The 65,622-nt window shown below is 53.1% G+C and overlaps 1 protein-coding gene across 1 annotated transcript; it reads right to left on the reverse strand.

Annotated features, from left to right (window-relative positions):
- Positions 1-17,398: 17,398 nt before the first annotated feature.
- LOC124236238 (potassium/sodium hyperpolarization-activated cyclic nucleotide-gated channel 4) lies at positions 17,399-57,640 on the reverse strand. Its single transcript, XM_046655085.1, has 8 exons — positions 56,856-57,640; positions 32,772-33,195; positions 24,269-24,430; positions 22,108-22,326; positions 19,957-20,103; positions 19,608-19,848; positions 19,113-19,277; positions 17,399-18,998 (listed from the first exon to the last, which is right to left on the reverse strand). The coding sequence occupies exons 1-8, from the start codon at positions 57,638-57,640 to the stop codon at positions 17,542-17,544; spliced, it is 3,600 nt and encodes a 1,199-aa protein (XP_046511041.1). The 3' UTR covers positions 17,399-17,541.
- Positions 57,641-65,622: the final 7,982 nt, after the last annotated feature.

The raw sequence follows: 65,622 nt of genomic DNA on the forward strand, positions 1-65,622 counted from the left end.
CGGTGTGCTCTGGACGCCAGGAGGCCGAGATTCCCCAGCCTGGCTTACCTTTTGCCCAAAGAAACACACTTGGTATTCAGGGCATTCCCTCCCGTGAACCCTGACGCGTCTGTTACCTCAGGGCCTTGGTACCTGGACACTGCCACAGAACTGGGGCGGGGGGAGGACCTATTTTTAAATAAAATAACTGTTCAGAGTTGGGATTTTTTTTAAATTAAGAAAAAGGAAAGCTATTCTGTATTGCACCTTTTCACAGTTGAATACATTTTCTTACATTTGCCTGTGACTTTTGAAGTTAAACCATTGTGTCTCGTAATGTCCTAGTTGAGCTGCTGCTTGGCAGCTGCCTTCAGGAGGATGTGGAACGAACGTGTCTGCTGCCTTGTTGCCTGCTGGAGGGGGCCTGGAGGACTGCTGGGGACTAGTCTGTACACACTTGTTTGGCCTTTTCTGTAGTCGATGCTGTAAACTCTATGGCTTTTTAAAAAACAATTTCATGTTTTTATTTAGTATTGGAAATCCAATACACTTTTTTTAATCCAATCAAACGCTGGTCTGATGGAAGAGTTATTTTCCTTTTTCCTTGAGAAAGCAGAACTTTGGGGTGCCCTGTTTCTCGTCTTGAAGTTGACTTCACCGTTGCCCTCACAACCGTAAAGGCAGGGGTTCTCAGGGGCCCTGGGGAGGGGTGGCAGGTGAGCCAGGAGGCCGCAGGCTGTGGTCGGGTTGTCCACCAGCCAGAAAGATGAGTCCTGTCTTGTCCCCACCCACCATTGCTGCCCTTCAGGGACTGAGCAGCCTGAGGCATCGATACCTGTCGGAAAGAGCCGAATGACCCCAGCAGAAAAGTGCAGCTGCTCCTGAAAGGGGATGCGGACCACATCCCTGCTGTGGCGGCGTCCCAGGCAGCACCTCACTGTGTTGGCACAGGCTGAGGACCAGCGCTAGCCCAGGGCCTTCCACTCCCAACCCCGCCTCTCATGGGTGTGTGATGCCTGGAGCACGTGTCTACAAGGAGTGCCACCTTTCCCAGGCTGCCTCACCTTCTGACTGCATTCATGCTGTCTCAGCTTGGGCTGCTGTAACAAAAATATCACGAACTGGGGGCTTAAACAGCAGACATTTAATCCTTACCATTCTAGAGGCTGGGAAGTCCAAGCTCAAGGTACCAGCAGATCTGGCTTCTGGTGAGATCCTGCCTTCTGGTCACAGATGCCATCTGGCTGTGTCCTCCCATGACAGAAGGGGCAAGAGAGCTTGCTGGGGTCTCATATAAGGGCATTAATCCCATGCATGAGGGCTGCACCCTCATGACCTAATCACCTCCCAGAGGCTCCACCTTCAAATATCACCACCTTGGGGATTAGGATTTCAAAATATGAATTTGGGGGTCGCCAACATTCAGTCTATAACTCTCTAAGATCTCTCAAGGTGTACCAGGGTCTGGGCTTGCAATAGTGGTGACCACAACAGCCATGGGCCCTGCCCTCCATGCACTTGCAGGAGAGTGAGGACTGGATACAAAGCCTAGCATCCGCACTAACTACTCTGTCGGCCACAGGGCTTCATCTCTGCTGCCGAGTGTATTTTATGAGACCCAGTCCCATCATTCCCATTAGCGATGCCCCATTGGCCTCAGGCTGGAGTTGGAGCTCCCAGCGCTGAAGTCTGTGCTAGTCTGCTGCAGCCTCCGTTCTACACTCATCGCCTTGTGCACCCAGGATTCTAGCCACAGAAAGCTGCTCATGAAACACTTTTCAGTCTGCACATGAAATGCCCTCTCCACCACCACTCCTGCCCTGGGAGAGAACCCACTCATGTCGGCCCTCCTCTGCATCCCTAGGGGGCGCTCTTGGCACATTTGCAGTAATTTATCGGAATCTTTTTCCACTGGACTGTGCACTGGATGGGGACATCATCATTTCTCACTCCTCTCAATGCCTAATGCCAGGGGCAGTTTCTGACGACAGCAGATGCTTGTCTCTTGGGTGGATGGACAGACAGTCATGAGGACTCATGGCCTGGAGAGTGTCGGTTTCCTGTACACACCCCACCCCTCCCCTGGAGGGATCCTAATAGGTCCCTGGTGTTATTGGAGCCAGGACCCTCCCATTCCAGCAGCCACAGCCGTTTGGTGTCCTGAGGTGAACTCAAAAGATGCCAAAGACCTGTCTGCCTGGCAGAGTCGTAAGAAATGATGCTGACGCCACAATGACCACCTAGGTGCTGGGAACTAGGGCAAGGATGTCCTCCAGATTGGCTCTAAGATGAACATTCTGAACAAGGCTCTGTAAGAAAAAAACACCTTCTTTCTCCAGTCCATCAGCCCCTCTCAATTTCAGCCACCTTCCTGCCAGGGGTGTGCTATCATCAGGAGAGACTGGAGAACAGCACTGAGCAAGCCATCCAGTTGATGGCGGAGCGGGTAGGGAGCGGAAACCCAGGGAGCCAAGAGTGGCCAGCCCAACGCATGCGCACAGACAGAGGGGCCACAGACAACAGTGCCTGACTCTTCACCTTGGGTTTCCAGCTACCAAAGGAGGAAGTTCCCAGGGGGCTGGGGCAGAGGTGGGAGACAGTAATTGAAGGAAAATACTACTTTCCATTTCTCATAATCTTTCAAAAGTGTGTAATGTTGAAAAAAATATTTAAAACTGTAATCTACAACAAAAATGATATTTTAAAACTAAAAATGCAAATGATATTCAAAATTTACCCTCTAAGCAGAGTGGATGAGGTTCATCTTGAGATGCTCTTTTCCTCAACTAGAAACGTGATGAGTTTTGGAAATGAAAAGATGGGCCTAGAGCTGAGCTCACAAGGGTTAGAGGGAGCTCTTGCTGCAGTGTAGAGTAAGAAGAATGTGGAATTTTCTGAAATAATTGGGAAGTGGGGCAGTAGCACTGGCAGCAGTTTTAATCAACGAGATTGTTAGAGAATGAGGGGCAGGGTGGGAAGGAACCCCCAGTGAGAAGTGGCTGCCTTGAGATGCCACAAGAATATTCTAAAATGAGAAGATCTGAGAGGTAATTAAATACTGTTTGCTCTTTGCACCTCTGTGGCGTAAACTTCCTCCGACACCCCAAATCTTGTATAATGTCTGCTGTGTGTTTAGGGCCTCAAGTGATTACTGCTTCCTCCCGACAAAGAAGACAGCATCTGGCCCAACATGGTGAAGGACAGGCCATGAGTCTGGCATGGTGAGGGTGACCATAATGGCAGTGGTTCACCAGAAGCAGCAGCTCAGAGTCAGAAGTAGCCAGAACAATCTAAACCTGAGAATTCGGGGCTGGCCCCGTGGTGCAGCAGTTAAGTGCACACGTTCCACTTCAGTGGCCCAGGGTTCACCGGTTCGGATCCCAGGTGCGGACATGGCACCACTTGGCAAGCCATGCTGTGCTAGGCGTCCCACATATAAAGTAGAGGAAGATGGGTCAGGGATGTGAGCTCAGGGCCAATATTCCTCAAAAAAAAAAAAAAAAAAAAACAAGAAGAAAGAAACGTGAATCCAATCAGCCTTATCCAGATTTTAAGATACAGGCTGACCTCAGCTGGTGTCTGGGTTGCAATCCGTTTACATTTCCCTCCATCTCAATGTCCTGGAGCAAAGTGCCATCACCCCATCGTAGGTGTGTGTGCTGGGTGCCTGCCCCTCATTAATGAGTCTAATGAGCCTGCTTTCTGTGGAACTGGTTTCCCAGAGGAGAAATCCGGGAGCCATTCTAAACCCTTCCCTCGACCCCACGGCACATTGCTCACCAAATCCTGCAGCTCTAGCTCTCAAATGTCCCCCAAAGTGGTTCATCTTTGTCATCTATTGGGCAAATTCCTCATTGACACACCCTTCACCCACCCCCACCCCCCCACCCCCGGCCCCTCTCCCGCCACCTCCAGGCTCCACAAAACTATGGAGGTGATTCTTCTAACTCAAACCTGGCCTCTCCCCCTGCTCAACATCTTGCAATAGCTCCCGCATCACCTGCCCTGCAGAATCGAGTCCAGGTGGCCCTGTCTGCCTCTTCTCTTTTATCTGCCACATGATCTACCCTCTCACTCAGATTCGGCCCTACCATAGAGAGGAATCTGCACTTACAGGATGAACCACGATGTCTGGCCCCTTTGCCTCAAATTCTCTCCCTACCCGCTACCCTCACTACTGGCTTCCTCTGCCTGGTAAATTTCTAGTCGTCTTTAAAGACCCAGCCTAACCATCCTGATCCCTGAACATTCTTGTTCCTATTTCTGTCTCTTCCAATATGCTGAACTCCTTAAGGAAAACAATCACGCTTGTTTTTGGATTCTCCATCCCAGTGCCTAGCACACCGTAGGTGTTCACTAAGTGAACTTGCCTGGTGAGGGGGATGGACTTGGAGTCATCCGGGTCCACTGCTGGGGGAACTTGACAAGTCCTCATTCTCCCCAGGAGCATACACTCAGAAAGGGTTTACAGAGGTAAGGCTAAGCTGAGTCTAGGAATTAATGTGATGCTATCTACCCAGACGGAGGAGGCCACTGCAGAGCTGGGAAGCTGCTCGCTTCACGTGGCCATCAGATACCTTGAGGAGAACAAATCCCAGCCATCCTGGATCGCGCTGAGGCTGGGGCCTCTAGGGCTGTGCTCAGCCCCCTGTGATTGGATTGAGTGCTGGGGCACCAGCGTGCCAATGCAGAGGAGATGGAGGATGCACAGAGGTGGCAATATGCTCCTCAAAATCCCAGGGACACTGCAAGGGTGCTGCTGGGCCCAGCCGAGCTGGGTTTGGTTGGTCAGGTAGGTCAGTCCTAGTGAGTTAAGAATAGGTGGGTTCCTTTTATAAACTCAAAACCCAGAGAATTCTGGGCGGTTTTCTGAGAGGGGACAGGAAGAGCTGGGATCTGTTCTTGAAGGCAAAATGATGGATCAGGCTCCCACAGACAAAGTCACCCGGGAAATGGCAAGAGAGCCAGCTGATGAAAATTCTAGACTAACGCACAGAAGGGAAACTGGCTGGAACTGAAGCCAAAGGGATATTGGTGTGGGCAGGTGGTGTGAGGGAAGGAATATTTTAAGCCGGTCAGAAAAGAGTCTTCCTCTCCCAAGAAGCTGGTAATCATTCATGGTTTCACAAGTGTTCCTGAGGGCCTACTGTGTGCCAGGCACCGAGGATGCAAAATGAGTAAGGCAGTCTCTGTTGATGTATCCACGCTCTAGAGGGGGACACAGACATTTCACAGACAGAAGTTACCACCCAGCACGAAAAGTGCTAAGAGACCTGACAAAGTGATCTGGTAAAGGAGGAAGGAACTTCCAACCCTGACTGCAGACTCTGCGAGTCACAGAGCAAGTAACACTGAGATTATTGGGGGAATTCACTAGAAAAAGGAAATGGAGTTTCTTCCAGCACTGCTTGCACTGGATCTGAAAAGCACGGAAAACTCAGACGCTGGCTAAATGACTACAGAAGGACTGTAAATGATTTGCTCAAAAGAAAGTAAGGGGTTTCCCCAGCTGAGGACCAGAAAACTGAAGCCAGTGGTAAAGGAAAAGGGAAGCTGGTGTTTCCCTGAGAAAAGCCTGATACCAGGACCCTGGAGGCCAGAGAGGAGGCCTGGGCAGGAGGGAGGAGCCCGCCTGACACAGCACACAGCCAGACACTGAAAGGGAAACTCATGAGAGGGCGCCGCAAGAAACCAGCCTGCCAGGAAAGGAAGCCCCAGGGAAGCCCGATGGCGTTGCTGGATTTAAAGGAAGTAAAATCCTCATCTCCCTTGCCAATTTGTTGAAGAGTTTTTGTGTCTATATTTGTAAGAGATATTGGCCTGTAGTTTTCTTTTTTTGTATTTTTTACTCTGGTTTTGGTATCCGTGTAATTCTGGCCTCCTAGAGTCAGGGAAGTGTTGCCTCCTACTTTTTGGAAGAGTTTGTGAAAGATTGTTCTTCAGACATCTGATAGAATTCGCCAGTGAGGCAGCTGGCCTGGGCTTTTCTTCATGGGAAGGTTTATTATTGATGTAATCTCTCTGCTTGTTGTAGATCCATTCAGATTCTCTATTTCCTCTTGATTCATTTGTGGTAGTTTTTGTGTTTGTAAGAATTCGTCCATTTCACCTGGGTTATCCAACTTGTTGGCAAACATGGCTCATAGTGTCCCTTAGATTACTTTTTATTTCCTAGTGGTTGGTAGTAATAAGCCCTCTTTCATTCCTGATGTTAATATTTTGAGTCTTCTGTCTCTCTCTTTCTCCTTTGTTTTTTGGCAGTCTGGCTTTCTTTTTTGTTTTTGTTTTTGGTACAAGCAGCAGGTTTATTTTCTTTGATATGGAATTCACAGAGTTAATTTGATGCCCCCAAATGAAGTAAAATTGGAACAGTTGCATATGAAAACTTTCCTTGAAACACTTATTCAGATGTTTGTTAAAATTATTGATTGTCAGATCAAAGAAACTGAAATTTCAAGTTTGTTCACAGAAATTCAAAAAATTGGTTACCTGGGAAGTTTTGAAATGGCAGTTCTATCTCAATGTCGTAATTACCAGGGGGAAAAAATGCTCTCTCGGCTAAGACTTTTGACAGCCCTGTAATACTGCGTACGCCCACTTTATACAAAGGCATGTGCATTTTGCACAGAGGGTGCATACATTCCTATTATATCATTTTTTGGAAGTGGGCTCAATTGCCTTGTAGTCTCCAACAGGGTCAATCGTCAAATTGTCAATTTTGTAGACCTTTTCAAAGAACCACTTTTTTGCTGATTCTTTGCTGGTTTTGCTGATTTCTTTGTATTGTTTTTCTATTCTCTTTCATTTATTTCTGCTCTAATCTTTATTATTTGCTTCTCTCCTTTTTGCTGTTTGTTTAGTTTGCTCTTCTTTTCCTAGTTTCTTAAGGTGAATGTTTAAGTTATTGATTTTTTCTAATATAGGAGCTTACTGCTATAAATTTCCCTCTGAGCACTGCTTTTGCTGTGCCCTGTAAGTTTCAGTATGTTGTGTTTTTGTTCTGTTCATCTCAGTTTGCTTTCTAATATTCCTTGTTATCTCTTCTTTGATCCATTTGTTCTTTAGCAGTGTGTTGTTTAATTCCATATATTTGTGAATTTTCCAAATTTCTTTCTGTTATCGATTTCTAATTTCATTATATGGTAATCAGAGAACACACTGTGTATGATTTCTGTTGTTTTAAATTTATTGAGACTTGTTCTGTGGCCTAACATGTGGTCTATCCTGGAGAATGTTCCATATGCACTGGAGAAGAATATGTATTTTGCTGTTGATAGGAGGAGTGTTCTAGATTCCCATTAGATCTAGTTGGTTTATATTGTTTTTCAAATTTTCTATTTTCTTTCTGATCCTCTATCCAGTTGTTCTATCCATTGTTGAAAGTGGGGTATTGAAGTCTACGACTATTATTGTTGAATTGTCTATTTCTCCCTTCCATTAAGTCAGGTTTGCTTCATGAATTTTTGGGCTCTGTTGTTAGGTGCATATATGTTTATAATGGTTAAATCTTCTTGACAGATTGACCTTTTTATCATTTTAAAATATCCTTTGTCTTTAGTAACAACTTTGTCTTAAAGTGTACTTTGTCTGATATTGGTATAGCCACTCTAGCTCTCTTTTGGCTAATGTTTATATGATACATCTTTTCACATCCTTTCAACCTATTTATGTCTTTGAATATGAAGTGTGTCTCTTGTACACAGTATATAGTTGAATTATATATATATAATATATAAAATATATTTAATATATTTAATAATATAATAAATAGTATTATATTATAAATTATTTTGTTATTAATATATTAATAAATAATATTATATATTATATAGCTATATAGTATAGTTTTGACATATATACATATATATGTCAAAATTATATAGTTTGTTGACTCACTCACCAATTTCGACCTTTTGAGTGTTTAATCTATTCACATTTTATGTAATTATTGATAAGGTAGAATTTACATCTGGCTTTTTGCTATTTGTTTTCTATATGTCTATTTTTTTGTCCCTCTATTACTCTGTTACTGCCTTCTTTTGTGTTAAGTAAATATTTTCTAGTATATCATTTTAATTCCCTTGTCAAAAGGCACAAATCATAAAAGAAAAGTTTGATAAGTTGAACATCATCAAAATTTAAAATGTTTACCCTTTGAAAGACGTGGTTAAGAAAATGAAAAGGCAAGCCATAAACTGGGAGAAAATATTTGCAAAACATGTATTTTATAAAGGACTTGTATCCTGAATATATTATTTATAATTCAATAATAAGAAAACAAATGACCCAGTAAAAACAAATGGATAAAGCTTTGAACAGTCACTTTACCAAAGAACACACATGGGTAACAAATAAAACACCCAAAGGATGCTCAGCCTCTTTAGTCATTTGTTGTTATTAGTGCCATCGAATCAATTTAGACTCCTAGCAACCCTGTGTACAGCAGAGCAGAACCCTACTCGGTCTTTTTGCACCATCCTCTCACCTTCCAGTGCTATATCAGACTTTGTTCTGCTGCTATTCACAGGGTTTTCATGGCCTATTTTTTCAGAAATGGGTGGCTGGGTTCGTCTTCCTCATCTGTCTTAGTCTGGAAGCTCCGCTGAAACATGTCCACCATGAGTGCCCCTGCTGGTATGTGAAATACCAGTGGCCTAGCTTTCAGCATCACAGCAACATGCAGCTGCCACAGTAAGTCAACTGACAGACGGGTGGTGTGGTTCCCTGACCTGGAAATGAACCCGGGCCATGGCTATGAGAGCGCCGAATCTTAACCAGTAGACAACCAGGGCTGGCTCTATAATATTATGGAAGTGCAAATTAAAACCAGGAGTTGGGGCCGGCCCCGTGGCCGCTTCGGCAGCCCAGGGTTTTGCTGGTTTGGATCCTAGACGCGGACATGGCACCGCTCATCAGGCCATGCTGAGGCGGTGTCCCACATGCCACAACTAGAAGGACCCACAACTAAAAGATACAACTATGTACTGGGGGGATTTGGGGAGCAAAAAAAAAAGGTTGGCAACAGGTGTTAGCTCAGGTGCCAATCTTAAAAAAAAAACAGGAGTTAACATTACACACCCTCTTGAATGGTAAAAATAAAAGACTGACAATATCAAGTGTTGCAAGGACATGCAGTAGCTGGAACTCTCATACAATTGCTGGTAGGAATGCAAAACGGTATTCCAGCTTTGGAAAGTAATCAGGTAATTTCTTATAAAGCCAAACGTATATTTACCATATGACCCAACAATACCACTCCTGGATATTTACTCAAGATAATGAAAATCCACATCCACATGAAGACTTAAACATGAATGTTCATAGGAGCCTTACTCTTAATAGCCCAAAACTGGAAATAGCCCAAGTGTGCATCAGCAGGTGAATGAAGAAACAAACTGTGGCACAGCCATACGAGGGGACGGTGCTCCGTAATGCACACAACAAGAACAGAGCTTAAAAGCTTTAGCCTGAATGAAAAAAATCAGACACAAAAGATGACATACTTTATGATTCCATTTATATAAAATTCTAGAAAAGGCAAAACTTCAGTGACAGAAAGCAGATTGCCAGGGGTCAGGAGTGGGAGGAAGAGATTGACTGCAAAAGAACATGAGAGAATTTGGAGGAGTGATGGAAATGTTCTAGATTTTAATTGTTGAGGTGGTTAGAGGACTGTGTAAATTTGTCAAAACTCATTGAACTGCACACTGAAAATTGGAGAATTTTGTTATGTATAAATTAAACCTCGATAAAGAAAATAGATAAAATTAGCAATGTGCTCCCCCACATATGGCAGCCTCCTTTGCAGTTACGTTGTGGCCAAGTGACAACAGAACATAAGAGGAAGTGATGTGTGTCACTGCTGGAGGTACTAGCTCATACTCAGTCATCTCTTCCTCTTGTCTCTTCTCCCACAGTGATCTTGGAGACCAGGAGTTCACGCTGCTATCAGGAGAGGGAATGTCTGGCCTGCAGGGGATAAACCTGATGGAATAAACCTTCATTGGGTTAAGCCATTGAAATTTGGGGCTTTTTCTATTGGGGAGGCTAGTGCTAATTACCCTGACTAATACAAAAGACATTAAAGAACACCCAAATTCAGAAAGAGTTACATCCTGTTCATCCATAAGAATACAAATTTTAATAATAATGTTCACATAACTTCAAATCAGCCAGCCCTTGTGGTCTAGTGGTTAAGATTCGGCACTCTCACCACCATGGCCCATTTTATTTCCTGTCAGGGAGCCACACTACCGTCTGCTGGTTGTCATACTGTGGCGGCTGTGTGTTGCTTTGATGCTGAAAGCTATGCCACTAGTATTTCAAATACCAGCAGGGTCATCCACGGTGGACAGGTTTCAGTGGAGCTTCCAGACTAAGACAGACTAGGAAGAAGTACAGGGCCACCCATTTCCCAAAAAATGGCCATGAAAACCCATGAAGAGCAGCAGAGCATGGTCTGATACAGCAATGGAAGATGAGAGGACGGCGCAAAAAGAGAGGCAAGGCGGCACTCTGCTGTGCATGGGGTCACTAGGAGTCAGAATCAATTCAACTGCACAAATGACAAAATTTCAAATCAGAATTCCATCAAATTCCTTATGCACCTTAACAAATTGCTTGTACAATGTATATGATAGCATAAAGAGGCTAGAATAACCAAGACCTTCCTTAAGAAGAAGGTGGGAGGCCTTGCTCTACTAGACATCAACTTTATTCTTTATAAAGCTATAATAACTAAGACAGTGGACTGTTTAAATCCGCTAATGGCACTAAGTAGACAGCCTCAACATAGACCCAGATATGACATATAAGTGACATTGTAAATTAGTAGGGAAAATTGGTTGTCCATATGGGGCAAAAATGAAGTTGAACTCTGCCCTAACACCATACCTAAAGTCAAGGTCACTCAGGTTAAGGACTTAAATGTGAAAAGCAACACTTCATATTTTTAGAAATTAATGCAGAAGAATATCTTTATAACATTAGAGTGAGACAGTTTCTTAAACCAGTAAAAAAGGCACTAAAGAAGTACTAGACATTTTTTCAAATATTGCTAAACTTGACCTCATTAAAATGCAAAACTTCTGTTCATCAAAGAACACCCCAAAAAAGTGAAAATACAAGCCATAAACAGGAAGAAGATATTTACAATATGTATAATGAACAAAAGATTCATTTTCCAAACAAATATGTGTGTGTGTTCATGTGTGTAAAACTCCTATGAATCAATGAAAAGACAACAACAGAAAATCAGGCAAAATCCATGAAAAAATATTTCTCAGAAGAGGAAGCACAAATGGCAAATGAATACACGAAAAAACATTCAACCTTACTAGTAATTAGGGATTTGCACATTAAAATACAATTAGATATCACTAGATTGGGAAAAATAAGAAACTCTGATGATTCCAATTATTGGCCAAAATGTGGAGCAAGAGTGACTCTCATACACTGCAGGTGGGGGTGTAAATCGTTAGAACTACTTAAAACAGCTTGGCATTATCTTATAAAGTGAAGATTAATTCACCCTATGACTCAGTTATTCCACTCCTAGATACAGAGCCTAGAGATCTTTTTACACATCTTTATCAGAAGCCACACACAGGAACGTTTGTTGTAGCAGCGTTCGTAATAACAAGAATTGGAATTGACCAAAATATCTATCTCCAGAAGAACACATACGTCTGTGGTGGCACATTCCTGTACTGGCATGCGGTACAGCAGTGAGGATGACCTAACTATGCTCCATGTGTCAGCAGGGTCTCAAAATCAAATATCGAATGACAAAAGCAAATTACTAAAGAATACATATAGCATGATACCACTTATGGAAAGTTCCAAATATTACAAATATATTCAGTGGGGTATAAAAGTGGAGGGGATATGGTCCACCGCTGGTGCAGGCAATGAAAGGGGTATTATTTGTAAAGAAACTTAAAACAATAATAAAATAGACTAAAACTCAGTTGGCTTTTTATTATCACCATGCATCAGTAATTCTGAATCATATTATTGATAAAATCCTCCCCCCAACAAAGGCAACGACTTCCATGCCTCCTCCCACCTTGGCACACAACTGAAGGCATTATTCAGAGACTTTTTATTTTGTAGGAAAACTATCAGGGAAAGTAAGGGAGTCTAGAATTAACAGTCAGATGAGCGGTCTTCTTGGGAGGGGGGGACCCGCACAGATGCCCTCACAGGGATTCCTTATGTTCTATTTTTTAAACTGAGTGATTGGTACATACTGTTTATCATATTTTTAATATCTTATGCATTTATTGTATATTTACTTACATGTTTATTTATATCTTCCATATGCATGAAATATTCCACCCTCAAGAGAAAGAAAATTGGAAAAACAAAATCAGCCAGGGGTGGGGTGGGGTGGGGGTCGGAGAGGGCGTGCTCTGTAGTGCATCCAAAGCTGCAAATTCAAGAAAGAACAAAAGGGTCCATCAGAAAAGGAAGAGGAACCACCAGGCGGCAGCAGCAGGTGCCCAGGCTGAAGCTCAGGGGATGTGGGGGTGTGAACTGAAGGGCAAATCTTGGAGGCATTGCCTTCCAGGCCAAAGAAGCCATGGACGTGGCTGAGGTTTCCAGGACGTGCATGTGGAGTGAGAAGTGCATGTGGAGTGGGAGCCAAGGCCGGAGGCCCAGGAACACTGACCTTCAGGAGAAAGAAGAGCCCTTCCAGCTGAGGCTGAACAAAGAGGTGGAGCAGCGAGGAAAAGAGTGGGGTCTCAAAGCTGGCAGGGGCCCAGGCGCTGCTGGGAAGGTGACAGGATAAGGCCGAGGACGCCGTGACCGGACTTTGCAACAAGAGCCGCTGCTGACCTTGGGGCGGAGAGGAGGTGGGAGCCACACTGCGGTGGAGGAAGAAGTGACTCAGAGGAAGGGAGGCGAGGGTAGGGAGTGGAGACAACTCCCAACAAGCATGGCCGGGAAGGCAGGGAGCAGCTGCTGGGAAGAGACATGGAGGCGAGGGAGGGATTGCATTACACTTTTAAAATGTTCTTGAAAAAGTTCCAATCTGGTTGAGCACCACCAAGACGGAAAGGAGGCCTTCAGCCTTGCCGCCCCGCTGGCAGCCATCAGCACGGCGGGTATCTGTGGGGGCTGGAGCATGGGGTGCAGTGACATTGGTAGGTGGTGGTGGTGGTGTCTCCTATGGTGGGAAGAGTATTTTATCAATGATGTTGTTCAGAATCGCTGATAGATGGTGATGGTGAAAGATAAGAGAAAGCAAACTGACATTTAGTCATTTTTAATCTTGCTTTTAAATTCTCCGCAGACACTGCACAGTTTCTTGTCTGCACTGGGACAGACAGCCCTTACCACTGGCCCTTGGTACCACCAAGAGGGAGCAACAGGGTTTGAGTCTCTAGGACCTGGGGGTGCATCCCAGCTCCTGCATGTTCCAGCTGGTCTGGGGTGAGCTCCTTACCTCTATGCGCCTCATGCCCTTTAGCTCACTGTAATTGAGGCTAATTCTTACCCTTTAGGGTGGTTGTAAGGATGGAATGCCCAGCACACAGTAGATACTTCCTAAGTGTCCTTTTGGAGTCAGGGAACAGAGAACATAGTGACTGGTGTTGCCCCGGCCCCTCAATGGAGGAGCAAGGCCCTGTGCCGGCGTCCGGGGTCGATCCAGCGCGAGTGGGCAGGGGTGCGGGGAGGGGGTGAGTGTTCTCAGGCCCTCCGCCGCCGGCACTACCCTCGCGGCTTGGTTGGGGCCCACAGTTAATCCCTCCCACCTTGCTCTTCTTCACAGTCGCTGTCTGTCCGCAAAGGCCTCCCCATAGCCCCAAAGGCCAAGCCTGCGTCCCGCCCCTGCCCTCCCTGCGGGTCCCAGGGAAGCTCCGCAGCCTGGGCCGTAGGGGGCGGTTGTCATGGGGACGCCGGGAGCTGCCTCCTTAGCAACAGGACTCCCAGGCCGGTTACCATGGAAACAGCATCCACTCGGCAATCAGTGATGAGGATCGGGTTCCCTGCCCTTTCCCAAGGAATTTCCCCTCCTCTGGCGGCGGGCAACACGGCACTCCCCGCGCCGCGTCGTCGCCGCCGGGAGGGAGCCCCAGGGAGCTCGCGCTTCCGGCCCTGGCTGGCTGCCTCTCTCCTACCCGAGGAGGCCAGGGCCTGCGGGAACCCTCTGCAGCCAGCGCGGGTGGAGGCTGCCCTCTGAGGGCTTTGCAGAGGGTCTGGGGGCCAGGCCTACCGCTGGGTGCGACACCTCCTAACAGTGAGGCCCCAGATCCCCCGTGTGTCCTCAGGTTCCCCAACTGACACAGGAGCCCAGCAGCCGTGGCCCACCCTTGGCCACTCTGAAAGGCAAGCTCTGTCCTGCCGTGACCCCTCCCCCCAGCCTGGTCACCTTCGTCTCCCTGCCGCCCTCTAGCTTCTTAACGCCCATCTGATCAGGCTACGAGGGCATCTCCCTCTTCAGTATCCAACAGTTCACCTGCACATTGACTACCCTCATTCTTGAGGGGGCACCAAGGAGTCCCAGGGACTCTGGAGCCCTGGCAGCTGGGGTGGGAACGATCTGAGTCAGGGTCTCACACCTCCAGGAGCAAAGGACACACACACACACGTGCTCACCCTCCTCAATGTCTCTCACCAGTCCATGGAGTCCACACCATGTCCACAGCCAGACCACTCATCTTCTAGCACCTTTGCCCCGCAGCTCTTGGGGACACAGGTTTGTGCACACAAGTGCCCACACATGCTCTGGAGGTCATAGCCCAGCGCCATCCACAGCCCAGCTCTCGAGCCTCCAGTACTCCCCATTAACCTCACCACCCCACCCCAATCCCTGGCCCCTAGAAGAAGGCAGCACGTGCTGGAATTTTTTTTATTTAAATAAAATATACAACACGGCCCATTTACCGTTTTCTGTTTTAAAAGTGGAAGATTTGAAAATTGCTTGTGGGGGATTCGGCATGGGACGCCCCACTGACCGGACCCGGCTCCCCCAGTCTCTGTGGAGGGGCTGGACTGGGTTGGAGCTTTTATAAAATGTGTGTGTGTGTGTGTGTGTGTGAAGAGAAGAGGGTGGTGAGCCCAGGCCCTGATGGCAAGGGGGGTGGTCCTCACTCTCCTTGCCCCTGGGCTCTCCACCCCCATTCCTGCCCCGCCCCACCCGCCCTGCCACCTCCAGGACTAGACTGTGGGTTTGGATCAAGTCCTGATGTCTTCCTTGGGGGGCAGGGGTGGGTGTAGGACTGAGATCGAGGCTACTGATTAAATCCTTCCAGCTCTGAGAACTCCCGGGGCCCCAGTAGAGACCAAGGCCAGGCGGCTCCTAGCCTCTACCTAAGACCCCAGGATCCTTCACCCCCTTCTCTCCCGGATTATTGCCTCGCAGTCCCTGTGGCCCATCTATGGAGAAACTGGCCTGTCTCACATCCCAGGACAGCTCAGGACAAAACCTGATCTTGCCAACCTTCCGGCTTGGAGCATGGAGGAGGCTTCTGGAAGGACAAGGTGGAACCAGCCTTCCTCATTATTCAGGACTTGGCAGCCAGACTTGCTCCTGCCATATAGGCAGGGAGCAGACCTTTGACCCTGGCTCTGGCAGGGTCTTGCTGGGGAGGATCGTGCCTCAGGAGGCATCTGAGCTGCCTTCACATTGGCCCTCACTCTGGACCTGCTTCTGCCTCCTACTTGCCTTCAAGAATCAAGGCCAATCCCCTTATCTGTCCTCCAGGGCCCTCCCTCTGACCCTCCGGCCTCTGGATCTCCTCCCAAAGCCCCTGACTCCACAGCCCCACATCTACCTCAGTCACACCCCCACCGTGCACCCCAGCCCACCTCCTGCTCCCTCCTTCCTCTCTTTCCTTTACTTGTCCTTCCTTCTTCCTTCCCTTCCTCCCCTCTCCCCATTCCCTCTAACTCCTCCCACATCTCAAGGCCTGGCTCAAGCCCACCAGTGGCCACACACCTTCTTTAGGCTCCTCAGGAGACCCAGCCCCCTCCTGCATCCTGAGATGTAAGTCCTGGAGCCCTCAGCAACGTGCCGTGCCGGGGGGCCTTCCCACCATAGCTCACTGGAGCAACAGGCTGGGGAGGGAGCATGAGGAGGGGGCAGAAAAACATGATTTACTGAGTACCTACTATGGTACATGCCAGGTGCTGGGCTGGGCGTTTCACATATAGGACTTTTCTCATCTGGGCCTCATAGGTCCTGGTGAGGCGGGACCATAATTATTCTCATTGCACAAATGAGGTAACAGAAAAGGTCAGATATCTTGCCCAAGAGCACACAGCTAAGGAGTGGCAGGGCTGGGATTCAAACCAGGTCTGATTCCCTTCCCTCTGCACCATGTCTGGAGGCCACCTAACTCAGCCCCTCTGCACAGTGCTCTCAGGGAAGGCGCACGGGCTCTTCCCCAGGCAGGCTTGGATGCAAATCTCCGATCAGTCCCAGCTCTGCCACTCCTAGTTACATGATTCTGGAAAAATTACCCAAACTCAGTCTCCTCATCTGTGAAATGGGGAGAATCAAAAGACCTGCCTCGTGGTCTTTGTACATGGAAGGAGTTAATGAGTGCACAGCGCTAAACCAGTGGTTGGCACAGAGCAGACTCAGTAAAGAAGTTCTCTCACCTCCCACTGTACAGATGGGAAAACCGAGGGCCACAGAGGCGACAGGATGTGCTTGAGGCCCTACAGGAAAGGAGAGGCACAGCCGAGTCTTCTGCTTCCACGAGGTGAGAGGTCAGTCTGGGTCTGGATCGGAGACCAGACACGGGGAGAGAGGGGGCCTGCTGAGAACCCTGGGGGACTCTTCCCTGAGGCCTGGAGAGAAGACTCCCCAAGACCCAGTGGCAGGGCCAAGGTTGGCTGCTGGATGTCAAGTGACCTGGGTGTCCTGGCGACATGGGGTTAAACTAGGTTGCACACACATGTGCACACATGTGAGTGGCTATCTACATGGCTCTGCAGAGCGCTACATAGCTATACATAGACGCATCTTACATACATATACATACATACTCATATACATATTCATATACATATCTTGCTAAGTTTGCAGTAGAAAAAACGCAAGACTCTCAGGGCCCTGGCCCTGTTTTGTCCCAAGGACTCAGGCAACTGAGGCTCCCCAGGAACACACCCAAGGGCAGCCCCTTTCTGGGGCAACAAGATGACCCCCAGCAGAATGGGGCTCCAAGTTCACAGCTAAGGGGCTGGCAATGGCTGTTGCCCTTAAACGAATACAATGACAGATCTGCTCTAGGAACCCCAAACATGGGTCACCCCCACCCCTGCCAAGCCCCAGAGACCCCACCTGCCTTCCTCTGGCTTTTGTGTTTGGGCCCTGCCTGCTCCCCTCCCCCCACCCTCCCACTAGTGCTGAGTATTAAAATAGTCTATAAAAGCAAGTGACCAAAAATCTATAGCTCTAAGAATACCTGGTTATTTTCTGCTGTCTTTTGTTTTTCTGGTGTGAGTTTTTTTTTAAATGATAATTATTATTGTTATTGGTATTATCTCCTAATCACAGTTAAACCTGAAGGGAGAAAAAAAGCGAGGAGAGGGAGGAGGGGTCCCAGCTCAGAGATTGGATGGCAGTTTGGAGCGCACTGGCTCAGACCTGGCCCCAGGTTCCCTCTGGGGGGCAGCAGTCAGAGGGGGCCCCCCAGAAGAGGCGGCTCTTGCCCCAAAGAAAGAAAGAGGGGGTGGCAAAGAACCTGAGGATGTCTTCCGAGGCAGAGTGACGTGCTGGCCAGAGACAGCACCATAGGGTCTCCCAGGGGGACCGAGGCCCCCGCTGCCCCCACTGCCGCCCCCAGCTCTGGGGAAGAGCGTGAAGGCAGCCATGGACTCCCCAGAGGAGTGTGGGGAGGCTCTGCGGAGAGTCTGCGCCCCATCCTGGGGTAGGGCCGGCTGAGAGGCTGAGATGAGCTTGAGGTCCTGGGTGAGGCGGCCTGGGGTGAGGGGTGGTGTACCCCGGCGCTGGGGGACCTGGGGGGGTGGGGGACTGGATGCAGGTGGCAGGAGCAGGGAACCGTGGGAGCCAGAGGCCCGGGGTTGGGCACTTGGGAAAGTTCTTGGGGGGCCTGGGCTGTGGCCAGTGGGGCTGAGACCTCCTCGGGGGGTAAAGGCTATAGGAGAAGCCCCCCCAGAGGCCCCTGCCAGGAAGGGCTGCCGCTCAGGCTGCCGTGGGGGTGTCTCTGGCGTACTTGGTGGGCCAGCGGCCAGACCTGGGGACAACTCCCCCGGAGGCTGGCCCAGCTGCCCTGGGCTGGATGACGGGGACCTGGATGAGGGTGGGGGCGGCAGGAAGTGCTCCAGGAGTCCCAGGCCTCCCCTGGCCCCCGGCAGAGGGGGTGGCGGCTGGTTAGCTTGTGGGGAGCGGGCGCCAGGCTGCAGTGGGGTGAGCAGGGGAGAGTCGGACGAGGACAGGGAGCCACCCAGCGCCTTGTGGAAGTGGCCAAACCCGGCAGTGGTGGTGGCAGCTGCAGCAGATGGTGTGGGAGCTGGGGAGGGGCCACAGACCCCAGGGGGTGGGGAAGAGCTGGAGGAGGGCAGGAGAGGGCTCAGTCCGGCGGGTGCAGAGAATCCAGCCAGCTGTTGGATGTGGAAGGAGGAGGAAGATGGTGTGTCCACCTGGGACGGGCTGCTGGCAGGTGAGGCGGAGCCCAGGGCAGAAGGGATAAGGGACTGCAGCCGCTTCAGGTGCCTTGGTGTCTGCCCGGCCCCGAAGCTGCCCAGCCCGGGGCCTGGGGGAGGGCGGAAGATGGCGGCGGGCAGGCGTGGGTGGTGGGTGAGGGCTATGGCCACGGAGGTAGTGGCAGCGGCAGCCTGCAGCGGTGCCTGGATCAGCGGGGTCCAGATGACGGGTGTGGGGGTCGGGGTGGCAGAGGCGGCAGCCTGGACACGGTGTGCACAGTGGGCCATCTCGCGGTCATGCTGCACAATCTGCTGGATGATCTCATTTTCCTGGTAGTTGAAGACGCCTGAGTTGAGGTCATGCTGGACTTTGTGGAGGAGGATGGAGTTCTTCTTGCCTGGGCCACAGAACAAGAGCAGGAACTCAGGCCAGAAGGGGCGGAGACGGGGAGCCCGCCCCAGCTCGTGGGGCAGGGAACACTCCCTCCTACCCTCCCACCCAGCTCCCTCACCAATGCGGTCCAGGCGGTCCAGCGCCACAGTCTCGAAGGCCCGCCGCATCATGGGGTACTCCTCCAGCACCTCGTTGAAGTTGTCCACGCTCAGCGAGTAGAGGCGGCAGTAGGTGTCGGCTCTCACGCTGGCTGTGCGCCGACCCCGCGTCAGCAGGCAGATCTCTGCCAGGACAGCAGGAGTCAGGGTAGGCTTCTGTCAGACTCCACAGGGCTTCCTGCCTCACTCTGACCTAGGTCCCCAAAGCCTGGTCCAGAAGCTTGACAGGTTCACAAGGTTCCTACCCCCTAGCTGTGACCACATTGGATGCCATGCCCACCTCCCCCACCAAATGGGTGCTGGATGGTCTTTCCCATCTCTGGAACCATACTCCTATACTGGTCTCACAGACACCCACCTCTGGGCAGTAGCCACGAAGGGCCTGCCATGCCTACCATCCTTGGTGTCTCTCCAGCCCATTCCCCTGTCCCCCCAGAGCCCCTTGGCTGCCTCACCTCCGAAATAAGAGCCATCCGCCAGTTTGGTCTCCTTGTTGCCTTTGGTGAGCACACTGACCACGCCGTGCTGAATGAAGTACATCTTCTTGCCGATGGTGCCTTCGCGGATGATGTAGTCCCCTGGCTGGAAGACCTCAAAGCGCAGCTTGGTCAGCATGGATGTCACAAAGTTGGGGTCCGCGTTGGCAAACAGCGGCATGGAGGCCACCAGCTTCCGGCAGTTAAAGTTAATGATCTCCTGCTCCCCAGATGGGGTGGATTGGGAAAGAGGGGGAGAAGGAGGTGAGGGGAGCCACCCGAGAGGAAGGCCTGCTCCCTTGCCCGGCCTGGCTGTGGGCAAGCTCACCTCCCGCAGCGGCTCACTCAGCTCGCCCAGGATGCTCTCCTCGTCAAACATCTTGCCCTGGTAGCGGTGCTCGTAGTAGTCGTGGATGCGCTGCCGGGTGTCGGGCGGAAGCTTATGGAAGGACATGTACTGCTCCACCTGCTTGTACTGAGTTCCAGGAAAGGAGGAGAGGGCGTCACCCCCTGCCAGCCGGCCCCACGGCCCCAGCTGGCACTGCCCGGCCTCAGCCCTGCTGGTGACCAGGGCTGCATGACCCTGTGGGCCGTCTTGGCCAACCTTAACTCCTCAAGACAGAGGTCCTCAGTGTGGGTGTGGTCACGCTGTGCCCCAGAAAATGGCCCTGACTCCCAGCTGCTTGGGGCTCCATCAGAGTGTCTGGTCTCACCGCGTTCAGTGCTATGGAGATGGCTGTGGGACAATAGGAACTGTCTAATCCCAGATATAGGAGACCAACTGACTAGGAGGTCGATCCAGTTTCCCCTGAATGTTGGACTTTTCTGTGTTACACTGTGAGCCAGAGAGGCCTGACTGACTCTGGAAGGAGCCGTCTCCTACCCGTGGTAACAAATTGGCATAGGCAGCAGAACGGGCTGCAATGGGGTAGAGGGATTGGAGGCTGAAGCCGGGCTGCCTGACCCATCATATGGCCTCTATCCAAACGTGGCCCAGCCGAGGCTGAGTCATTTTGTTGAAGAGCCACTCCAGCCCAGGGGAGGAGCCCAGTAGAGCAGGGACCTTAAACAGAGGTTTGGGGACAAGAGATTTGTGAACCTAAGTGCCCAGGGCTCAACCCAATGAGCAAGGCTCCCACCTACCCTGGGAGTGAAGGCGGGGCTTACTACAGCTGTCCCTGGATTGTGGGTGGAGAGTGAGAATGTGAGGTTCTTCCCACACTGGGATTTAAGAGAAGTCCCTAAACCCCAGGAACAAGCAGAATAGGGGAGCCTGTTCTCACATATTAGTGCTCCAAAGAGGTGGGGACACGGTACGGCTGCAGAGGGTGCCAAAGAGCGACGGAGGGCTGGGGGATGACATTTGCTGACGTTCTTCCAGCTGCAGTGGCCCAGGCAGAGGCCGGCTGGGATGAAGGGAAGGGAGATGACGTGCTGAGGTAGGCATTAATGACAGATGGACCTCAAGAGTGGCTTCCGGTTTTGGGCCTGGGCATCTGTGCCACTGTATCCACTAACGAAACGGGAAAGAGCGGAGGTTTGGAGTGAAGCGGGTGGGGAGACTGTTCTCATTTTGGACATGAGGAGGTTGAGGTGTCCAGGAGGCACCAAATGGACAGTCTGGAGCCAAGGAGAAGGTGGGGGCTGATTATATCATTTGGGCCCCACTGCATAGAGGCAGACACAGAGCCTGGGGCTGGGGGTAGCAAAGCTGTAGCACTAGGAAGACAGGAGAGAGAACAGCAGAGAGCCCGGCCCAAGCCACCAGGGCCCCACGTGTGATGACTGACAAGACAAGCCAGCCGAGGAGAGCAAGAAGGACTGGCCAGAGAGGAAGGAGGAAAACTCAGAGAGCGCGGTCGTGGAAACCAAGAGCAAAGCCAAGAAGGGAGTATAACTGCCAACTGCCGCAGGGAGCCGAGCGAGATGAGGACCCAACAGCACCCACTGGCTTTAGCAACACAGAAGGCGCTGGTGAACTTTGGTTTAGTGGGCTGAGATAAGAAAGTGGATGCAGTAGCCATAAACAATGTGGGTTTTTGGTTGGTTTGTTTTACGAATTTGTCCATGAAAAAAGAGACAGACAGCAGCCAAAGCCGGATGATGGTGGAGGGAAGGCTGCTGTTTTTAACAAGGGAGAGATGAGCAAGTTTCAGTGCTGATGGGAAGGTCCAGAGAGAGAGAGGCTGGAGGAGATTCTGGACACAGGGGCAGCAAGAGGGAGAGGGGTCCTCAGTCAGCAGAGACAGGCCCTCAATTACCACAGCAGGAGGAAAGGTGGGTCCAGATAAAAAGACATCTACAAGTTTAAGGCCAGGGAGTTGAAGTAGTTCTCATCTAGGAGGGGTCCCCCTCTTCCTCCTCTGTCTCCCACACAGGGGGTCCCAATCACAGGGCTGGACACGAGGGAGCCTGTGGAAAGGACCAATGGGCAAGTTCTCCTGAGAGAGCCCGGGTGGACCATGGCTCTCTGCCCTACCTTTTCCTGGTACTGGCGCCGGGAGGAGTCCAGGGACTGGATGAGGGCGGTGGCATGGCCAATGAACATGGCGTAACAGGTGGCGCCCACGATCATGCTGAGCATGGTGAGCCAGACGTCCGACATCCCCACGGGTGCCTGCCGTCCATACCCGATGCACAACATGTGGCTCATGGCCTTGAAGAGGGCGTAGGAGTACTGCTTTCCCCAGGAGTTGTTCTGTGGACAGACAGATTAGGGGATGGGGGGTGAGTGGGCTCAGACTTGTGAGAGGGCAGGCCTAGAAAAGTCCCTGCCACCTCTCACCCCTTAACCTAACTCTTTCCCAGTGGCCGAGTCCGGGGCTCCCAACCTTGCTGCTGGCCCAAAACCTCAGTGAGGGGCAGGGAGGCCACACTGACAACGCTTGGTGATGAGGGAAGCCACCCTGCTGAAATAACTCCAGCCCCCTCCAAATTACTGCGGAGCAAAGCCCATTTCCCCACTGACCTCAATTACAAAACCAGATATGCTTCCCCTGGGGGGACAAACTCTGGCAGACTGAGCCAAAAACACTGTCCTCATTCTGGGCGAGCAAAAGTTAAAGTGCTGCTGAGCTGAAGTTCTGCCGTGCGAACCCCGCCGGCATCCATCCAGGGAAGCGGCCACTAGTACCCTCCCCCAGAAGGTGGGCTGTCTGGAACACACAAGGCTGGGGCAGGAGGAGGGAGAAAGGGAGCGAGGCTCCTGGCTATTTTTGTCTCCAAAGCCAGTCGGTGTCGCAAGGAAGCCTCAGTGTGGGAACACTGGGCTCAGAAGGGCCATCTCCTGAATTTAGTGCATGTGTGGGCCTGTCACCCTCACACAGAGGTAACTGTCCCAAATGAGGGAGCCACCAGATGAACCCCAGTGCCTCTCTGCTCACGTGGTAGATGTGTTGGTGACAATGCAGAAACCCACCCTAGCATAAGGCCCACAGCACCCCTGCCCAGAGCCCCAAGTATTTCCACACTTCTAGGTTGTTCCAAGCACCTGGAGGAAAGCACACGAGCTGGGTGCCATGTTCAAGGTCACTCAGACCTTCCGGACAGAGCTGAGCTAGGCTGGAGGCTCCCAGTCTAGACCAGGTGGGAGGTCCACAGAGCCGATCTCCAGGGGTGGAAGGGGCCAGGCTCCTTGCCTGTGGAACAGGGGTGGCCCCCCAGCTGCCTCCAGTCAGGGCTTCTGGCCTTCCTGCTGAGCCCCTGGGGACCGGGAAATGCAATCCATATGGCAGATTCATTTACACGCAGCTCATCAAAAGGCTGTTTTGTAAAGCCCTGTTTGATGCTGAAAGATGCCTCGGGGTCTCTTTCACCTCTTTCAAAGTGGTTTTCCCCCCCTGGGGCCCTGGGGATTTGCCTTCAGACCAAACCAACCTGACTGAGAGGGAAAAGGAGAGAGGCAGGGATTTGCCGGACCCAGAGAAAGGCTCACAGGTCCAACGGGTCCCCGGCCCCACTTGGTGCCCACCCTGTCCAGAGGGAGGCTGGGGGGCTCTGCCCTGCGGCTTCCACGGCCCCAATTCCAACTTCTCCTACCCACCCACAGGGTTGGAAGGCTAGGGAGGGAGGGGGTCAGGCTCCATGCCCTCCAGGCTCAGGACCTCACCTGAGACCAGGATGTGTGTGTATGTGGGGCGAGGGCTGGGCGGTGGAAAGGGCAGGTAGGGGGACAGCCTGGCTCTGCTGCTGGAGCAGAAAGTGGCTAGCTGTGTGATCTGGGAGTCTATGCAAGCTGCAAAGAGTGCCCCTCACAGGTTCCTCTTTTCTCAGGCTCAGCTTTAAGGGCTGGTCTGCCTCTGAGGAGCAGAGGTGGGAGGCAGGAGCCAGCAGCCCGGCGTTGCCACAACTGATATAATCGGAGGAAGTCCAGGTCTGAGTCTCCCTGGGTGAAATCGGGGCCAAATATCGAGGCTCCCAACTACAGTGGAGGCTGTAGGAAGGCAGAGGGAGCAGCACACAGCCACGAGCTCCATGACAGGCCTGTACCGGCTAGAACCACGTGCCCTTGCGCACCTCACTGGCACCTCGGGGTCCTACATGCTGGGACTCAGGAGTTCCAAGTTGTGGACCTGCTCTGCCCACATGTGCCTCATACCCCCACCGCCGTGCCCAGAGGGAGGGCCAGGCTGGGCGCTCACCACCATGTTGTTGATGGACACCCAGCAGTCATCGGGGAAGTCCTGCAGCATAGGCACCAAGAACTGCAGGCAGCCGTCCCAGTGGCAGAGCAGGAGCATCATGCCGATGAGATTCACTATACGCACCACGGCGCTGGCCAGGTCGTAGGTCATGTGGAAGATCTGCGGGCAGAGGTGAAGAAATTGGCCCGGTTAGGTGGATGGCCAGGAACAGGGACGGCCTCTCCCAGCCAGACCCTGCAGCTGCTGTGGGCCCTGTTCTGCTCATACTTGGCAGAGTGCCCAGCTCTGTGCAGGTCCAGGCTGTGGCTAGGGTGGGAAGGCATCAGGCCAGGCCCTGGAAGCAGCAGACTGCAGACTGTAGGGCCCCAGATGGACGCCTTCTGGGATATGTGCAGACGGCGGGGGCGCAGGAGGGTGTCCCACAGGAAGTCCAGCCATCCAGACTGGACATGGGAGGGGAGTGCACCAGGAGCCCCATACAGCCCCGAAGTACGCAGAGAAGCCACTTCATCAGCTTGCCTAGGCCGTGAAGACAAAGAGAGAAGAGCCAGGCAGTCTGAGGCTCCCTAGGGGACCACAGTCTGCAGTCAGGCCAGGGGCATGGTGTTTCCCTCAACCCGTCACCAGACTCACAGGACCCACCCAGGGGCCGTGGGCTCTGCATAAGGCAGTCAGGGGACTGAAGAGGGAGTGGCACAGACACACAGCCTCCAAGTTCAGGTAGACCTTGCTCCCAGGCCCACTTCCTGCCCAATTCCTAGCTGTGTGACCTTGAGAAAATCCCTGCACCTCTCTAATCATGTTTCCTCATCTGGAAAACGGCAATAAAAATTCTTACTTGAGTGGCTTGTCAAAAGGATTAAATTATACATACAAAGTGCTTAATACTGGGTATAGAAGTGTTCAATAAATTGCAAACCATTATTAATTGATAAGTTGTTAATAATTGATCTTTATGATTAGTTAATATGTATCCGTAGCCACGTGCTCCTGTGCAGTTTAATAAAGTACAGGACCCTAACCCCAGCCCACTGCCGCCTGTCAATCTCTACTCCTGTGGCTCCCAGTGGGAGGACGAAGTGTGGCTGGGCAGGGCCAAGGGCAGACACATCCCAGCATCCCTGCCCCACTGCCTCCTCCCAGAGCTGCTGCTCAGTCCACTTTCAGCAGGGATCATCACGGTGGCAGGGCAGAGAGGGGCCACAGAGATGGAAGGAAGTCTAGAGGGAGGTCTCTGGAAGTTCTGGCCTTGCCTCCGGCCTGTGAGACTCTGGGAACCCTAGTTCTGGCCCCTCCATACTATTCCCAGGCAGAGAAACCTTCCTGGAAAGGGGCTTTGGGCCAAAATTAGAGACTTGTCAAATGCCACAGAGACCTAGTTTAAACCCATTTCAGATGGGGAAACTGAGGCCTAGAGAAATAGGCCTAGATATTTCAACCCCCTGTCTAGTGGTCAGCCCTGTAGCTGGTGGCAGGATATTCTGATACTAGTGACCTCAGTTTCCCCTTCTGGAATGTGGGCTGAGCCTGGGTCTAGGTTTTGAAAAACCAAAGATGAATGCTACTTGTCCAACCCCCAGGGTCTCCCCACCTGGGGCCCCCTGAGTAGCATGACTCTGGATGACCCAGCTGAAAGGCTGTGGAGTATTTTCAGGATGAAACAGCCCTTGGAAAGTTTCCTGGAGGATGGCAGCTCCAGCTTGTCCCATGGTTCCCCATGGCCCCGGTGACAGAGGGACAATACCACCACACCTGAGTGTGGGCACGTGACCCTATAGTCTTCATTTCATTTAAACTCACAACAATCCTCTGCTAAAGATATTGTTAACCCATTTTACTCTAAAGCTTAGAGAAGTGAAGCGACTTGCCCAAGGTCACGGCGGCAGTGGAAGAGGCGGATTTGGACCCAGGGCTGCCGGCGGGTTATTAATTGGCCAGTGAGGGAAGGGTGGTTTTCAGCAGTCCTGTTTTGCAGATAAAAGAACTCAAACCCAAAGTGGCCAAGTGATATGGCCAGATTCCCACAGCAAGCTGGACCAGGGCCGGGTGGGACTCCCTGGTATCTTGCCTCCACAAACACTGTGTAATGCTGTAGACAGAGCTGTGTGCCTGCAGCCTAACCCCACCAGGGCTCAGAAACCAGCCCCGGGGCTGTGAGCAAGCCCGCCCCTGCGTAAGCTGACACATCTCAGTATAAGGAGCGGTGGGCACTGGAGAATAAGCAGGGCAGTTTTGGACTGGGCTCTGGGTTCAGCGGGGACTGGGGCCGGTGTCTGGGATGCAGAGCATGGCTAAGCATGATGCCAGTGCCTCTGGCCATCCCTCCACTGCTGGCCATGCCCCAGGGCCTGGATCCTAAGCCCAGGAGGCTCCCCCAGCCTCTCCCCACAATCCAACAGTGGCTCCTGAGCACCAGGTCCCCAGAGGTGGCTCTGAGGGAAGATCCCACTTCTGTCTTTTTAGCATTTAGCTGATCAGCTCGCTGACCTTGGGCAAGTCACTAACCTTTCAAAGTCTTGGTTGACCAGGATGCCACCAGCTCCCTCACTCTTGGGAATGGGGAGGGTGAGTGACACAGGACCACCCAGTCTCAGAGATGGCCATCCCCAGCACCTACCTTCACCTCCCACCACACCTCAGCCTCCCCTCAACTAAGACGAGCTGGACATCGGCGCCCCATTTCTCAGGGTTGCTGGAGAAATTAAACTGGCTAACAAAGTGCTCTGGGCCCTGAACCCGCACATGCGTGGGTCACTATTATTAAGCTCCTTCATTTCCCAGCTGCTGTGGACTGAATGTTTATGTTTCCTGAAAATTCATAAGTGGAAACCTGATCCCCAATGTGATGGTGTTAGGAGGTGGGGCTTTGGGAGGTGATTAGGTCATGAGGGTGGAGGCCCCATGAATAGGATTAGTGTCCTTATTAAAAAAGACAAGACAGACGATCTCTCTCTGCCCTAAGATGACACAGAAAGAAAGTGGCCCTCTACAATCTAGGAAGTGGGCCCTCACCAGAACCCAACCGTGCTGGCTCCCTGATCTCATCTTTCCAGCCTCCAGAACTGAAAGAAATAAATGTTGTTGAAGCCCCCCAATCTGTGGTATTTGTTACAACAGCCCAAGCTAGATACTATATTGGAGCTAAAGGAAGACTTTGACCATCTTTAGAGGATGTCCCAGGCTGCTGTAGCCCACCATATCTGCTCCTTTCTGTGAATCACTCTGAGTCTTAAAGACGCAAGTATCAAGGTTGGCACATTTTTATGCAAGCTCTTCTGTTCTTTTTGTACTACCTATGTTTTTCTTTTCTTCATAACTAATTTTCATCTAAGACCAGGTCCTTGTCTAATTTTGCCTTTATCATGATCTCAGTAACGAATATGGCAGAGCATGTGGTAGGGTTTCAGGAGTGGAGAAGTGCTTAGTGACAAAGGTGAAGGTGACGATGACAATGGGGATCAGAGCTGCCACCAGTGTATAGAGTGGCATTTGAAAAGGGCCCCACTCTGGGCAGATACAGCCCCCAGGGAATCTATCTTTGTCTTTGCGGGAAGGAAAAAGGTGCCTTCTCCTGCAGGTGGGCACAGACTCATGCGTCCTACAGAGAGCATGTGATGGTGGTGGCGTCTGGTCTTGGGCTGAAGAGGGACACAGATGCTGGAGTGCCCAGAGGAGGGTTTTGGGGATGGGGAGGGGTGGGATGATGGAGGATTTTGGTGGTGGGGAGGGCTGCAGATGGCTGTCAGATACTGGAAAGCCAGAGCCACCAACAGGGCAAGGTCTGAGATTCCTGTGAAGAGCTGGTGGGGAGGATGCACCTATTGAGGCTAGGAGGGTACCCCAGAGAGCGAGGACACTTGCCCCACCCCCAACACTCTATGGCACCCAGGCTTGGTTGCTGAGAACAAGGCTGGACGTTGCTGGGAGAGGCTGCTAAACACTCCTGTGTCCCCGCTGTGGGTTGGGGCTACAGGCCACCCGCAAGTCAGCTGCACTACGCAAATATTTGTCTTGCTCTTTATACCTCATTAAAATCCCCTTTTATGATATTGGTTCTGATTGTGGGGGTTGAGTACCTTCATTTCCAGGCCCCTGCAAGGCAGGGACAGGTAGCCTGGGCAGATCACTCTCTGTGCCCCTGGTGGCACTCAGGGGAAGCTCCATTCTCACTCCCTTCTGCAGTTTTTCGACCACAGCACAATCTGAGAGGACACATCTTGCGCCTTGGGCAAGTGCCTTCTCTGCTCTGAGCCTCAGTTTCCCCAGCTGTGTAATGGCTCCATAACTGCCAGCTCCCAAGGCTGTCTTGGGGATCAGGAGAGATGATGTCCACAGCTGGCACACAGAAGGTGCTCAGTGCATGTCAGTTCCTTTCCTTCCCTCTCTTCCCCAGCCCTCAAATAAATGTCTCAGTCCTGGGGACAGACGAGCAACTGGAGTTTCTGCCAAGATCTCCTCTCAGGGCCTGGCTGAGTTCCCTCTCGGGGACTCATTTTCTCCTCAGGGAAGAACAAACTTCTCCCTTTGTCTCAGCAACAAGCAGCCACATTGAGGACAGCAATCCCAGGCCCAAGAGAGTGGCTGGTACATGTGTGTCCTGGACAAAGCCTGGAGGTAGCTGAACTGAGGGTCATGCTGGCTCCCTTCCTGAGGGCCATAGAGAGGGCCAGTTCCTGCCCCCTAGTACCACTCCTATGCGTCGTCCCAAACTCAGGATTCAGAGAGAGATGGAGAAATTGGGGCCCTCAGGGAGAGGAGACTCATCGAGGCTGCACAGCTGCCCTGGGCTGGCCTCCTGCCTCCTGCCGTTCCAGGCTGCCGAGGGAAAGAAGAGGCTTCTGGGCTGGGTCGCTGGGGTGCTGGGCCCTGCAAGGGAACATCCGAAGGGGGGCGACCACGGTTTCTAACAATAGCCTCCGTGCCTATAACAAGCTCGCACCTCAGAGGAAGGGAAGAGGCTTGGCTGGGAGAGGCTCGGGAGGGAGGATGCTGACCCAGATGCCCGGGAGGGAGGTAGAGGCGGGCGTCCTCTGAGACAACAGCCTACACCTGCTGAGACCACTCCACCTACCCCGACTCCTGAGACCCGCTACTACCGCTTGGGATCTCTCACTGGGGGCAGGGCTGGGCGAGGGCAGGCGGCTGAAGCATGGGGGTCAGGAGCCTAGCATCTCCGCAGCTTCACCAGGGTGCCTTGGACAAGCTTCTCCCTCTCCATGGGAGGCCGACTCCCCAGCCCCTACCCAGCGTCACAACAATGTCTTCAGAATCAGCTGAGATGATCCTCGCCAAGACTGGAGTAGGGACTGAGCCCGGGTCTCCAAGAACATCAGAGTATGCCTGACAGTCAGGGAAACTGAGGCACAAAGAAAGAAAGAGATTCACATAGGGAGTGGGAAGAGGAGACAGGGCAGGGTTTTCTCTACTAAATACCTCCCTCTCCACGCCTCCTGCAGACCAGGGGCCTCAAAGGCTCTCCCTGCTGCTGCTCCGAGGCCAGGCTGAGGCGAGGAGAAGCCCCGGTCCTGGGGCAGGCCCTTAAGGATCTAGAGACAGGGTTCCTGAGGCTAGCTGGGAAACCCCAACTCAATCCCGGGGGTCCAGTGGGAGCCCTTAGCTGGGCAGTGTGCCCAGCAGAAACCAGCTCAAAGCAATTTCCTTCCCAGCTGGTAGGCAAGATAAGGGTGTGTGTGGAGGGGGTGGGGAGTCATCCATCTGGCCTCCTGGGATCTCCCTTCCACCCACAAGGTTGGGTAGCAATGTCCAGTTCAGAGCCCAGACCTGAGGCCTCCTGGGGCCTCTGTCTACCTGAGGGAAATGCTAGGGCCAGAGCCAGCCTGACCAGTTTTGGATAGGCCAGAGGGTAGCCAGGCTAGAGTGGCAGTGGGGACAGGAGCCCTGGCCTGAGCTCCCAGGATGTATGGTGCAAGGACAGTAAAAGAAGTGGTTAGCTCTTGTCCCAGGGCCTACTGTACCCAGAGCCACTGGCAACACTGCCAATGCCCCCAAATACCATTGTCCCCGGGGCCCATGCACAGGAAGGAGCAAGGTTAGCCCTCAGGGGGCTGATGCCTGGAGACAAACAGATGCCAGAGAAGGGAAAGAGCAACTACTTCTCTGCTTCTAATGACAGTATAGGTGCAAGTCCAAGACAGGCAGAAAGTTGAGGGTTCTTGGGGACTGAGGGAGCCAACATGGTGCTGCATGTCTACTTGGGACAGAAACCAAGAGACAAGCCTGTCAGGGCATTCCAGGAAATATGTCTCCAGCCATCCTCTGCAGCCACGCAGAGTGGCCCGGGCCACCACCACCATCACCCTCTCTGTTCCCTCTCAGGCCTGAGCTCAGACCCACATGCCAACATCTCTCTGCACCTGGATATCCCATAGGCATCTCAAACCCAACCTGTCACACAGAATTCCTTACCCCACCCCACAACCGCTCTACTGCCTACCCTCCCAAGCTCAGCTGGGAGCCATCCCGAGTGAGGAACCAACGGAATAATGGGTAAAAAGTACTGGAGAAAAGGAAACACCTTGCAGAAGTGTAGGGGGTGACTAAGATGATGGGGTGGGGAGGGGCACGTTTAATCCTCACAACATTCCAATGAGGAAGGTACTACTTATACCCACTTTGTAGATAAGAGACTGAGGTTCAGAGAGGCAAGGTGGCACCAAGGTCACACAGTTAGCCAGTGTGGAGCCAGGATTTCAATTCAGGTCTCACACGTGTCATTCTAGCTCCAAAGCCCACAAGCAGTCCACTCCGCCAGGGAGGGACTGCCACATTGCTAGGAGCCAACTGGGTTCTGCTCCAGCTCAGCTGTGTGACCTTGGACAAGTCATTGCACCTCCTCTGTCAGCAGGAATAACGCAAATTTTCCAAGCCAAAGAGAATTTCTGCCATGGAGTGATTCTGCCAGGCTGGTGGAGGCACTTCTGCAGCGCAGGTGTTCACGACACCTCTGACCTCCATCTGCCAGTGCCCCAACCATCAGCCTTCCGCTCTTGCCCAGGGTCTAGGCTGCTGCTGAGGGTGCGGTGGGGACTTTGCATACTGAGCATGGGAACTTCCATCCAGTCAAGCAGAGGTCCTGGAGACCAGGAGGCAGTGACCTGAGGCCGGAAATGCACCTCCGCAGAAGCTTCCCAGGCCACAGCCTGCTCCAAACCCCAAGGTGAGCAGTCTCACAGAGCATGTCTCCCCTACCCAGTACCTCCAGGCTGGCCTGCCTGCTGCTGCCACCAAAAGGCGTAATTTGGGTGGTGGCAGACACAGACAGAAGCGCTGGCAAGGTCACCTGCTGTTTTTCAAACCCCAGTCGCCTCCTCTGTTCCTCCACAGAGGACTGCGTTCAGCTCGGGGATGAGTTAGGCTTGTCCAGGACAGCGTTGGCCCACCCAGTTGTTTCACAATTTGTTATTTAGGTTCTGCAGCCAGTGCTCCGCCCACAGCCCCCAGGACCCCTTTACAGTTCACATGCACACAGCTCCGGGCTCCCTCAGCACTTTCACTCCCTATAGCCAGCACCTGCGGCTGTCTGTCAGAGGCCTGCCCCAGGCTGCTGGAAACGACTTTGTCTGCTGGCACCGAGGGCAGGAAGTGCCCTGAGCCAATGACTGACAGGTAAGGGGATAAAAAATTGCAACTCCTTTGCCCTGATTGGGACAACTCTGAGGTGTGGTACATACTGTCCCCAGAGTTCCCTAGAGGACTCTGCTTGTGTCACCCTTGTTTGGCTTCCTTCCTTCCTTTCCCTGTGCCTTTTCCCCAATCCTTTACCAGGAAACACCTCCTCCAAAAAAATCACTTTCATGCAAATCCTCATCTCAGGGATTGCTCGAGAAGAACCCAACCTAAGACAGTTGCAACAAAATTTACACAAAAATCCAGATTTCTGCTTCTCACAATAAACCCATAGATCTAGTAACCCTGGGCCCATTCCCACTTGGCAACAAGAGACTAGAGCTGGGTAGAGGCTGCCTATTACAGACGGAAGGTGTGTTCTCCAGGTTTCCCCAGTCCACCACACTCCCTACCACCTTTCAACTGGCCCCTTTCACCCATTCACATTCCCTGCCTGGGCCCCAAAGGCTTACGAGTTTGCAACCCCTACAACATAGTGCAGTGGTTAACGGTGGACTGGAGTTCAGGTTCATCAATTACCAATTCTGTGACTTGTATAAATCCCTTAATCTTTCTGTCTCTCAGTTTCCTCATGTAAAAAATGAGTACCTACACATACCTATATGTGTATATCTATATACCCTCTATGGTTGTTAGAGACTTAAATCAGATACTACCTGTAAAGTGATTTGCACTGTATCTAGCACAGATGATAGGAAGTCAAGAAATTACTAATTTTTGTCCTTTTGGAGCAAGTGTGCCTACTACAATCTGACAGCCCACGTGCAACTATCCGAGATTACCTGCTGGCCCCTCACTCTCCCTGGAAGGAAGATACACCTTCGCCCCAATAGGTTTGAGTCTGACGACTCACCTCTTCCCACTGATGAATATATCGAATGAGGCGAGAGAGACGCAACAGGCGCAGAAGGCTGAGGATCTTGGTGAAGCGGACGATGCGCAGGGCCCGGGCAGTCTTGTAGACCTCTGAGTCAATGCGTGTCTCCACAATGAGGAAGATGTAGTCCACGGGGATGGAGGAGATGAAATCCACCACGAACCAGCTTTTGAGGTACTTCATCTTAATCCGCTGCGGGTCCAGGATGATCTCTGTGTTGTCCTCCACCACAATTCCTGTGCGGAAGTTGAGGACCAAGTCGATGAGGAAGAATGTATCTGACACCACATTGAAGACGATCCAGGGTGTGGTGTTCTCATCCTTGAAGAAGGTGATGCCCACGGGAATGATGATCAGGTTTCCCACCATCAGCAGCAGCATGGTCAAATCCCAGTAAAATCTGCCCAGAGACACAGGGGTCAGTTGACAGGAGGAGAGAAAGAAAGAGTTACAGACTAAGAGAGAAAGCTCTGAGGGAGAGCAAATGTGGGAGAGGTAAGTCTTGGGAGGTTCTGAGTCACTGAGGGAGATAGGCACATGGGTACCTGGGCAAGATGTGGAGACGGGCACAGAAAGAGGCTCTTCCTTCACTAAGGATACCTTCTGCGTGCCCCTCGGTGAGCTCCCCAGTGACAAGCCTCCTACTCCCATCCCCATGCCCCAGTGAGTCAGGCTGAAAAGCAAACCAAACAATGACATCCAGAGAGAAGTGAGAGGCTGTTTTAGTGGCAGGAATAGTTCCCCCCACACCACCCCAGGCTCAGGCCAGGCTGCTCCATCCTCCCTGAGGGCCAGCTGTGGCCTGAGACAGGCTGGCAGGCAGACATGCCACAGACCGTGACCAGAGAGCAAGGGAGGTCCAGACACACAGCAGGTTCCTGGGAGGCGGGAGGTCCAGGATCCAGCCCCAGCTCTGTCACTGACAAGTTATGTGACACCAGGCAGGTGCCCTCCATGCTCTGGGCATCAGTTTCCCCGCTGTGCAATGAGGAGTAGCACCTCAACTCTCAGTCCTATAATTCTGATCTGACCATCATCCACACCGATTCTTTGGGGTCCCCCTTTAGTCTGTCCCCAAGAGTAAGAAAATGTCTGACTATCTCTGTCCCCCAAAGGTTTGCATTCTAACACAGGGGTGGGGAAGGGCAGTGATATCTTCAAAGGCAGGAAGTGTTAATGGGAGGATTTCAGGCACCAGTGAGGTACCACCCAATGCAATGGAGTGAGACCTGTGGGGGCTTCCAGTATCATTTCTCCTAAGGCCTTAAAGCAACTGCAAGTGCTTCCTGAGGGAGGTAAGGAGGGGTCCTCAGAGAGAAGCCTCTGAGAGGGTACAAAATGTGAGGCAGTAAAAGCCAACTCACAGATCTCCCACCTGGCCCAGCAGGGGCCCCTCTGGAAAGTGCAGATGGCACAGGTAGGCACAGACCCCATGTCTAGAAGGGATGACCAACCATTACCAGGAATGCTGCCCAAGTACCAGCCACCCCAGGACTGGCCTCAAAACTAAAAACTTGCACTGCAGAGCCATTTCTCTCTGCTATTAATTTATACAGTTACACAATGACAGATAAAAGTATTAAGTCAGGCAGAAATAAGCATGTCTTCTCCCAAGAGAAATAACCTTTTCAGCCATCTTTAGTTCTCTACTGCAGGGAAGCCAGGAGGAAGGGAGTAGGAGACAAAAAGACAAGCATTCCTTGAGTTTTCAGAGGGTCCTGCTGCAAAACCAAAGTGCCTCTGCCTGAAAAGTTCCGGGTTTGGGGAAAAAAATTATTTCACAGCAAATCGCTTTCTTTGTCAGACTCAAAATGGTGCCATGAGTCAAGTAGAGGGCAGAGCCTGCTTCACTGAAGGTGGGCAAGACAGATGTCCCATATCACACAGCTCAGGAGAGGGTGGCTTCTGGAAAGGCAGCTTCTGGCACCTTCTTTGAAAGACAAGCCCTTCAGGGCTTCAAGACAGGACCTTAGTCAGAGCCTCATGGGGATAAGGCTGGTACCAAGAGGTCAACTTCAGCTCCTTCCCTGCCCCACAGCCTACCACCCCTTCTCCAGCCCCAATCCCCCTATGCCATGGGGAGAACTCACCCTAAGACCTGAGAACCTACCCCAGCCTTCATACCCCCTACACAGAACACAGCACAGCCTCGCTAATGACTCATGGGCCCCAAGAGAATGGTTTCAGCTTCTATGGGGTGCTCTCGAGCTGTGTACACTTTCTACCCAGCCTCATGCATATCATTCAAAGGCAGCTGCAGACACTCATTCGATGCCACACACAGGTATCCCCATTCACACACAAAGCGTGCAAACACTCCTATATATACATGGCCATCGTTCCTTTTCATTTAATCTCTTGGGAAAAACAAAACAAAACAAAACTGTGGCATAGAGAGGCCACTGAGGGCCCTGTGGCCCTCTGTACATAAAGCTAATAATACACCCAGACTGAAGAAGTTTCTAAAATTAACAGAGTGGGTACAAGGCAGCTAGGAATGCTGACTCGGGCAAGCCTGCCACTCCAGCGGGTTTCTACACTCTCCTCAGCTCTAGTTCCCCAATTACAAGCCAAATTTGAGACAGTAATTAACAGGAAAATGTTTGCATTTAGTGGTCTTCATAAAATCAAATTATATGAGGCAAAAACATCCATTTCCTTGTATTCTGACTAATTGTTTCGATCGTGAGTTTCCAGATGCTAAGGGATATTTCTAGTGTCTGATTTGGGCTAGGGTCGGAATATTGGGGCACTTCTCCACAAACCATTATCCTGGAGCATGGCAGAGCTACACAAAAGGCAGCATAATATGGTAGGGAGAAAGAAGCACAGGCACTCGAAGCCAGCCAACCTGGGTTCAATTCCTAGTTCCATCAATTACTAGGAAGTCATTAACTTCTCCATGCCTCAGTTTCCTCATCTGCTCAATGAAGATCATAACAGTACCTAACAAGCAGAACTGTTATAAGAACGGAATGAATTGATATTTGTAAAATGCTCTGACCTATGCCTACCTATATTATTAAATGAATAAATAAGTAATTCAAGTCAACAAAGTCACAGGAAAGAGGTGAGGAAGGAAGATGAAATCTTTCAGGGAAGAGCCAAAGCAAAGCATCTACTGGGAGTGGGGGTGGAAGGGAACTTATAATGGTTCTTGGAAAGCCAGTGGTGGAAGTCAGGGGCCACAATATTCCCCAATAAGCCCACAGAACCTATTTACCTTGGCAGACAGATGCCCTTACCTCAGGGAGCTGATGGACAAGGTCAGAGAACAAGGCTTAGACAGAAGACAAGTTGGGCAATGATTTAAGAAACCATCCCAGGCAGCAGCCCAGGCATCTGAGAAGGTGGACTCCTGGTGGCCCGGAAGGGTGAGGCCAGAAAGTGCTCCTGGAGGAGGTGAGAGGAGTTGGGCTTTGGGAGCTGCCTCTGGCCTCACAGACTACCCTTCCTTACTCTTTGCCAGACAGCTGCAAAGATTTCTGAAAGCACAACGGGGTGAAAGAAAAAAAAAAAAAAAAAAAGATGTTCAGCACCATGGACAGCTCCTGGCGCGCCTGCCAGGCCCATTCTGCTGGTCCAGCCAGGGGAAGTTGGCAACAGCCTCTCCACTGCATCCTCAGCTCTCTGGCCCCTCTCTCCCCCAATCCTAGTGATCAGAAGCATCTCAAGTGGTTACTTAACGTCCTTGGGCATTTTCACCAGGGGATCCTTGGTGACTGAAAAGCCTTTATTCACAAAGACCCCAGAACACTTCACAGTATCGAGCACACACTTTGTGCTTTCCATGCATTACTTCATTTAACTTCACACCAGCACTAAGGTGGCTGCTGTTATCTGCATTTTACAGAAGATGACACTGAGGCTCAGAGAGAAGTATGTGCCCAAGACCACACAGTTGGTGAGGACCATACTCGAGATTCAGAGAGGTCTGTGGGACTCGGAGCCTGACCGCTTGGGATTTTAGGCACCTCGGTGGGATGCAGGGAGGTGGACAAGCCCTTCTGGCACCTGTGCATCACACTGGGGAGGTAGCCTACAACAACAGGTGCAACCCCTGCCCCAGAGACAAGAGAGGAGAAAGAGTTGCAGAGAGGTTTCGAGGGGACGCATCCTCCTGATGGTGGGGCCTTCTGAGGCACTTCCTGGGCGGAGGAAGTAGCACTTTTCAAGTATTAAAAGCACCTGGTCCTCAGCAGTCAATAGGGCACAGTTGCACCCATCCTGTAAAAGGGAAAACTAAGGTCCACAGAGGAGGGAACAGGAACATTTCCAAAGCCTCAAGCTAGATGCCCCATGCTCCCCTAGCACCCCACAGCCCCCAGAATCATTCATGACTAAATCCCACAATCCAGGGTATGCATCCATGGAGGCAGGTAGCAGGCTCTGGCAGGGAAGCAATGGACAGCCAGACTCAGACATGCTGGAGTTGGCACATGCCTGAATTAGAGGCCTTGTTCTCTCTAAAAACAGATGACTCACCCCTCCACCGCCCCCCACTGCCCCATCCAAGTGTCTTCTCAGCTGAGAGGAAGTCCTAGCCAGGAAGACACGACTTGGGCACTGGAGGCCATGCCCCAGGTTCAGCCCCAGGATCCCAGGCGTGGCCTCCCTCAATCCTGGACCTTGCTTCCTACCTGGACCAACAGGTCCTTTCAGGCAGGCAGGTGGCCTCTCAGCAGGAGGACGTGGCCTATAGACCGGTTTTGGAGGAGAAGATCCCACACGCAGAAGGAACTGGGGACAGCAAAAAGTCAAACAGCCCTTTTACACTGATACTTGGGACATTTCATGGTTTGGTCTGAGAGGAAGGTTATGGCCTCAAGGTTGCTGAGGGAAGAGAAGAAAGGATGCTCCTGGCCTAAACTCAGAGACTCCAGGATCAGACCAAGGGCCCTCTCCTTCCCTGGAGGCTGAAGAGGACGCAAAGGGTGATAAAATGGGGGCAGGAGAAGTGAAAGCCCTAGAACAGGGAGGGCCTCCTTCAGCCTCCTCTTGTCCATACACGCCCATGCTTGCATTTGAGCATATATGCTCACACACCCACGTGCACACATATGCACAATGCACACATATGGGTGTGTGCTCACACACCCATGAATACATTTTTGTACACTCTCTTGTTTATGCCCTCCTGTTACTTTTTGTCCTTGTACACACATCCATTTTCATACATGTAGACTTTCCTGCACACGCACTTGCATACATTTTGAGACAAATTATATCCGCTGAGATTTCTGTTAGCTGAAAGAAAGAGAATACCTTTTTTTGCCCATTAAAATCTTTTCCATCCTTCAAGATTCATCTGAAGTGCTACCTCTTCTGGGCCTCTCCAACCTCTCACAGATTGAGCCTCAGCCCAGCCTGAGCCTGGCCTTGGATCTCCCAGATGCTGCAGACTCCTTGAGGACAAGGGGCCATGTCCCAGAGATGCCTGTGTTCCTGCAGTGCTGTCTGCAGTCCAGGGTCCCCACGCTTTCTCCCAGGTGAGTGGCACAACTAGGGCCCCATCTTTTACCCCCTCCCTCTGTGAAGATGGCTCCCACTCAGACAGCAGACCTGCATTCCCACCTGCCACCTGGAGAGCCTTCTGGCTCCTACACCCAAGTCCAAGGCTGAACTCAGCATCTTCCTCCTTAAAGCTGAATGGCACAGTCAGCATCACAATCACCTGGGCTCAAACCTCAAAGCCATCCTTGGCTGCCTTCTCTTTCTTCCCACTCACCCCTGTAGGCCCCCCAGGCAGGGACCACATCTTGTCTAGCATCTTCTATGATGGTTTCTGAATCTGTCCCTGATTGTTCTGTCCTCGATCAGTTCCTCACTGCTCCTCACCTGGACTCTTGCCCCGTAGCTTATCTGGTCTCCAGCCTCCACTCTCTTTCCTTCCAAGTCGTATGATCTCTGGATTATCTTTCCAAACATTATGATTACATCACCCCTTGCCTGAGCCCTTTGGGTGACCCCTGAGGACTAAGAAAGTTCAAGCTCCTTGGTCTGGGATCCCCAGCACCTCCACCCCCCACCTTCCCTCTTCTCTCTCCTGCTTCCTTCACAGTAGCCATCAGGACACCTAACCCCTGGCGCTATCTCCATCCACATGCTGGTTCCTCCTCCTGAGAACCACCCTGCCTCCTGAACCCCCATCTTTTGAAATCCTTTCCCTCATCTAAGGCCCAGTTCAACTGCCTCTTCCTCCTTCATGAATTCTGCCTAACTATGCTGTGTGTCTATGGTAGCAGTTGTCACATCCTGCCTCTTTCATCAGGTACCACCTAACTCTCCTTCCAGCTGCCCAACAAATCATAGAACCCAAGAATCCAGGAGTCTTGGTTTCTGAGATAGGGATGGGAGCTGGGAGATGCCCCCTCCACTCTTGATCTATCTCTTGGTTTTCCAGGCCCAGCCCAGATAACTGCCGAAGGTGATAATGAACACACTGAGAATGGTGGAGGATAGCTGTCGACATTTAATCTCACTGAATCTTCATAAAAACTCTAGGAGGTAGACACTATAATTATGCTCATTTTACAGATGAGGAGACTGAGGCACAAGAAGTTGAGAAATTTGCTATATACAGTGGGTCAAGAATTTAAACCCAAACAGCCTGACTCCAGAGTCCCTCTTCTAACCACTCGACAGAAATATAAATCTGGCTAGTAGTATTTTCTCTCTCCCAAACTCTGTGCCTTCTCCTTCTCCTCCTCTCCCTCCCAAACCTCTCTCCTATACTCTCTTCCATGGCACCTTCATCCTACTTCTTCACTCCCTGACCTCTCCACTTCTTCCCTTAAGTGAACCTTATTTGTGTCCTAAGGACGTCACTCTCCCAAACCCCACATACGGTGGGGTCAGCATCCTCCTGCTCCACACTGATGCCACTTCCTGCCTGTGGTAGCAATGTCTACAAGATCCTTTGAGTATCCTGTCATTTCCTGGTCACCTTTCCCGCATCCATCTCCCACCCTCAGGGATCTTGGTGATGCTGGCACCCGGTTCACAACCTTCCATTCCACTTAGATTTCTGCCATCATCCTGGGTGACTTCTACTCCATATCATCACCCAGCCCCTCAGTGGCTTAAAGCCCTGACTCTAATGACTCCACGTCAGTCGTCCATTCCAACAGCATACTCTGGACCATGTCTCCATCTCCATTTGTTCCATCTCTAATCTCAGATGAGCAATGCTCTTTCTCGCTCTAACCTCCTTTCCTTCCAGCTCTCATCCAATCGTGCTAAGTCTATTCTTTAGTGTCCCAAGAACCTCTATTCAGCTGAACCCTCTGATTCTCCCATCAGAACCCTCCTGCCTCCTCCCACTCCTCCCCAGACACAATGGTCCAGCTCATCAACCTCTCTTGCCCTGTCCTTCTGGCACCCAGTTCACAAGATCACAACCCTGGCTCAGGGCCATCATCAATCCTTCTCAGGTTTACATGGGGGCAGAAAATCCCACAACCTCAGACCAGTCCTACTAGAAATTCAAGTGCCTTAGCTCCTGTGCCTCAATTTCCTCATCACAATTTCCCTATTCAGCTGGGCCCTTCCGACTGCCAGCCCATCCTTCCAGGAGAGCTTGGTAAACTGGCCCTCCCATTCTCCACAGCAGCTATTCTGAATTCTCTCTTTTCTCCTCAAAGCTCTGAAACCACCACTTTCCCAGCTCACTCTCAGCAGATACCACCACCTTCTACTTCACAGAGAAAAGAGAAGCCAGCAGAATGTCCCCTTCCTCTTCCTGCCACTAGACTCCTACCTTGCTTCATCCCCTTCCCCTCCTCCAGTCACAAGGGAATCAGTGACTCTTCCACCTGCCCTCTTGACACCATTCCCTTTCTCCTCCCCAGGGACCTTAATCTATATATTAGCCCCTCTCTCATCTATGTCTTCCATTTCCCTCTCTGCCAGTCCTTAACCATCAGCTTTTTCTTTTAAGCTCCCTACACTTACAAAATAAAATCACTCCCCAAATCCCCAGTGTGTTATCTCTTCTCCCCTCAGAACCAAGCTTCCTGAAAGACATGTCACTGTCCCTACTCTCTCATTTCCATTTCCATCCCCAATACTCCTCTCAATCCTTCAGCAACATCGCAAATGCACACCCTGCTGCAAAACCCAACGGACACTTTCCAGTCCATTTCCTTCATGACCCTCAGCATCATCTGACACTGAGGACCATTCTGCCAAAACACGCTCCCCCACCTCGCCGTCTTTTCTCCGTGCTCTCTGGCTCTCCTTTCCCTTCCGTTGGAGGGGCTCCTCTTCCTCTGCGTGACCTTTAAATGTTTCTGTTCCTCTGGGCCCTCACTTTTTCTCCTTCTATACACTCTCCCTGGGTGACCTCACCAACTCCCACAGCTTCATTATTCTGCTGCCTTTCAAACCAGTCCTCTCTCTCATGCTCCACACCCATGTGTTCACTTGCTGACTACACATCTACACCTGGATGTCCCATGGGAACCTCATTCTTGACATATCCAGATTTAACTTAACAGCCTCTCCCACAAACTCTTGTGCTTCCAGCACGTGGTACCACCAGCCACCCAAATGCTTAATCTAGAAACCTGGGAGTTATCCTCAACTCATCTACCTCCCTCACCTACCAACACTCAACCATGTGGGATCCAACGAATCCTATCAACTCACCACCTGGCCTACTCCAGCAGCTTCCGAACTGGGCTCTGGCCTCTCCCAGGACCCCACATACCTCAGAGTCCAGGGTGGGGTCTGCATCCTCTCATCAACCCACTCTCCATACTTTGCCAAGCCCAAAGTCCTTCCACGCTCCCAGCTCAAATCCAAGTTCCTCACTGTGGTCCCCACAGCCCTTCCTGATCTGGATTTGGCCTCCTTCTGCCTCGAGTCTCACCATGCCTCCCCTCATACGCTCTGCTCCAGACATACTCAGCAACTTTCAGTGCCCCAAACACGCCATGCTTTCTTTCACCTCTGGGTTTTCCCACATGCTGTCATCTGCCTGGAACTCTCATTCCCACTCCTGCCCACCCAAGCCCCTTGGTTCAGAGGAGGCATCACTTCCCCTGGGAAGCCTTCTTTGTACCCCAAGAAATCTGGCTAGGTGCCCCTCGGACGTGCTGCCATAGCATAGATTTGTCACATTATGATGAAATTGCTTATTTCACTGTCTATCTGGTGGTTACTTGACTCTCTGACCTTGGCACAGTGGCTTTTACATGATAGGTTGTAACAAACATGTGAATGGGTGAAAATATGTGAATGGCTGGATGGCAGCAGAGTGAATGAATGAATGAATGAATGCATGCCTTGGGAACCAAAGGCTCAGTGGCAGAGGGCCCAGCAGAAGCTACATGAAATGGGGAGCCCTCTAAGACCCCAAATCATTCCCTTGAGGCTTTCACAGCCTCTGATGATCAGGGAAGAACTTATCCCCTGCAAACTCCCAAGACTCCCAGACTCCCAGCAACATCCATCAGCAAAGGGCCCCCACCCGGTGTTGAAGCTGATGGTGGGAAAGTCACAGAGGAGGGGAGGAGGTGGAAGAGGGGCAAGGTAGGTGAACAAGGGACAGGCTGGGAGAAGCATGGGGTTGGGGTCTGTGACACAGTGAGATGAGAGAGAGGACTGGTGGGAGGACATCACAGCTAAAGACTTCAACTGAGGCCATGACTGTGTTTCCAGCCTGACTGGCGCAGGCCCATGTTGGCAGAACACACCATGCTCTCTCGGTACCGGTGTGCCCTCAGCAGGGACTTTGGAGATTCTTCCTTCTCCCCAGATAGACCTAGCCCAGAGACCCAGGAGGACCGGGCTGCGGTGGGGGAAGGAGTTGAAAGGAAGGAGGCAATTCCACTCTCCTAGAATCTCGCTCTGCTGCCCCCACCGTGTGGGTCCAGGGTGAGCCTTCGCCCTGCTGCGTGCCTCCCAAGAGCCCAACTGATTTCTCTTCCTCTACTGAGATGTGAGCACACAGCCCGGCCAGGGGGCAGGGAGGGGTCTCCGTAAAATTGTCTTGTGGTAAATAGATGAGTGGATTAAAGACTGTTGCCAGTGGGGGGAAAAAGACTGCCAAAGTTAAAATAAAAAAGAATACACCGAAATGTTAACACTGATTATTGCAAAGTGGTGGGATTGTGGGCTATTTTTGTTTTCTCCATTACGCTTTTCTATATTTTCTAAACTCCCCATAATGGGCAAATATTACCTTTATAATCAGAAAAATAAATCCCCCTTTAACCAATGACCAGTGTCCCATGCTGTGAAGAGTCCTCTAACGTGTGTCACCTGGTCCTCGGGGAACTCCTGGACGGCCAGGGGAACAGTGCAGAAAAGGCGCTGTCTTGACGGGGAGGTCAGAGTGAGCCAGTGGCCGGAGAGGGTCACGGTGAGGAGACAGAGGGAGGCCCTCTGAAGGGCGGGCGTCAGAGGCCAAGGAGAGTAGTGCCTGCCCGCAGCACACACGAGGGAGCGCGCACTCGTGGGGCGCCTTCCTTGCCTTCCCTCGCTCACAACCATAAAAGCTGTTTGGAAGCCTTGACCAACGGCTCCCTGCCCCTGCCTGTCCAGGCCCCTGTTTATCATTCTCTGAGCAGGGCTGTTGCCCAGCCCCGTTGCCCCTTACGCAGCCATAGGAGCGCTGGCTGCTTGCAGAGGGGGAGGGTGCAGGAGTCCTTGCCGCCTGTGCCCCCTCCCCAGACTGGAAACTGGCCTCCCTCAGGCCAGCTGGGCCCTCAACTCTGGGCTCTGAGGGGAATCCACCCCTCAACCCCACCCTGCCCCCTCCCCCTGGCCCCACCTCCCCTGCCGCTCCTCCCTGACCCCAGGGTCTCCTCCCTACAGTAGAGGAGTTGCTCTCTTCCCCCCACCCCCGCCTGGCCACTAGGGCTCTATTTTTAACCCACCTCAAAATCTCTGACTCAGAATCACAGGGCTCCCAGGTAGCCTCCCTCTGCCGCCTGGGGCTGCCTCTGAAACAGACTCAGAGCCAAGGGCATCTGGCGTTTGGTTTATGGGTGGGTTGTTTGGATTTTGGCGTATCTTTATATTGTTATGTTTCTACAACAATTACCAATTACCTGAGGAACAAAATTTGTTTTTGTTTCTGTGTTTGAAGATCCAAACAAGATGACCCTTTACCTCTGCCTCCTCCAAAGCCCCTCCGGGTCCTGGGCTGGGGGCCTAGCCTCCCGTTATACAATGAGAGCCTCTTGCCAAGGAGAAGGTGAGCTGTCTGAGGGCTATAACTGACTGAATCTTCCCTTCCCCTCTGTGCTCTTCCAATCCCACTGCACAGCGCTTCCCAGACTGTGAGATGCACACACATCACCAGGGGAGCTTACCAAGAGGCAGACTCGGGTTCACTATGCGTGGGGTGGGGGCTGACATCTGTATTGTGCCCAGGCTGCTGGTCCAGGGACCACACTCTGAGTAGCCAGGTTATAGCAGACAGTACAGCGGTTAGGCACTCTAGTGTTTGAATACCTGGCTGTGTGGCTTTGGACAAATCACCTAACCTCTCTGAGCCTGTCTTCTCATGTGCAAAATGAGAACATTAATCCCACCTCACAGGATTCTGAGAGAATTCGATGAGATGATATTTATAATGCGCTACGTGGTGTACATACTCAGTGCATGCTGACCATTATCATCATCATCATCATTATTCTTGTGACCACTAAGATGCAGGTCCTGGCCTGAGGGCTATGGGCATCCTGAGGTGTGTGGACTGGTCCCGCTTCAAGGAGCCCTTCGTCTCAGGCAGAGGCAGTATGGCCTGTTGGGTACTAAAGTCCTGAAAAGGAGGGGGCCTAAGAGGGTCCACTGGTTAGGGAGGTCAGCGCTGTAGTTGCAGAAGGAGGTCCATGCCACGTGGCAGAAGGAATCAAGGCCAGGGGCCTAGAAGTCTCGGGTTCTAGTCCCATCTCCACCTCTACCTTGCTATGTGACCTTGAACAAGCCCCTGCCTCTCACAGTCCCTTCCTTAGTGTCCCCATTGGTACAACAAGAGGATGGAGCTAGACAATCTCTAAGGACACACCGATTCCATGAATCTCTGCAGTGCAGAGACTAAAGAGGCCAGGCAAGGGCAGCTGGCCAGATGGAAAGCTCACTGAGAGAAGAGCGCACATCTCAGACCCAGTATTGGGTCTCTAGTACTAGAGAAGATGGCAGCATCTTGAATGCCAGATTGAGTAGTCAGGACTCTTCTGGGGACATAGGGAGCCATGAAGGTTGCAGAGGGAGAGAGTTCCTTGGGGAAGGAATTGTGACTGCACCTTCTCAACAGCACAGCTGAGCAGAGACCTGGCCATAAGGAACACCAAGATATCAACCCATTGCTTCTTTGATGGGCTAAGACCTCTTCTGGAGACATTAAATCTGTGCACTCACCGAGACACACCAGTGTAAGAGCATGTGCACAAACACACATTGCATGCCCTCACACCCCCCCCCCCCCCCACAAAGTGTACAGCAGGGGTCATCTGTTCTATAGCGCCGAGAACTGCCAGGATGCTGTGTCCCCTCAAGCTAGCTGCCTAACCTTTCTGAGCTTCACTCAACTGACAAGACTATTTGGGGAAAATTGGGGAGGGAACTAGCAGTTGGAGAACTTCTCTGTCCCGCTTACAGGAAACAAAGGCAGCTCAAACACGACTCTCCCTACTCAGGAGAATGGAGCAAAAATAGAATATTGCCGTGGAGTAGCGCGTGAGCGTGACCCCAGTGGAAATTAGGTAGGAGAGCTCACCTGCTCTGCAGGAAGGTGCGCCAGCATGAAGGAGGAGACGGGCAGATTTGGGCAGAACTTCCTACGGCCAAGCAGCACTGGGATGGACGGGGCTAAAGAGGACACCGTGGAAGGGCTGCCCCACCGAAGGGAGCCGGAGACGGACCCTGGGAGGGGCTGTGTGTTCCCCTTCTTGGTGGGAAGGGGTCCCCTGGAGATGTCTGAACTCTGAGGACAGGTGCTGGACCTGCCTCCTCCGCCTTCCTGCCAGGAAAACATAGCCTGACAAGGGTGCTGAGCAAGGGCCATGTTCCCTAGGGTCCCGCCAGCCCCAGTGTTTTACGATTCTGATTGCTAACAACATGCAAGGGAGAAAAGGGGAACGGCTCCCTGGAGAAGGACTCATCACAAATGGGCTTGGAGGCCAGGGTGGGGAGTCGGCATTTCATGCCCAGGCCCTGGGGAGCAGTGAAGGGCTAAGGCAAATGCGGGCAGTCAGAGAACTCGCAGACTGTTCATGCGGAAGGGGCCTGAGGGGTGCCCGGCTCACTGGCTCCGAAAGAAACAGAAGGAGAATCACCTGGGTGTCCCCCAAAATATACCTGCCAGGGCCTCACCCAAGGAGGCCCAGGAATTCGTCATTGTATAAAGCTTCCAGGCGGACACAATTTCAGCTTTGCAGTCTTGCTACACCCCACGCCCTCTCCAGTTCCATTTTCAGATGAGGAAAGCAAGACCCAGGGAGGTGAGGTCTCAGTCCACACAGCTAGGCGGGGCAGAGCCGGGCCTTCAGCGGTCTCTTACTCATGGCTGGCCCTGACGGCTCTGTGCCCAGAAGCAGTGGAGCGACTCCCCAGAGCCTCCGGGACAGGATAAACAGCTTGTTGCCTTTCCCTGCCAATTCCCAAGTCAATGGTCCTGCTGGCCTGCCCCTGGGCACTCCTCTGACCACAGTCATCCCGTGTGGCCTGCAGTCTCCACGGACCCTCACATCTGAACTCTCCTGAGGCCAGCTCTGAGCTTCCAGGAGGGGACAACTGCCCCCTGGGAGAGGTGGCGGGGGAAAATGGTTGGGGCTCTTTGCCCAGGAAGCAAAGAAAAGAAAGCCCATCTCCACTCTCACGGGGGGCATGATCTAATGAGGGGCCTCACAGACGGCGCCATTGCCACACAACATGCTGGGGAGCCCCCGGCCCCGTTCCCCAGGACTAAAGGCTGGCGGCACCTCAGCAGAAGGAAGGGTAAGGAGTCCCCGACCTGCTCCAGGAGCACAGGGGCTGCAAAACCCAGGATCATGACTGGCTGGGCCTCGGCGGAGGCTCCGGAGAGAGGGCGGGAGATTCTCATCAGCGCTGCTGGTCGGCAGCGCTGTCCCTGCCCCGCTGGCTCAATTTGTACTAATGGGGTCAGGATTACGGGTTCAATACCTATTTGGCCAATTAGCTTTGCTCTCTTCTCAGCCTCAGACCGAGCCCTGACCCTGGACACTGAGGGAGGAAAAGACTTTGCTGAGGTCACACAGCAGAACAGGATGAGGGTCAGGAGGGCAAACTCAGTGTGGGAGGTGTGGGCAGTTACAAGCCAGGAAAGCTCAGGAGGAGAGGACCCAGGGCTCCGGGTGGGCCAGCCCTGATGCTGCACAGACAGGCCCCAGCTGCAGTCTCCCCTGCTGAACTACATTTCTTCTAAAAGGTGCCAATGGCCTTGATGAGACCTGTGGGCCTGAGGGTCTTTCCTATCCCTGGGGAAGGGAACAGTGCCCTGTCTCTTCTGACAAACTGTAGGTGGGAGAAGCCTAGGGCTGGCTTTGGCGTCAAGTGGCTGGAGACTCACGTTAATCATTGACAGGGGCTGCTCCAGCCTGCAACAGGGAACCGCAGGGTAATTACTTCTGGGCTTCAGGCCACAGGCTCAGTGACATTATTGCAGCAGCAACACCTGCCTTCCAGGCCTAGTACAGCAGGAGAAGGGAGTCTCCTCAGAGCTTGTGCAGCTGGGGCCAGGGCCCGGGAGAGCTTCCCTGGGCTGCAAGGACCCTGGGTGACAGGCCAGAGAGAGACACAAACACACCCACAAACATATGCACACATACTCAGGCAGCATCAGGGGCAAGACCCGGGACAGTGGGGTCCGAATCCTTGAGGGTGAAGGGCAGAGCTTAAGGACTGCAGGTCCAAAGAGACAGATGTTGAGTAACCTGCCCTCAGTGCCTGCCAACACCCACCCCGCCAGGCGGCCCCTTGGCTCAAGCTCCCAGACACCTGCTTCCAAGAAAGTGTGCAGAACGGCTCTCTCTCCATCAGATCCAGCTCAGATCTACTCCTTCAGGAAGCCTTCCCTGACCATCAATCCATATTGGTCTATCTCTTGTCTGCCCTCCCCTAAATAAGACGCAGGGACCCCAAGAGGAACTGAAATTCTACTATCCTCTTTGTCAGGTGAGGAGTGACCCCCATACTCCATAATGGGTGCAAACAGTCTTGCAATGGAACATCTGGTCTCCTGAGGACAAGACACCCTCAGCCTGCCCCTCTCCAAGCCCAGAAGACGACGTATCAGCCAGCCCCTTGTTATGTATTAATTTCTGAGAGCCTTGTTCACGCAGACATAACACGTCCACCCACATGGGTAAATGCTTAGACAGACACAAAACCATGAGCAGCCAATTATCAGGCAGTTGCCATGAGCAGACCTGGGGGCCCCGCTGCTTGCTCCGCAGTTTGTGGGAGCCCAGAGCTGGGGGGCAGTGGGGAGCAGGAGGGAGTCCCTCTATCAAGCCAGCACACCTCTCTGTCCAGCCCCGAGCACCACTCTGCAGGAACCACAAGCTGGCTGCCTGACTGGGCAGACAGACACCAGCCCCAAACAATGAGAGAGCAGAGCGGGGCGGGGAGTGGTCACGTGTGAGATTTGGTGTCTCTGCCTCGGCAGCAGTGGCACTATTGTTTATTTATAATTTGTACTTTACCTCCCAGAGAGGACCAGAGGCAGCTGGCACAGATGCTAAGAGGTGTAGGAGCTCAGGAAGCTTAAAGGAAAGGAGGGCTTCCACGGGCGGGGGGGCACAACATGCCCCCCTGTCCCAAGGCCTGCTACCTCAGGGAGGCACTGGGCTTGGCTCAAAGGCTTTGTTCAAAGACTCCAGTTCCTGACCTCAGACCAAGGCCTTATCTTGGTCCCAGGCTGAACTCTAATCCTGAATACACACTGAGCTCTGATCCTGGTCATACACTGAACCCCAAGCCTGCTCACACCCTGAGCCCTGACCCCGGTCACACACACAGCCCTAAACCACAGACTGACTCCACTTTCTCACTTCTCTGCAGGATGTAATGAAGAGACCACATGACCACCTATTTCTCTGGTGGAGAGAATACATTACCACTGGCTACTTATCCCAGTCCCCTTTGAACCCTAATCACTCCTATGGAGGAACAGGTGCACCATGTGGATGCAGTTCCAAGATCCCAAAGGTCTCTACACCAGTCAGGACCTGCCAGGGGAGGAGCAGGGGACAAACCTTTTGATCTGGCATCCCCAGGAGCAGCAGCCCCAGAGCAGGGGTTAGGACAGGGCTGTCTCAGCCTGCAGACGCCGCGTCTTCAGATACAGAATGGCTCCCTTCTCATTGGCTAAGCTTATAAGATGGGACTCTGAAGATACCTATCACCCCAAAATTCAGGTTTAGGGCTGGTGAGACAAGAAACAGCTTCAGCAACAAGACCATTCAGGACAAGCCTTCCCTGGACACCCTCTAGCTGGGGTCTCAGGGTCGACTGCGGAGCTTGAAGACCTTTGCAGCCAGATGTTACATAACCCCCTTGGGTTCAGGTTTCATCTCTGACACGGACTTATTCTGTGACCTTGGGCCAGTCACTTACCCTCTCTGGTCCTCTGATCCCTGCCTATAAAATAAAGGCTTTAGGCCAGGAGCTTGCTAAGGCCTGTCTGGATCTGGTTTTCTGAGACCTGTTAAATTTTGTGCCAGCTGGGCCCCACCCCTCCCAGCCCCTCCTCCGAGCTAATGTGTGGTCAAACATTATCTGCAACATATGCATTCTCAGGAGAATGTTCTCTCTTTTTTTTTTTTTTGAGGAAGATCAGCCCTGAGCTAACATCTGCTGCCAATCCTCCTCTTTTTGCTGAGGAAGACTGGCCCTGAGCTAACATCTGTGCCCATCTTCCTCTACTTTATATGTGGGACGCCTAGCACAGCATGGCATGCCAAGCGGTGCCATGTCCACACCCGGGATCCGAACTGACGAACCCCCGGCCACCAAAGCGGAATGTGTGCATTTAACCCCTGCGCCACCAGGCCGGCCCCAAATGTTCTCTTGAACTACTTTTGTAATTTAACTTTTTAAAGCTAAGAAAAAAAAGAAGAAGAAGAAGGAAGGAAGAGAGAGAAGGAGGGAAGTATGAGTTTAGAGTCCTAGAGACCAGGTTCAAATTCCAGTACTGGTACTTCATAGCTGTGTGATTTGGAGCAAATCTTTTTTTTCCACATCAGAGCCTCAGTTTCCTTATCTGTAAACTGGGAATAACAGAATCTGTTTTTCAGGCCACTATGAAGAGGAAATGAAACACATTTCATTTGTAAATGTATGTAAATAATACAAAGCTCCTGGCACAGTCTGGCACGCGGTAGGTAGCACATAAATGGTCGTTATTGATCTGGGAACCCACCTGGCTTTCGTCTCTACTGGTAAGAGTCTGGAGTTATAAACTCAGAAGCCTACAGTGATCAGGCAGCTAAGTGTGCATGAGTGACATGGCTGGGTGTAGGATAGAGACCTTAGGGACAGGTGGAGACTGTGGGCAAGAGGACAGCAAAAGCCAGTTTAAAGGGGGCAGCCTCTAGTCTGCTCCAGCTCCCTGCTGCGGGCAGGAACATGGGGCCAGAGCCACCAGAGTTTCCAATTTTTCAAGAGAAGCCCAAAAGCCACATTTTTATGTTACATCTTTCCATTTTAAAATATTGTCTCAGATTTGTTATCACACACTATGCTGGCCAAACAGAACACATCTAGGTACTGCATCTGATCCACAGGATGCTGCTTAGCAACCTCTGGCCTAAGTACTGCTGTCTCATCTTGAGCATCCTCAGTGACGGGGAGCTCACCACCTCTCTATGTTGCCTCCCACTGCAGTTCTGATGCTAGATGCTGATGATAGAGTGTCTCTGAGTGGCCTCCTAGGCTTTGGGATCACGGATTTCCAGGGCCCTGGCAATGCTTTCTCACTATAAGCCTGGTTGGCAAAGAACATCCTCTCCGAAGCCAAGGCAATGCCCCTGCCCTCCCCACAGCCCGCTCTGGCTGGGAAATGTGGATTCTTCAACATCCCCTGGGCCCAAGCAGGACTGCCTGGCCGGCCTCGGCAGCCCTTCTATTAATTAGCAACTGGCAGTAGCAGCTTTGTAAGAGCCCTTGAGCCAAGGAGTGTGTGTGCTGGAGCTGGGTGCCTCCTCAGTTATATGACAAGGCCCCCTGGAGACTGGGGTTGGACCTTCTGCTCTGGGTGAATTCCCTCGTGGTAGACAGTGTTATGGCAGGCACAAGGGCCACTCAGGCTGCTTTGACACTCGTCAGTCCTGTCATCTGTATGTAGACTGGTGCCTTCTGGGGTGGGAGCCAAGCCCAGTCCCCAGGGGAGATTGCTAGGCATGGTCTGGTGCAGGGGAAGGGGCGTTAAGATTCAGACACCCCCCCCCACCACCACCACCACCACCAGCTCAAGGTGCCAAGGCAGCTGCTCTTACTGGATGCCTCTGTCCTCCTCCCAGCCAGCCACTGTCAGAGCCACCTCACAGCGGCTCTCCTGCCCTGGCACCTCTGGACTCTCTCACCAACAACATCTGTTCCTTCCCAGAAATCTCATTGCAGCACAGCAGTCACTGCACTCCCTGCCCCTTCTCCTCCAGCCAGGCCCGCCCCTTCGGCCTTTTGAATGGGAGAGAAGCTGCCAAAGCAATGGGACATGGTGGATTAATGAGGGCCTTCTGGCCACCTGGCCTCCCCGTGTTCACCCCACCGCAAGCGCCAGCATCCAGGGCCAGCAGAGTCCAAGCAGCAGCAGAGGAAGGGAGGAAGGCCGTGCATCTGACAACCCCAAGTTTGCCGCCGACCTCTGTGTTGAGGGCTGCACAGCCCAGTTCACAGACTTCACCCTGCCGTGCTCAGTGCCAGAGGCCACGGGGAGAACACAGAGCTGAGCATGGAACAAACATACCATCTGAACCACAGTAATCCAAGCCTGGTTCTGAGTTGGGCACCGGCGGCACCGGCATCACCTGAGAGCTTATCAGAAATGCAGAGTCTCAGAGCCCACCCCAGACCTAGTAAGTCAGAAGCTGTATCTTAACAAGATCCCCAGGTGAGTTGGATGACATGACAGTGTGAGAAGCACCGTATTATAACAAACATAGAGCTCCATCCAAACATCATAAGGTGGTCAGGGAGGGAGAGACGGGTGATGGTGGCCGCGGTGGCCTGAGAGGGCATCCCTGAAGAACTGGAAGCCCTAAAGCATGGAAGAGGAGGGCAGATGGACAGGCAGTCAGCCCGGCACTGTGCAAGGCAGGCCACCTGACAGGCCCAAAGCCTCACACCTCACAGCAGCTAAGGGAACAAATGGGGCAGGGTCCGGCAGGGAAGAAGCCCCCAGCCTCATCATGTAGCAGCCAGACCAGGAACTGAAGCCTTGCGATGGCCGCAGCAGGTTTCTGGGCACTGGGCATCCCGAGCGCACCTCAGACCCGAGCTGGGTGCTGGTCTTCACAGCACACCCTCCACCAGCCCCAGTCTTATCAGTGGAGCACGTCCTCATCACTGGAGAACCCTGCTGCCCAATGTGCCAGCCGCCAGCACCGCCCAGGCAGCTCACCTTGGAATTCCCCTCTGCACCAAGGCGCCCTTCCCCCTCCCCTGGCGCTGCCGCTGAGGCTGCAGCTCCTTTTGGCCTGGCTTTCCACGCTGACAGCAGAAGCAGCATTCCTGGGCCATGGCCCCCAGGAAGGCCCACCCAAGAAGGGGCCTCAGAACCCCCGACCTAGAGCCAGGCTGCCACCTTCCTCCTTACCACCTCCCACCTGAACAGTCCTTCTCACAGTCAAAAGGGAGAGCGATGGGAGTGAGACTCAGGAAACAGACAAGTAACGAGTCCCCGAGCAGAGCAGCCTTCCTTCTTCAGACATCTAACTCTGCCCTGCATCTTCATTTTCATCCTGCTGGCAACAGGAGGCCCAAGCCTCAGAGTACAGAGGGCCCCAGGGAAGACGGCTCTAGGAGGCTTGCACCCTGCTCCTACCAGGCCAGGATGCTCTTCTGGGATGGCCTACAGTGGGGCTCACAACCTAGATGGGCTTCAACTTAGGGGGTCCACAGACCCCAGAAATTGAGTGTCATATTGCGTGTGTCTAGACGTACGTGTATCTTTCTGGATAGAGACTCAATAGTTTCCAGCAGGTTCTCAGTTAGGTCTCTGACGCAGGTTCAGAACCACCGGTCTGAGTCAAGGACAGAGGCCCCTCTGGTCCACCCAGGACTAAGGGCAGTGAGGGCAGGGGCAGTCTGGACAGTGGTCTCTGAGGGTGCACTGGAGCTTCTCACCTCCATGGGATGACCACAGCTGTACAGTGTGTCTGACATGGAGATAGGCTACAGGATCCTCATTTTTCTAGGTTGGAAAACTAGGCTCAGAGAAGGCTCATAACTCAAGCAGGGCCCCATAGCAGATAGGGCTGGGCAGGTGATGTGAGGTGGGCAATGGCAGTTTCTGGGGCCAGGGACCAGCAAAGGAAGTCAGTTTTAAGCCACCCTTGGAATTTACCAGGCCATTGGCTCAGTTTCCACGATTTCAGAGCTCAGCTGTTTCTGCCCCAAGGAAAGGACCCTTTAGGACCCTCCCTTCCCTCCCCTTCCTCACAGATTTAGATGTCTCAGGCTAGGAGAGGGAAGGGGCAGAGGAACGAGCAGGGCCAAGCTTCTGCCTGCCTCCACTCTCAAGGCCAAGCTAGAGTTTGGGGCACAAGAGTAGCCCCAGAACTGACATCACACACAGGGACTTCCTGCCAACCTCCATGTCTATCCACACAGCCCCAAGACACCTACTCAGACAGACACCTAGACATACACACACCCAGGCCCACACACCTGAGCCTGACACTTGAAAGCCTGACCAGCTTCTGGGAACAAAACCAGGTCCACCTTCACTCAGGGTTCCCACTCCTTTTCTTTCCCTTTCTCTCCTCTTGGAAAAACAGGATCATGCAGACACCATGTTTTATTTGTTCCAAGTTCCCACCTCCAAGCTCAGGTTCCAGGACATGGCTCATATGAAAGGAAGGAACCGCCCAGGACCCAAGAGCCCAACCAGCCTTGGGCTGGATCCTGGGGCGCAACATCCCAAGGGGCTGTACGTCCTGGCCTCCTCCCTCACCAAACCTTAAATATAAGTTTCAAAAGGCAAATGGGGAGTGGGAGGGGAGGGGAGGCCAGATGAGCCCGTGGAGCCTGGAAGAGCCATGGGGGTGGCTGGGACATAGTGGGGGGAGGCGGCAGCCAGGGCACAGTGGGCAGAGCGGTGGGGGATGGAGGGGTGAGGAGAAGCAGAGATAGCCAAACCTATTCTTAGACATGGCCCAGGTTATGAGGGTACCTCAGAGCACAGCCCACTCCAGCCCCTGGAAAAGGCACCCAACCTTCCTCCCCCAGGGACAGGAGATGCCGGAAGCAGCTGGTGACAGTGAGCCCTGAACTCCAAACCGCAAACTCAATCTATCATGGTTTGCTGGTGATTCTTTATTAAACCAATTCTGCTGGATCAATGCTTCCTGCCCGTCAAAATGATGAATAAATCCTCGACTGGCCTGAGCAATGCTTGCAGAAGCTCTTGTGAAGCCTGAGCTGGGCAGTAGGGTTTGGCTCCATATAGAGGCTCAAGACCAGTGGCTGAAACTCAAGGGACTGAGGCTTGGGGTGCTGGGCGGTGGGGTGGGGGTGGCCAGGTGGCAGGGTTGAGCGATGGGTTTTCTAAGCTTAGAAGACTTAGCCAGGCCCCTGCCTCTTTGACCTTGTGAAGATGAGACCAGCTATTCTGGCATGGGTGTAGGAGAGGCATGACCACTGCCCCTCCAGACGCACACAGATGGTCTTTCTTAGATGTCTTTCTTTACACCCCACCCAGCACCAGGCAGCTAGAAGGCTGTGCGCAGAGGACATGTGCTTTCAGCTACCAGTCCCTGTTGCTTATTGCACAAACCCAAATTCAAAGGCTGGACTGACCCTTTTCCTGTTGCCTGTTTATCAATCCTGCTGCATCCACCCTCCCTCCCCACCATGTCCCAGGCAGCCTGCAGTTAGTGGGAGATTCTGCATCAGGGGGACTGCAGACAGACATGCCAAGATGGGCAGAGGAAGAGCAGGAAGGCGGGGAGGTTCCCATTGATGCAATCAGCCCAGTCCTAGTCCTTAACCATCCAGGCGAAGGGAAGCCTGGGAAGGCAAGGCCCAGTTGGCAGAAGGTGTTCAGTCAATGCCCGTTGTCAATGGAGGCTAAGCATGCCTGGAGTTGGCCCCTTGCAGCTCCCCCAACCCTAGGCGATGGGGTTGATGATGAGAACCCTGAACAGAGGCTTTCAGACAAGACAGCGGGGAGCTGAGCAAGGGAAGGGAGGGCCCCTCAACAACCTCAAGTGATTGATACTGGCACAGCCTACCTGCCACCACCACCAGGGGGTTCAGAGGGAGGAGGAGAGCCTAGGACACCCAGGGGGGTGCAGGACACACTGCTCCTGCCCATTCCTCCCTAGCTCAAGCTGAGATCTGAGGGGATACTGACCAGAGGGGAGGCCACACTTTAGGAACCTGGCACTTGGGAACCAGTCCCAGTTTCTGATGGGAGGGTCCCACATTTGCTCACACAGCTTGAAGACCATGGCTGTCTGTTTAGCCTATCCTCTGACCTCCCACACTCTCTGGGAATGGGAACCCTGGATATTAACATTAGGAAGAGCAGTCCCTCAAAAAAATAAAAGGGGGGGCCCTCTCTTCACCACCTATTTTAAGCCATCGAGTGTTGCCTGACTGGTTGCTCCCAGCACGAGAAATCTCTCTCATTGGATGGAAGATGGCTTTGCTCTCATTACAAACCTAGCTTCCCTGGAGTTTGCGAAGAGGGCTCTGGATTGGCAAAATGCTCATTTATATTGGCAGACAAGCAGGGTAGGCAGGGATAGGAGCTAAACAGGGGGCAGGGCCCAGAGAGAGAGAAAGAATTAAACCCAGCTCAAAAGGGTGAAACATTTTCCAGACCCCCACTTCAATCCTGTGTATCAGGAAAGCCCAGGGAGCTGCTGGGGGACCCCAAATCTTGACTGGAGTAGGGACATCCCTGATCCCAACTTCAGAGGCCATCTCCCATCTCTCTTTTTGGCAGATACCCCCCACAGGCCCCGAGTGGTATTCAGCAGTCTTCTGTGGCATCTGACTCAAGTGATAGTGGAGGGGGTGGGGTCCCTCTCCCTGACAGGTAATCACACTGTTTGTTTGGGGACCCACGATTGACCCCATGAGAGACCTAGCAGCTGCTGGGCTTGGGCAACTGGGGTGAGGATGGGGCACTGGACAAGCTCGGGGTCACAGGACAGCTGCTCATCAGTCAGGACAACAGGCATCTTCACTGACCACTATGAGCAAGGTCATCTTGTCCTGCCAGTCCTGATGCCAGCTGCCCAGGGCCCACCACCTGGCATGAGGGGCTGGCCCAGAGTTAAAGTGGGTGCAGAGGGCTCTTCTCTTGGACCTGAGGCCCCAGTAACCTCAGTCCTCCAGGGACCCAGCTCTCCTTCTCTAGCTGCAGCTTCCCAGGCCACAAGAAGGCAGATATTAAAGCCTGGGGTGAGCACCCCAGGTGCTGGCCCAGCTGCCAAGAGGTCTGTCTCCCTTGTGGCCCTGCTCTGCAGGCTGAATGACCTGGAGCTGCCTCTAGGATGGCCACCCTGACTCTGCAGCCCAGAAGGGGAAGGTGGGATGTGTGGCTTAAGGTGGCAGAGCCTTATCCGGGCTGCCGGCAGCGCTAGGCCAGGCTCAGGACACCTTTTCAGCCTGCCTCTAACGCGGCCCAGACCCTGAGAGAACGAGAGGACCAGGACTAGAACCCACAACACAGAGGAAAGTTCCCAGCGCGGCGCAGAAGGAGGTCTGGGGGTGTCTGGGAGCCTGGAGGCGCCCCACTTCTCCCGGAGCTCCCAGCGCGAGGAAGGAAAGTTAACTCCGGCAGAGAAGCAGGGCCGAGGAAGCATGTCCGCGCCCGCTCAGGGAACCCACAGGATCGCCGCCGGGCCCCCTTACCTGAAGTCGCTGTAGGGGTGGATAATCCAAAAGCCGGCCGACTTAACCCTCTCCTGCTCGCGCTCCACGGCTTTCTGGCTGCCGAACATCCTCAGTGAGAATTTGTTGACCCCGGGCTGGAGCATGGCCCCGAACTGGCGCTGCATGAAGCCAGACTGGCCCAGGCGCACCTCCGCCTCGGGGAGAATCTGGTCCCCGGCGGCCGCGCCTCCCTCCACTTTGATAGCGGTGTCCACTGAGGGTTGCTCGCAGGAGGTAGAGGCCGGCGCCGGCGGCTGCTGGGGTGGCGGCGGAGAGGCTGAGGGCTGCGCCGAGGCGCCGGGGCGCTCGGGCTCGGCCGCCAGGCCCGGGGGCGTCCTGTCCTCGCCGGGGGACGCGTCGCCCTCGGCGATGAGCCGCCGCTCCTCCGCGGAGTCATGCAGGTGCCCGTGACTGCTGCCGCCCCCCGCTCCGCCGCCGCCGCCGCCCCGGCTGCCCAGCGAGGCCAGGCTCCCGCGGAAGCGCCTGCAGTCGCCGTTCGTGCTGGACTTGCCCGCACCGCGGGCCGGCCCCTCGCCGTCCGCCGCCCCGAGGGCCGCGCCCCGGGGCTCCGTGCCGCCCGCGGCCGCCGAGGGCGAGGGCGAGGGCAGCGGCCGCAGCCGGATGCTCCTGCGGCTGGGGTCCTGGCGGCCCCCAGCCCCCTCCTCCTCGGCATCCTCTTCCTCGTCCATGATCCACGCCTTGGCCCCCACCTGCTGCGGAAGGCTGTAGAGCCGCTTGCGCATGGACGGCGGCAGCTTGTCCATGGCGCCACGGGCAGGGGCCGGGCCAGGGGCAGGGGCGCGGGTGAGGCGCCGAGGACCGGCTCCAGGTCCGCCCGCCGGTCAGTCTGCTAGCGGGGACGCGTCCTTCGCCGCCGGCGCCGGGCCGCCTCAGGCGCCCATGCTCGGGCAGGCTGTGTGCGGCGGGGAGGCTCCCAGTCCGGCTCCGGGTCCCCGGGCTCGCCGCGCTGCGCCTCCTCCCCGGCCGGGCTGGGCGCGGGGACCCCGCGCTCCCTCCCTCCCTCCCGCGTTCAGGGGCGCGGCGCGCAGCCCGGCTCCAGGCGCCCCGCCCCCGCGGGGAACAATGGGCGCGGGTAGAAGCGGCGCTGCGGCCCCGGCGCTCGGAGAACCGCTCCGGAGCGCAGAGCGCACGGCCCGCGCGCCTCCCGGGCGTGCGTCCCGCGGGCAGGCAGGCTGTCCGTCTGTCCCGCCGCCCCGGCTTTGTGACCAGCCACTCGCGAGCTCGCCTCGCTTCCTCTGTCCGAGCGCGGCTGGCCCGTCCCAGGGCTCCCGCCGCAGCCGAGCGGAGCCCAGCGGCCCGCCGGGCTTACATCAACGGCCGCCTCCCCCGGAGCGCCCTCCGGCAGAGCTTGGCTCCCGCGCCCCGGAATATTCATGAAGCCGCCGCAGCTCGCGGGTTGCCATAGGAGCGGCTCCCGCAGCCGGGCCTGCCTACCTGGGCTTCTTAAAGGGGCAGCGGCGCGCGGGCTGGGGGCCGGGAGGGGGGCGAGGGGCGGGCCCGGCGGGGAGCGCAGGATAGACCCTCGCCGGGCCTTTGGGGCTGGGTTGAGAGGCGTCCTTAATCCTAATACCTCAAATATCTTTCTTTGGCCAAGGACTGGGAGCGCGCCCCAAGTCTAGGGTTCCGGCTTGAGCTGCGAATTCCCCCACTCCACAACTGGGGGAGGGGGCGGGGTTTCCCGATTTCCCCTCCGAGCTCTGGGCTCGCCTTTGCCGGGCGGTTTTGCTTCTCAGCTGGGTCTGCGACCCTCCTCGGAGAAGGCGAGCGGGTCGTCTGGATGTGGAGCCCCTGGCCTTCCCGCAGCGCGCCTGGAGAGGGTATTTCCCAGATATGCGCTGCGTCGGGGCCGCTCCAGGGGTTTTCCTGTGACTTGGGCTAGGGGCGAATCCCCGGCCGGTCTTTTCTCTGCCGAGCCTCACAGCGGCCCGGCAAGGAGGGCGTGGGGGAAACTCCGGCAGGCACAGGGTGCGGGTGAGACCCAGCGCTTCGAGGTAAGACTTCGAGGAAACGCGCCTGCCGCAGCCACCGACGCGGGGTCCGATCCCCGCACGCACCTCTCCGGAGGTGGTTCTCGTGGGGGTTTCCGAGACTAGCGGGCTGCCTCGGGGGGCCAGCAGGCAGGCTCCTCTGGCGACCTGGCACTCTGGGACTAGATGTGGACCTCCCCCTGGGTTCCTATCCTATATGGACCAACGCTAGGGGAGTTCCTGCTCCACCCAGGTCCCCTACCCGCAAGCAGCTGCACAGCCCCCGCTCCCTTTAAGTCCGCTCGCCATCCTCACCCCTAGGCCAGCCGGCGATCCAGCAGTGTGTGTTCTCCCACCCGGTTACAGTCTCGGGCTTATGTACAAACCCCACCAGCTCAGCCAGAGATACAGCTCTGCTCTTCTCCAACACCCTGAGACAGCCTGGCACCCTCCCCCCACCCATCCACACAGGCCAGGCCGCCAGACCCCCTCTCCCTGGCCTGGGGGCCGCCAAGATGGCCCAGGGTTACTCAGATCCTTTCAGGGCCAACATCCCAGACTAGCTCAGAAATGGGGATGGAGCATTAGAGGGAAGAGGTTGGACAAGGAAGGTTGGAGCTCGGGTTAATTCTGTAGAGTCTGACAGGAAGGAGGCAAAAAGGTCCCCTAGCCTTGCCATCTCTCTGAGGAATAAAATGAGGTTTTCCTTTAAAGGATTTTTTATTCTCATTCTTAGCCTGCTTGTGACCACCTCCAACACCCCATTCAGAGCAGAAATTTTGGAAGCAAGATGGGGGGAGTAGCCTAGCAAGGGTTTTTCTGCTCTACCCACTGGACCACAGGACCGCCCATGGTGGGGAGGGAACGACCAGTGTGATGATATCACCGCTAGCTGGCATTTCTACTTTTGAGCAGCTCTGAGCTGACAGTTCTGTGCACAGATGCTGGAGGCCTAATCCCTGAATGTCCTTGGGTCTCCTTGAGAGTGTTCTTAACCGGCTGCGAGCCAGCCGCAGGGGGAAGACCTCCATTTAACTCACTTCTTTGGGCTTCTATGTCCAACCAGGAGCTAGTCTGCCCTACCGCTGCTTCAGGAAGTCAGCCCAAACAGGCTACCCAGTGACCCATGTTAGGGGCATCCCCTCCCCTAGGAACCCTTTCCTGGCCACTCAAATCTTGTCCCTGTCCCCGTTTTTGGTTCCCATGGTCCATGAGCCCCCATCATCCTAAACACTGATTACATAGTGCAGTCTGTGTGCCTGAGGGTAGGACAGATCTGACATCTCAGGGATCTCAGCAGCAACGCAAGGGGGGACAGAGAGCAGATCAATAAATGTCCATTCTGTGCATGAGTGAGGGACCCTGGAAGTTAGCTAATGCCGTGGAAGCGGATCCTTGAACTCGATGGAAGATATGACCACGATTCTGCTTTCTGGGACACTGCTGCCACAGGCTGGCCAAGAGTCAGGGCCCCTTAATTTCTCTGCCTCTAGCACCCGCTTACCCTCAATTTGGTTAGCACCCCTCATTCAGGACCACCTAGGACCACTCGGGTGCAGAAATGAGCATTAGATGAAGTAGGCACGGGGTAACCCCTGATGAGGCCTGGCTTCTCCCATCTCCTCTGAGTGAAAACCCTAATGGAGGACAGCTGTGACGTGCCAGCAGTCTGGGGACAGAGGAAGAGACCCAGGTCTGGAGAATCAAGACTCACGCTCAGGAAAGAAGAGAAAACTCAACTCAGGGAAGAAGTGTGTGCTCAATCATGACTCAACCAATGAGAGATTGGAGGAGGGAGACCTCACTGAGTTTGGGGTAGCTAGGAAGGACTTCCTGGAGGAAGCGGTCAGACTTGGTGAGAGACATGTATCCAGCACTTTACAGTTTATACTTCATTTGTCAAACCACATGAAGTTTTTGTGGGTCAAACACTCAAATTTTTACAATTTCACACAATTCAACCTCACATTCTTACTCCCGTTTGCAAGGAAGAGAACTAAAGCACAGAGAGGTTAATTGACTTGCCAAATGCTCCACAGCAAGAAAATGGTAGAGCTGGAACTCCACCCAAGGGCTCCGCAGGTCAGGCTCTTCTCTGTTGCCCAGCTGGCTCACACAGATCGGAGGAGGGCAGGCACAAGTGCAGGAGGGAGAGGCAGTTCTGAGTCTGGCATGGCTGGAGCAAAGAGAAGGTATAGAATGGAGCCCCACATTCTGTACTCTCCCCACTGCTCCACCCAGGTCTCACACCCTCTCCTTTCCAGTGCTGCCTAGAAAGCCTGGGGTCTGCTCTGGTTTGTCTGGTAACACAGTAGACTGGACCTGGGGACCCCGGCAAGGGGAAGGCCCTGCATCTGGACACAGGAGACCCACCACTCTCAGCTTCACTGGACAACTGAGTGCCTCCAGGAGACAGATGCGCTTCCTGCAGGGCTGCAGGGGATGTGGGTTGCAAACCCAGAAAAGATATGGGTCTAAGAGAGAAGGGCTGGGGAGGATGGGTTTCCTTCCCTGGAAGGGCCACTGAATGTCAGTGAGAGTCAAAAGAGCTGCTGGGAGTGGGATGCGAGTGTTGCTGACTATTATGTATCAACCTCAGACCTTATTTGGTGGGGACCTGGATGGGCAGAGGGGGATGGGAAACTCTGGAAGTTTAATTGCTTGTGGGCATTGCTCTTGCTTAAAGACGCAGCTCTGGGGTAGGGCAGTGGCTCCCACACCCTGTAATGCCAGGTTTGGGCCAGGTTTGAAATTTAACCAAAAAAAGGAGAGAACAATGTAGGATATTTTAGGGTAAGGTTGCCAACTGTCCTTTCTTAGAAGGCTGTCTTTATTCTAATGTTGTATCCTTGCTGCAGTTTCTGTGTTAAAATGCCCTTTTATGAAATCGTAGTGCTAGAAGATGGTATTTTTTATGTCCTTGGCTAAATAGTTGGCATAGGGTTCTGTGTTTATTCCCCAAAATCATTTTTGAAATGTTAGTGGTCTGTGAATTCCAAAAGTCTGGGAGTCCTTGCTGTAAACAATAGAGCATGAGACTGGAAAACAAAAGCTGTGGAATTAAATAACTTCTCTGTCCTTTACTGCCTGTGTGTGCCTCAATCTTCCTCATATGTAAAATGGGCTTAATGATTTGTACAGTAGTCCCTCCTTATCCGGCTTTTGCTTTCCGAGGTTTCAGTTGCCCGTAGTGAAATGTAGCCTGAAAATATTAAGTAGAAAATTCCAGAAATAAATAATTCATAAATTTTAAATTTCGCCCCACTCTGAGTAGCGTGATGAAATCTGGTGCCCTCCTGCTGTATCCCACCAGGCACGTGAATCAGCCTTTTATCCAGCGAATCCACGCTGCATACTCTACCCTCCCGTTAGTCACTTAGTAGCTGATTTGGTTATCAGATCGACTGTCACAGTATCGCAGTGCCTGTGTTCAAGTCATCCTTATTTTACTTAGGAATGGCCCCAAAGCTCCAGAATAGTGATGCCTGCAATTCAGATATGCCAAGGAGAAGTTATTGCTGTTACTTTTTTACTGTGCCTAATTTATAAATTAAACTTTAACATAGGTATGTATATATAGGAAAAAACATAGTATATATAGGGTTCGGTACTATCGGCGATTTCAGGCATCCGCTGGGGGTCTTGGAGGGTATCCTCGTGAAGGAGGGAGGACGGCTGTACCTTACAAGTTTTTGTGAAGACTAAATGAGAAAAGGAATACGCTAAGCATGGCGTCTCGTTCGTAGTAAGTACTCAGGAAACACCGAATAAAGGAATATTGACTGAAACCTCCATTTGCCGGTGGAGGGGAGACATTTGGCTGTTGGAATCTGATTTGGGTCTTATATCCATCTTAAAACTTGCTGTTGGGATGAAGGGGATGTCTTGCTATAGAAGATTGCTTTCTTTGAATTTTCCATCCCTGATTAGCCCTGGCCGGATCTCCAGAAAGTAGACTTTCTTCCCTCTGAGTGGGCACTTGCCTAAGTGGGATCAGAGGGAACTGACTGAGAAGTCACACCCGGCCTGTGACTCAAGACCCCCGCCATACACAGGTGCACCTCCATCTTTCTGTCTAGTTTGGCTGTGCTATTCCCGGGGCACCTGCTGCTCTGCTCTGGGGCAGGTCTGCTCTGTGGGCTGGAATCAGGGATATACAAAGTCCCTGCTGAGAGTCCTGACCTGGGTACTAGGCCCCCAAGAAAGAACAATAGAATCCACTACATTCTCTCAGATTTCCTTCCTCCAGGCTTCCTGATGAAGAAACTGGAAGGGGGAAGGGGCACACAGGGAGCAAGCCCGATGCAGATGTATGGAAAGAACAAACCAACCACCCAGTCTTGACCAAGGCCTTGTGTGCCCATCCCTGAGCACAGCCACACATGGAAGAGGGCCAAGAAGGCAGAGAGATGCCCTAGCTTGGGCAGTTGCCTGTTACGAAGCAGCAAAAGACCATCCCAGAGGTTTGTAATCAAGGGTCAGGGTAAGCAGTTCAGAAGCTCAGAGCAATGGTGCTCCTGAGTATGTTAAGGTGGGCTTCCTGGAGGAGGAGGAAAGTGAACTAGGTTTTCTAGGCAGTGGTCACAGTGTGTGTGTGTGTGTGTGTGTGTGTGTGTGTGTATTCCTTACAGGGGAAATAGTGAATGGAGCAGCCTGACAGGGGTGAGGCCTGTTGCATTCTCTCAGTGGGGTAGACAAGGCATTGCCAGAGAATAGGGCTAGGGTAAAGGTCTGCCATAGGGAGCCACTAAGCTGTTCCCCTAAGCTGACCCTAGGAGAAAGTCTGCTCTCCCCATAGAAGGAGGGTATTAGGTCCTTCTGATCCCCTCCTCCCAGCACCCTCACCCCTAGACTCTGGCTGCAGAAACCACTGGGAGCCCACATACCCGCCCTCCCCCAGTGACATTAGGACACTAGTGAAAGAAAGCCCCTACAGTCTCAATTTCCTATTGGGCTTGCCACCTGCTTTTTCCTCAGTTCTGCCTGGTTTCTTTAGGATCTGGGAGTGTGAGCTATTGTATGGCCTCTTCGCACCCCCTGCCTATGTGCAGGACCCCACCTGTGAGTGCCGGAGCCCAGCAGAGCCCAAAGCCCTTTCATCTCCAGGCCGGCCCTGGCTCCACTGCCCTTGATCTCCACCCTCCCCATTCTGCACTCCCAGCTGTTCCCTCGGGAGTCTGCCAGGGCGCTGGCCAGGACATCGTGCCCCTCTCCTCTCAGGGAGGCAGAAGAAAGATGTGCTGACAGCTCAGCCAGGCCTGGACTGTGTCTCTGTGTCCTGCTGGGGCTCCAGGACGTCTGGGCCACCTGGACCCAGAGCCAGGCTGGAGAGCCAGGCACTTGGGGCTGGGGAGGCTCCTGAGGTGCCAGCTGAGCCAAGCTGCCAGGAAGTAAGTACCAGAAACTCCTCTGTCCCAAGTCTGGAATTCACCATACATCAGAGCTGAAGTGAGTTCAGACAGAAGCCCCAGGAGTAGTTTCAACAGCCTGGGCTGAAGGTGTTTAAGGAGGGAAAGGAAGAGAAAGGCTGGCCTGGGAGAGGGGGAAGAGGCTTGGCAACTGGGGCAAGATGGAGGGTGGAGGGAAGGGGAGTGAAGAGCGCTAGGGAGCTGGAGCTTCCCCGGGGAACCTTGAGTTGGCCCAGCCTCCGACTAACACAGGGCTCTTCCCCTCTGCCAAGCCTTGCTCGTGCTGTCTCCTGCCCTGCCCCATCCTCTCCCAGACTCCTCAACATTTTCTTCTTCCTCCAATTTCAAATCTTTCCTTTTATTTGTTCAATCTTTCACCCAGTTGCTTATCTAGCCAACTTGTGGAGTACCTACTATATGATACTATAAGATCCAGCCCCTAATCTCCAGGCACCTCAGGTGGTGGCAAGAACAAGACAGATACAGACACTCATGTAAGGAACCAGGGACAAGGGCCATGTGATGTGGACAAGTGGCTGGAGGGGAGAGGAGGAAGAGCATAGAAGAGGGGGTGAGGGGAGGGCCGTGTTGGAATTGGCCTTTGAGGAGGGCATGCGTGATTTGGAAAGCAGAGACAGAGAGGTGGGGGCTCACTGGATGAAGGGCACGGTGTGCACAGAAGAGAGGCAGAGGGGAGCCTGTGCACTGGGACGGTGAGCAGTCTGGAGATGCAGCCCCCGTGGTCGGGGAGCAGTGAGCATGAGGGCCTGAGGGTGGGCTGCTTCTGGAGGCAATGGGGAGCGACTGGAACCAACTTAAGACAAGCCAGGACTTTGGGGACAACCATTAGGTTGTGCCCTGGGAGTCTAGTCCTGTGCACAGCTCTGCAGTGAGTGAGCAAGAAAAGAATAGGACACAGTCCCTGCTCTTGGAAGCTCACAGTGGGGTCAACGAGGTTAGATGCCACGAAACCATTCAGTCATCCTGTCAGAGGCAGGGACCTGGACCCCTGACCTCTGTGGGCACATAGAGTGAGCCATAGCCAAGGTCGCCTGGTTTGAGAGAGCTGCTCTCCAGCTCCCTGCAAAGTACATCTTTTGTATGGGCCCCCGGCCCACCTCCCTCCCACAAGTCCTGCACATCAGGATAACCTGCTATTACATGAGCCTTCTGCTGGATGCCTTCCAGAGAGAGACAGTTCCGCTGTGTAACGAGAGCTGTGCCCCACAGGTCACTCTGCAGGCTCCAGAGCAGAGGCAGAGGCAAGGAGGGGGTAATAGAGGCTGTGACAGCCACTGATAGAGACTGTGACAGAGGCTGTGATAGAGACTGTGACGGGGCTGTGACAGA

The sequence above is a fragment of the Equus quagga genome, chromosome 2 (assembly GCF_021613505.1).
Source record: "Equus quagga isolate Etosha38 chromosome 2, UCLA_HA_Equagga_1.0, whole genome shotgun sequence".
NCBI classification, from domain to species: Eukaryota; Metazoa; Chordata; class Mammalia; order Perissodactyla; family Equidae; genus Equus; species Equus quagga.

Coding starts and splice junctions, on each gene's coding strand:
- LOC124236238 (XM_046655085.1), bottom strand. CDS start 57,640: ATGGACAAGCTGCCGCCGTCCATGCGCAAGCGGCTCTACAGCCTTCCG. Junction 20,104..22,107: donor GGCGCCAGTACCAGGAAAAG/GTAGGGCAGAGA, acceptor CCTGGAACTCAG/TACAAGCAGGTGGAGCAGTA. Junction 19,278..19,607: donor GGATGGCTCTTATTTCGGAG/GTGAGGCAGCCA, acceptor CTGTCCTGGCAG/AGATCTGCCTGCTGACGCGG.